Raw genomic sequence first — 72,089 nt, forward strand, 5'->3', positions numbered from 1 at the left:
TTTTTGCGGATGACGTGGTCCTGTTGGCTTCATCTGGTCGTGATCTCCAGCTCTCGCTTGAGCGATTCGCGGCCGAGTGTGAAGCGGCTAGGATGAGAATCAGCACCTCAAAATCTGAGACCATGGTCCTCAGCCGGAATAGGGTGGATTGCCCTCTCCGGGTCGGGAGTCAGGTCCTGCCTCAAGTGGAGGAGTTTAAATATCTCGGGGTCTTGTTCACGAGTGAGGGAAGGATGGAGCGCGAGATCGACAGACGGATCGGTGCGGCGTCTGCAGTAATGCGGGCTCTGCGCCGGTCTGTCATGGTGAAGAAGGAGCTGAGCCAGAAGGCGAAGCTCTCGATTTATCAGTCGATCTACGTTCCTACCCTCACCTATGGTCATGAGCTGTGGGTCGTGACCGAAAGAACGAGATCTCGTATACAGGCGGCTGAAATGAGTTTCCTCCGCAGGGTGGCCGGGCTCTCCCTTAGAGATAGGGTGAGGAGCTCGGTCATCTGGGAGGGGCTCAGAGTAGAGCCGCTGCTCCTTCGCATCGAGAGGAATCAGTTGAGGTGGCTCGGGCATCTGGTCAGGATGCCTCCTGGACGCCTCCCTGGTGAGGTGTTCCAGGCACGTCCTTCTGGGAGAAGACCCCGGGGAAGACCCAGGACACGCTGGAGGGATTACATCTCTCGGCTGGCCTGGGAACGCCTCGGGATCCCCCCCGCAGAGTTGGCAAATGTGGCTGGGGAGAGGGAAGTCTGGGCTTCCCTGCTTAGGCTGCTGCCCCCGCGACCCGACCCCGGATAAGCGGCAGAAGATGGATGGATGGATGGAGTTCTGAGGGTTACCACCACAAGATATCAAGAGCAAGAGCATAAGGCAAGCTACGACTACATTATGTCCTGATACAGAATTAGCTGCAAGAATAACTCTGTATTGCTCTGTGAACAGCAAAAATCAAAGGAGGTAAATGGTGTAATTTATAGGCAAGTAAAGTCACTCTCTCTGTGCGTACATTCCTCAAGCCCATTTATGTTGGTGCTGCAGGTCTGGGTAAATATTACAGGTGCAACGATTCCCAAAATTCACGGTTCAGTTTGGTTCGATATTTTAGTGCCACGGTTTGATAAGTTTTCAATATAAAAAAGAAATTATAATGCTTTTAAAATTTTTATTTATTTATTTAAATTAATTTTAAATACTTGTTTAAACTCAAAAGTACAGTTTTTTAATTCAATCTTGCTGAAACAGCAAAATAGAAAACAAATAAATAAATCTATGTCTATGTTCCTGTTGGAGAAATTATCCACATACCGTATGTTACAAAATAAATAGCTTTTTATGTAATAAAAGCTATACTACAGCTATTTTCAGTAGGGCTGGCATTAAGCAGCATACAAAAAACAACTTCAAAATAAGAATGCATGTCTAAATGACGCAGATGATGAGAGCTGTTTTTGTTTTTGCAGGGGGGTGATGTCTGTAAATATACTGTCAAATTCCTTATTTTCCCACCGATGTTGTTAAGCACTATGTTGCACCTCTTACATATCGTTGGGCTGGTGTTCATGACACACTTACCATCAGGGTCATACTTAACATGAAAACCAAAATAGATTTAAACGGCAGATCTAAACGGTGGCGGAGGAGCTTTTGGATACATGTGAGGCATTAGCCACAATGCAACAGACTAATTTCTCATAGCTTGTCTCACGAGCTTGAGTGAGTGCGTGGGGGAGGCGCTCAAAGGGTCTGCACTTGACAATGCAGCCTAGGTGGAGTAGTCGAATGCAGATCCACCGAAATTTCAACACAGAGCCCATCGTCAGTAGACACGTTGTTAAAATAAAAATTCTGTATTGTTCGATAGATAGCGCGTACCGGATCAAGAGCACTGTATTAAATGGTTCAATACAGATATGTGTATTATTGCACCCCTAGTAAATAAGCAAATAAGCATGAAAGTTCATGAGTCTCTGCACTGTAGTATGAGAGTGAACTTCCAGATTTTAGAGCTTTTAATAGACTTTTATAGTACAAATGTGACAGTATTGTGTTGTAAGGTGTAGAGTATGTGTAATTTAAAAGGAATACTAAATGCTTATGATCATACTTTATTAAACAGTTCAGATGTCTATCATAATCACCATTTATAAAATGTTACTACCAAAAGCAGCGACAACTGCAGCCGCAACAACTCTGAAAGTTTCTGACAAATGGCTGAACAAACAAGGCAATTGGCAATGGAAATTTGTTAATACACACTTTTTTTGGGGTCACAATCAATAAGATTATTGGTCAATGTATATTATGTAGCATCCCATTGAAATATTCTCAATACTCCAAAACAAGCAGCACTTCACAAGATTGTTGCTATTTGGAGTATAGAAACTGAATAATGATTCAAAGCCAAACAAAGCCTTACTATAAAAAACATAGCAAATAGTTGAGTTGGCACTTTTTATTCACACGGTATTCCCCTATTAAACAATGTTCCTATCCTCTGCTGTTGTAGTGACTTATGTGTTCCTGCCCAGATGTGTGTTCTTGCTGACATTTGGATGTGGTCTTTGCACTATGTTCTAATACCCCCTGACAGCAACATGTATTGGGGCTTTCAGTGTTTCAATTTTTTTCTCGCCTTCACACTCAATCCACAATACTGCTAAATTAAAAGATCTATTTAAAATTCAATACACATCATCAATCAAATAAACATTCACTGTTGTTTTTAACGGCTGAGAGGTTCATCAATGTCAACAGGGTATGTGAGTTTTTATAGTTGGACTTACTACCCTGCCACCGTCCTACTTACAGCATAGACAATGGTCAACACTCCAGAAAAACATCTGTGCTTTCAGGCCTATCTGCATCAACATATACCACCAATTCTATGCTGAATCCCTCTTTGTGAGTTTCTTCACACATTAAAATGATGGATCGTATGGTGATTCCTTATCGTCATTATTCAACCTATACGGTGGGCAGAGAAGAAGCCCCTCATTAACCAACAGATGAGCAAGTCTTTATGTTTGTTCTTTGTGTTGTCTTCTCTAACCACTGACCAAGAAGGAAAGAAAAACAGTAAGACGAAAACCCAATTTATCAATTGGCCAGGATTGAAAACGGATTCTTCATCACAAGTAAATAATGGAGCAAGTTAAGTTTATGTTTCATTTTTAGTTAGGTTTTCCAGTGTAATACTTTTTTTTTTTTAATAAGAAGCTGTCCATTAGGGCTGTGACTGTGACAATATACTTTGTCCCGATTCGATTCGACTCCAATTTTTTGGGTGCCGATTAGATTTATATTGCGATTCTCATGATTCTTCAATACTGCTTATTTTTGTAGACTAAAAACAAAACAAAAAACTTTTTTTGCTAATCATTTTTCTTAATTTTAATTAAGAAAAAAACAACACAGTACCATAAATCTGCTGCTATAATGCCCAAGAAGACAGGTCAAAAGATCAATAATAAAAAATGACAAAACTTTTATAATGAATTATTTGTATTCATTAAAAAAAAACATTTAAAAAAAAAAAAAGAAAATCTATTTTAAAATTGTGAAGCAAAAAATCCCAATATTCAATATTTTAAATTTGATTTCCCATCCCTACTGTCCGTTACGAGCAACAGATGAGGAAGAGCGCTATCAAGCACATAGGGCTGGGCAATATGACGATATATATTGTTTGGACGATAGAAAATGTCCATCGTTTCATACGAGGCTCTATTGTTTACGCCACGATAAGGTGCTCTACCTCAGCATTTTACGTCAAGATCCCCTTAGCGGCATGCACACTGCACCACATAAACAAACATGAAGAAAGACAGTAGCAGACATGTTCCAAAGCAGGATAAGTCACTAAGAGATGATAAGCCAACCAAAACTGATGAGATTGTTCGTGAAAGAGGGGAAATGTTTGTTGCATAGATGCAGTTTGGATATAAAAAAAACTAATGTGGAACCAACAAGACTAGCTTAGAGTCCCTACAATTGACTCCGATACAACTACTGGTAACTTATTTTATCACCTGTGCAAGAATCAGGATCAAAAACACAGAATAGAGAATAGAGTCAACGAGCGAAAGCCGCAAAAGCCGCGAAAGGAGCAAAAGCCGCGTTAAGTGGTGACGAAAGCTCTCATAAGAAACTCCAGATGCAAACGCTGCAACAGGCTTGTCCCCGTGAAACGTCATATGGTCAAAGTTCCCCCCGGTTGGAAGGAGATCACTGCTGCTGTTGCCAAGCACATCTCACACATACCTGATGACTGACACAAAATTACACAAACAATTTTATGTCATTATGTATATCGTTATAGGGATTCAAAATGAGCTATATCGGGATCTGAGATTCTGGTCATATCGCCCAGCCCCACCTATACACCCTATGTTTTCATGATCTATAAACAACAAGAGATAACAGTAAGGTACACAATAGAAAGAAAAAAGAATAGTACTCACTGTTGACCAATGCTAGGATGTACTCTTCACTTTCTAATTGCAGTTTATGCTACATACCGTATTTTCACGACCATAAGGCGCACATAAAAGTCTTAGATTTTCTTCAAAATGTGCGGCGCGCCCTATCGTGCAGTGCGCCCTTTGTGTGCGTGTTGTTGTTGTTTTTGTTGTTGTAATCGGACGTAGTAGAGAACACCATGAGAACGTTAAAGGGTGAAGTGTGGGTGTTGATCGCATATAAAAGAACAGGTATGTGCGTTATGCAGAACACCTTTTTCTAACAACCCTAAACATGGCTAAAAGACACGCTTATGAAGCACAATTTAAGCTGAAGGCCATCAACTACGCCAAGCAACATGGAAATCGAGCAGCCGAGAGAGAATTTAATATTAATGAATCGATGGTTCGCAAGTGGAGGAAAATGGAAAATGAGCTCCGACAGGTGAAGAAGACGCAGCTGAGTTTCCGCGGACATAAGGCGAGGTGGCCCGAGTTGGAGGAAAGACTGGAGCAGTGGATCATCGATCAAAGAATAAGTGGGAGAAGCGTTTCCACGGTCACCATTCGACTAAAAGCATTAACACTAGCAGAGGAAATGAAAATTGAACATTTCCAAGGAGGTCCATCTTGGTGCTTTCGTTTCATGAAACGGTGCAATTTTTCCATCCGGACAAGGACTACAGTAGCGCAGCAACTTCCAGCGGATTATAATGAAAAGCTGGACATTTTCCGCTCTTACTGTAGCAAACACATCGCCGACAAACGCATCCAGCCCAACCACATCACTAACATGGACGAGGTGCCGCTCACCTTCGACATCCCGGTTGGTCACACTGTGGAGAAGAAGGGGACCAGCACGGTAGCGATACGCACAACGGGGCACGAAAAGTCTTCTTTTACTATTGTGCTTGGCTGCCATGCTAATGGACAGAAACTGCCGCCAATGGTGATTTTCAAGAGAAAGACTTTGCCTAAAGAGAAGTTTCCAGCAGGAGTCATCATTAAGGCAAATGTAAAGGGCTGGATGGATGAGGAAATGATGAAAGAATGGCTGAGGGAGGTGTATGTAAAGAGACCAGGTGGTTTTTTTCACACATCACCATCGCTGTTGATCTGTGACTCTATGCGTGCCCATCTCACAGCTGATGTGAAAAAACAAGTGAAACAAATTAACTCTGAGCTTGCTGTCATTCCGGGAGGCCGGACGAAGGAACTACAACCGCTGGACATCGGTGTGAACCGGCCGTTCAAAGTAAGGCTGCGAGCGGCGTGGGAGCGATGGATGACCGATGGAGATCACAGTTTCACTAACAGTGGAAGGCAGCGCCGGGCGAGTTACGCCACAATATGCGAATGGATTGTAGATGCTTGGGCTAACGTGTCTGCTGGTACTGTTGTCCGCGCTTTCGCAAAAGCCGGCATCATTTCCGAGGAGCCGCACGGCACGGAAAGTGACTCTGACATTGAAGAAAGTGAACCTCACATGTTTGCTGGAGATTTAGCGCAGCTGTTCAACTCCGAAACAGAGGATGAGGACTTTGATGGGTTTGACTAATGACGATTACCGGTAAAAAAACAACAACTTTGTAATCAATACTTAAATAAAGCACAACCAAACTCAGTTTTGCTCCCGCTCTATTTTTAAAAAGGCATACTTGTATGCTTGTGTGCATTGAAAATGTTAAAGGGGGGAGTGTGGGCGTGGATTGTACCGGTACATAAAACCCGCGCCCAATGGTCAGGTGCGCCTTGTGTATGTGTTAAATACAGAAAAGGAGCACATAACTGAGACTGCGCCTTTTGGTGCGGTGTGCCTTATGGTCGTGAAAATACGGTATATCCCCCATTTTAATCATGAACCAAGGACAAAGATGCTGCACTTCAGTCTCCAATTTTGTAGAAACTGTCAAAATGGCTTGCATGGTAAATTACATATAAACTGCAACAGAATTTCATATAGATATTCTGCAGTGTCATAGTCTTTCAAACAAACTGCACACGAGGGAGAGGCAACCAGTTTCTGCACTAGCACCAGATGGACTTTTTCTTTCTTATTTTAAATCAAGTGAGCCTGGTCTGTCATTCAGCCTCTCACACAACCTGAGTGTTTCCACAGTTCTGCCATTTGTCATATTCTGTTGCTATGGTTGCAGTGAAAAGACAGAGCTCTGTGAATATTGGAAATGGAGGAGTAGAAGCACATGGTACATAAACACTCACACATGCTCTAACACCACAGAACAAGTTGACTGTGTTGGTTTCCTAATGCCTGCAGCCATCCGCTCATCCACACAATTTTCAGCCAGTTAAGAAGTAGGCCTTTCATAAATATCTCCAGCTGACGCACGTTCTTTAGACACATATACTTAATCATGTATCCAACTACAAAACCAGCTCTTTAGTTCTATTGTGTAAATCTCCAGTTCATACCCGCATGCAGGTTACCTTTACAATATACCTGTCCAAAATTTTCAGCAAGCACTATCGAAAAGATTATAGGTGTTAAATGCTAAGCCTTTGTTAAAGATTTCATTTGATAAAGTTGTCTAAAGAGCACAGGTAAGCTTCCAATGTGTATTTAAACATAGGTGCAGTGGGGAAAAAACAGCATCAGTCGGGGAATATGTACAAAAATCAAGTACCAAAAGAAAACTGAGTACACAGATTATAGTTCAGTTTCTTTTGTCAATTGCTAATAAATGATGCACATTATGAACATGAAGACACCAAACTGTTCACTTCCTTTTTTCTCACTCTTGTGAGAGAACAGACAAATCACACATGTGCCTGCTGCAGTGAGATGTGATTACAAGTCAAGGTACCATCTTGATTCAGGCAACTGATATGTAAACAACTTTATATATTTGAGTTTCTAACTTCAGATACATTCCTTTCTTTGTAGCTGCTTCCTCATTGGCTCTGAGGACATACGTTTTGCTTTCACTAAAGATATACCAACCAAGGAAAAATAGAAAGAGAAACAAAATAGACACATTGATTTGATTGTAATGATCTAATCTATGATAGATGACTGAGCAACAACAATTCTACATCGTATTACCTTAAGTTAATAACCAAAATGTAAGAACACTAAAAAGCTTTGCGCTTTCTTGCATTTTTGAGTTTTAGAAAAGTTTGTTAAATAAAAGATCTATCTGTTAATTAAATGTCACAAACCAAAAGCATAGAAACAACAGCGTAGTTAGTGACTGTGCATGATTTATTATGAATCGCGCTGAGGAAACCAGGCAAACAGTTAGGTGCAACGCCCTTAGCTTCCTGTACATAGTGCTTCCTGAGGAACCAAGGCTACTGCATAAGAGGTGGAGACTGGGGAGGAGGCTGTCAAAATATGAACAGAGATGAGCATGTGAGGATGCAGCATGCCAGTGAATTTCTGAGCTTTAAAATGCCAAGATGAGATGGAAATTGTAGCTGAAAAAAGTGGGAGCAGTACAGGAAAGAAAACATTGAGCTAGAGTGTGTAGCTAGAGGACTGAGGGAGAGCTGAGCCAAGTTGGTGAGAGAGCAATACAACAGTGCACCACTGGTCTGAGTTCAGCAGACAATATCCTCTGTCCAAGAAACACAGAGGTGATGTGATGAAATATTCTTCTGTACTGAGACTGCGTTCATGCTGCTCTACTCAAATAAATCAGAACTTTGAAATGGCACGTTCTCTAAAGAAGACAACTCGATTGGTTAAATCATCTATTGGTCAATGCAAGACAACTTTGGTTTCTGGTACATAATACCTAAATATAGAGCTGCATCAAAACCTAGCCATTTTGGGTTTATCAGATTTCTGTCATAACTTTTACCAAATTCTTCCACATCTGACCGTAAGCCATTTCTCCCATCTACAGCCGACTATGGTTCCACACATGCTTATGTTTTGATTGATTTTACCCACAAAGCCATGCGCTAAACCCAAAGTGTATTTTGTTTTGTAGTCTCCTTGAAGCAAACCAAGACTTACATTTGTAGGCAGACCAAGCCTGCTTCATGGATTCAAATCCGAATTTGTTCACACATTTACAATACCCCAAACAAAGCAGACTTTCTGATCAAATGGACTAGGATTAAAAATGGCTGGTGTAAAATAGCCTTTAATGTGCATGTATGTGAGGTCTAGTGTTGTCCAAAAAAAAAAAAAAAAAAAAAAAAAAAATCAATACTCTGACACTAATCGATACTAAAATGTAGAATCTAGTTAGATATTATTTACACTGGTATCAATCTTTACATGCCACTTTCAGAAAGGCCGCTTCCAACTATTTTGATAAGGCACTGCAGTGGGCAGCCCCTCCCCATAAAGCAGCTAACTGGTGGACCCACTGTTTACACACTTTCAAAATGGCAGCGGCCAAAAGCCGGTAGAAATACTGAAAAGTAAGATCGTTGTTTGGACTTTGAAGAGATGCTTCACCTGATTAGTGCATCAACACAAATCCAAACAGAACCACATCATCCATGAAAGTAGACCATCACATCAGCTTGGAAGGGGACCAAACTGCTACTCCGGATGATATGCGAAGAATCATGAGGTGAGCAAGTTTCCGTTTCCTTTCAGTTTCCACTGTCCAGTATAACAGTTAGAAAAGTTAACTATCTGATGCATTCCAACTTCGCTTCTCTCTCCATGCTTCACAGATGTCTAAATAAACAACACACTCGCATTTTCCGAAGCTGTATTTTTAAAGTTGTGGCTTAGAAACACTGAATTCATAATTAAAGTTGAATGTAAAGCCTAGCATCCACAGCCACGCTGCGAGCATCCATAGTTAGCCACGCTGCTAGCATTACACAACACTGTTGTTCACGTCTGACAATCATTTCTCATAATCTCAGCCTTAGACAGAGAAGAGGACCAACAACCAGACCTAAACAACCACCAACACAACCCCACCTGTCAGCAACAATGGAAATAACTGGACACACAGAAAGTTAATCTGACTGTTGCTGAGTACATTTAATGGAGTAGGTTCCTGTCTGATATGTTACCTGGACTTCAGGCTTCTTCAAATATTAACTGAACACAATTTTAATAAGATGTTGATTGTTGGTTTGTTCCATTTATTCCGTCTTTTCTTTAGGTACTGTGTTAAAAAGGACACTTCTGTCCACAAGTACACCAAGTGTACCAAAGGCGGTAGTTTCTTTTGGTTTAGTATTATTTGTTTTACAGTGAGCAGTTTGAGAAGAACATAGCTGCACATTAATAGAGCTTTAAAATATTGCATCCATTCCACTCTATTAATGACTTTTCTTATTTTTATTTAGATTTTTGCATCCTATAAGCTGTGATGTATTTGTGGTGTTCTCAATTTAATTTATCTGTATTATTTATGTATAGTATCACAAATAGTACAGAGTATGAAACACAATCCATAGTATCGGTATCAAGTATAAAATTTTAGTATCGTGACAACCTTAGTAAGGTCTATTGAACAAATGGTGTTGGGAAGTGTTACTGCCAGTTTATACTCACACAGATTCTTTTGGACTTTAATAGATAATCAATTTAATAAATATTTTTGGATTTTGGAGGGGGGGAAAAAGCCAAATTTCTAAAATTAAAGTTAGAATTCTGACTGAACAGAATTTCTTTTTGGTTTTTAAAGTAAAAAAAACAAAACTGAAAACGAGCCATCCACATCACTGTAAAGCAAAAGAAAAAAAAAAAAAAAAATTCATTCATCAAATTTTTATTCTGCGTAATCCAGTTCAGGGTAGCAGGGGGCTACAGCAGCCCATCACAGCCTATCACAGCAGTTAGCATGTCAGAGGCAGAGTACACCCTTGACAGGTCTCTAGTCCATCGCAGGGCCAACACAGAGAGCTCACTCCGAGAAAGTGCACAATTACCCTAACATGCGTGTCTTTGGACGATGGGAGTAAGCCAAACTACCCAAACTCACACATACACAGCATTAAATGTAAACTCTGCACAGAAAGGCCACCATTTAAAGCACCCTGCAGCTGAGGCTCAAACCAGCTATGGTCTTACAGAGAGGCAGCAGTGCTAACCACCACACCACCATTCAGCCCTTTCCAAAGGTTTGTACTTTAATTTCAGAGCAGAGCAGAGAAATTCAGTTTTAATAAATATATGTATTCAAATAATTAAAATACTGTCATTATTTGGGACAGAAACATCAATATATGTTGCTGTAAACATGAGTATGATCCATTTGTTGCTAACCTTAGAAAAAATAAAATAAATAAAATTTTTAAAAAAAAAACTACATTAAAAATAGGCAGTGCAGTGACTGTGGGTAAGTACTGGCTTTGCATAAGTAATGAGGAGGAATAAAAGGCTGTCCTACATCCACATCAGAGATTACACTGCTGGCTGCTGTTTCTATAAAAAGACTCGTTGCAGGCAGTATGACTGACACAAGCGCACATACACACACAGCAACTAAAATATGCACATGAGCAAAAAAATGAGGCAGTGTATTTATAGGAAAGAAGGTTCTAGTTTATCAAATGAACTTTTAAGATCAGTGTGTGGTTAACTGTAATGACCCAATGACAGATCTGTGATGAATTCAAGGTTTGGAAGACAAACCTCATATTAGGGCAGGACAACATAGAAAAGAAAAGAATTTTATTTTTAAAAAAATCATTTAAAAAAATTGAAATAAAAAAATATCAAAACATTTAAAAAGATATATTTTAATTGAAGCCTTGGCCATTTTATGCTATTGCATAACAGGGTTGTGCATCTTCACTGGTCTGATGATTTGATTCGACAACAGTGATCTTGTCTTTGAGTCTATTTAACGATGGGTCACGATGCATCACTGTGAGTTGCATCCTCAATTTTTTGTCACTGCACACTGCTTTCTTAATCAATGAATACAAAGAATCAGATAATTATGAACTCCTAATGCATTTCAAGGTTAATTGTTCCATTGCCAGAAAATCAACAAAAAGCAGCTCTCTATGGGTTAAATTTCTTACAGTGATGACAGTTTTGTCCATTCAGACTTTTCGTACACAGGGATGAAATTCAAATGTTTTTCTTGTCAATTTGTAATTAAACACAGATAATATTGACGATGTTAACATTTGTTGAAGGACACAACTGGTTTAATTCCTTAAGTTTGTTTACAAATGCTAACCGTTAGCCTACCAATAATATTTTCCATTGATGTTATCCTCAAGCTAACATATGTTTTATTAGGGCCGGGCGATATGACTAAAATCTAATATCCCAATATAGCTCATTTTATATCCCCATAGCGATATACATAAAGACATAAAATTGTTTGTGTAGTTTTGTGTAAGTCGTCAGTTATGTGTCAGATGTGCTTGGCAATGGCAACAGTGATCTCCTTCCATCTGGGGGAACTATGGCTGTATGACGTTTCACGGGTAAATGCTGTCAAAGCGTTTTCATCTGGAGTTCATTATGAGAGTTTTTGCCACCACTTGACGCTGCTTTTGCAGCTTTTGCTTGTTCACTCTATTCTTTATTCTGTATTCTTTATCCTGTTTCTTGCACAGGTGATAAAATTAGTTAGCTCTGTCGGGACTCTGTTGTCAGAACTGTGAACTAGTCTGTTGTCGGTTCCACATCGGTCATTTTATATCCAAACTGCATCCATATGACAGACCTTTACCCTCTTTTATGAACAAGCTCATCAGTTTTGGTTAGCTTATCATCTCTTAGTGACTTATCCTGCTTTGGAACATGTCTGCTATCGTCTTTCTCCATGTTTGTTTTTATATTGCAGTGTGCATGTCGTAAAACGCATCTTGACATAAAATATTGCATTAAAGCACCTTATCGTGGCGTAAACAATAGAGCCTCATATGAAACGATAGACATTTTCTATCGTCCAAATGATTCCCCAGCCCTATGTATTATGTCTTTCTGCTTAGTTTCACAGTTTTACTAATTAATGGTTTCAAAATGCATTCAGCCTCAGATCTTTCTTGGGGAACTTATTTATCAGGCAAGCTGTTGCAGCAGGCTGGGTCATGCCACACAAACACAAGCTACGACAATACAGGGCAGGAGGATTGTTGACAAAGCTCATAGCTACTTCCAAAATTATCTCAGACATTTTATTTTCAATTTGTGTAAATTGAAAGTCAGTAATTCTTATAACTATTACTAATGCATTGATGTTGAACACATTATGTTTCATTTATCTATTTATAACTATTGTCTCAAACATTTTTTTTCCTGTGGGTGGCTGTCATTTTCTACATACAAGTTCCACCGCAAGCTAAGCATTTGCTGGCATGCCATCATACAACATTCGGTTAACATTCACTGTACTTATCATGGAGATTTTAAGTATAATAAACAATTAGATATGTTAGATCTCTTTAACAACATGAAGAGGTCAACTTTGGCTTTAAATGATTTTGGATGCCAATGAAATCATCACACTTTACTGATGTTTTAGTTGACAAGCTTTTGTGCTAGAGGTCTTGAACATGTATTCCAAGGTTCAATGACATATCTAAATATATACATGACTTTATTATAGTACATCTGCCTCTGAGTTCATCACCCTGCATTTGGTTTGTCGGTCAGTTGGTATAAGAAGTATACAACAAACACAATAAAAACCTGAATATCACAAATCAAGATAAAGATTTTTTTTCTTTTGAGAATCCAGCCCACAAAATTCAACTTCAGCTGGTTCCTAATTTTCTGAAGTGCTTAAAATTAGTGGAGCTTTTTTGTAAGAACAAATAAAAGTGGGAAATATGACAGCATATACCCTCATCAATGTTTAAAATGAATTTAAGATATAAATTTAATATTTTATATTTTCTTGTCACTGTAATACATGAAGGCAAACAGACAAATGCATGTGTATGGAAACTTAATTCTTCATCATCTCTGTAACAAAGCTGAGTCATGTCATTTGAAGCCCAGTTAAACAGAGAGATGAACACAGCAAAGAAGCAGTTTTCCTCCTGTGTGACATTATATCTAAATTTTTTTCGCACATTGTCTTAAACTGGATTTTATCTCCTGTCATCCACTATAAACTAAAAATACTTTGACTGCAGTTAGTTTATGTATATGGTGTATCACATCAACACTTTAATATACATGCTAGCAGAGGTTTGTGGCATATTGTGCAGTCTTACTTGCACTAACTGCTCTTCCTTTGCTAGTTTCCCAAAGTAGGTCATGTTCAGCAGGTTCACTGGTTTTTAAGTGTCTACTTATGATAGATTTTTTCCCCACATTTCCATGGTTGTCTATTCAAAACTTTGGTCTTAAAAGGAACTACAGGGTTGTGAGCCATTCTTTGCTCCATGCTAATGACATGCTGTTATTGTTTATGACATTGAGCACATGATTTATACCATTTTGTATCTAGTGCAAGTTTAATCTATACATAACTATTTGTACCTTACACTAATCAGAATTACAGTGAAGTCCTGATTATGCAACTTCATCAAGTTAATTCTTCCTTGTTGTTCTTCAAACAGCTACAAAGTAACATTTCATCTGCCTTAAAGGGGTGCTATTGTGGTATTTGGAGTTTTCTGAGCTTTCTACAGTATGACAGAGTTGAATCCTCATCAGACATGTGAGCGGCACTGTTTTTTATCACCTAAACACATGTTTGAGTTTGAGTTTGAGTTCCAACACGCTCTCAGTTCGGTTTCCATGGCGACGAAAAATGCGTCGTTTTAGAGAGTTTTTTTCTACTGGGAAATCCTTGTGACGTCCCGGGGGATAAGGTTCGGTGATTGGTTACCTTCTACTGGTTAACAAGGGCATGTACAAATACATCAGGCGGGTGGAAAACGTCGGATAAAGTTATTTCCAACGATGGCTGGTGAGTTTACCAAAGAGAGACATCCTGCTGCATTCGTTGCTTTTCAAGAGAGCCCTTTCCAGGACAGCACCAGTTCAAATTTCATTACAGACAGTAATTGGCACATCGGCAATTCAACATACTATATGAAAAATATATAGTATAAAACATATAAAATAGCATTATCCTTTTTTTTTTTTTAAAGAACAGAGAATGCATAGTTAGTTGAACAAGCAATTATTGACAAATACTGAGCCAGCCTCCAAACTTTACATCAGTTTTACAACCTATAGTTGAAATCAGCTTCTGCAGTTTTAAGTAAGCTATTCCAGGCTGAAGATACAAAGAATTTAAAAACCTTTTTACTAAGTTCAGCACAAGCTTTATGGATTGTCAGTAAAAGAAAATTATAACAGCAGACAAAAACTACCGCATATTAATGAAATCATGTTCATGTCATTTAATTTGTGGAATTGTCAAATAATCACATTTCTTTGTGAAATTTAAATTAAATTAAATTTACCTATGTGAACTTACTCCTTGCTCTTTGACATTCTTTAAACTCATTTTGGCCGTGCAAAACTGTGTATTGCACTGCTCATGATCCACAATGAGCTTCAACATAGCCATCAAGTCAAATTCACAGTTTAAAAACGGATAAAAGTCAATGGTTCTCTGAATTTACTGATGCTTAACATTTTCATTATGCCAGCAGATTTTTTTTTAAAAGCAATGCCCTATTATTGTATGGAGTAGCGTTCATGATCTACATGTGCAAGGGTTTTTGTACATTGTTTATAACTGCAATTAGAAATGGTAATCGATGTTTTAATATCCATGAGCAAGTGTTTAGAGAAACATAGTTTGTATCAAGTCTTGTAAACATTAAAGACATTTTGATTACTAGTCACCTGCACACTTTGAGCGTCACAATATGTACATTTATAATTTGTACCAATATCACCTTTGCTTGCAATGAAATGTCAGACCCTAGCCAAATCAAAAACTGGGACCAACCTCCATTATCTGCTAAAACCAAACAAACAAAAAAAAAAAAAAAAAGTCCAACATTTTTGTTTAAATATAAATAGTTTCTGACAAGCATACTATGGAATGTAGGCAAGAACATATCAAGGAAAACACTGTCATATCAAACAGCACATACACTGTGGCAAGTTTTATACCACTAAGGTGGTCATCGAGTTGGTGGAACAACTTTAAGAAGGTGGTTTCCAGTAAACAAAATCAATATTTCAACACAGGTAGAACATTGTTACCCTAGTTGTGTCTGTAGTTTGTGTGTAGTTGGCCAGTGTTTAAAACTTCAAGTCAACATCCACAAATGATGCTTGGCAATTGCAACAATGTTTCTACCATGTTCAGCGATAATTCTAATGCTCACTGGCATCCATTATTTTTTAATATACGCACACGTTGTTCAACAATCACTGTTTTATCACTCTGTTAGGGGTGTCACCATAGCAACAGGTTAAGCATCTGATTCAGATCAGCTGGCTTTTGACAGAAGAATGAGAAACTTGCTACAGCTTGACAACGGTTATTTAGCATGAAAAGTACATTGAGATAAATATGAAACAGTTACTAGATTTTAACATATTTATCAAATATAAAAAAAAATAGAGAAAGAAATAGACAAATGTGTGGCGTTCTTGACTCCATGTTGTGCATTTAAACTGTGTATTGCACTGCTCATCATTGTTTAAACCCTATAAAAGCAAACCGACTATATTTAAACATATAGACAATAGCATTGTGAAATAAATAAAAGAAAAAAAGCTCTCTGTACTGGGATTTTTTGAACAGAGGTTCAAATAACATACAACCAGTGAAATATATGAAGGAAGACACATGGTCTACCACTTAATAAAATCTGACCCTCAAAAAGGATAATGGACATTTCACTGCAATAAATGAGAGGGTTGTGGTATATTACACAATTTAGCTGCTGGTGTGAATGTGGCTTTGGTACATTCCCCAAAATGTTTCTCCATCACGATCCCATGCAAACCTCTAAGGACATGGATCCAAGCTATCCCAGAAAGCTAGATGAATTCAGAAAATGACACACTGGCCTCATTTGTCTGAACTACTGTTTGTGTCTGAAGCATTTAATAATTAGTTATGGCACAGACTTCTACCACTGGCACAGAAGGACCCCATCACAGCAGACCAAAAAAAAAAAAAAAAAAAATTGAAATCCCCAATATTCTAAGATGTGTTATCCTTGACCAAACTAGTAATAACAGTACATCTTTATTTTTAAATCAATTACCAACAAAATAGGAAAAGCAGATAAACCCGCATCAACAAAGAGTTTAGTATCAGCAGTAGAGTACTGTTTACATAGACAGTGAAATGAATCCCAACCTCTTTGCATCCACCAGCCTGGCTGTAAAGACAGAAAATAGCTGAGTTGTGAAAATGCATGTACTGGTCAAAAAGGGTGCTTAAATCCTTTGTGCAGAGTATACCCCACATCATGCTGGGAGGGGTGGGGTGTGTTTATGTGTGTTGGGAGGGGGTGGGGGTGGGGGTGTGTTGCTGCATGTAATGGTGAACAGAGGCATGGGCCCCGACTGGCAGACCTCTTCTCTTTGGTATTTAGGTATGTATGCTTTTGCTTTTCATTCGCATCCCACCCACACGAGCTCACAGGCCCATCTCCCCAGAGTTGTCCCCTCCCCCCTTCCTGTTGTTGCATTTCAATGGTTGGATGAATGGCTGCAGCTGGCCCATCAAAAGGCCAGCCTTGCTGAAGAGCCTCGGTGATTGAGATTCAGCCAGGCCGCCCCACCCCTACCCTCCCCCATCTCACACTTTGTCCCAATGCCCTTATACACATCTCAGCTTAGCTGATTGCCAAAATGAAGTGGATGACGAAAAACATGACAGCTTAAACAAAACCAATATCGTACTTTGCCTTATATTATAACCATATTAATCATGAAGTCAAAATGTGGCAAACCACTTCACAGACAGGACAGCTTTAGACTGAACACCCCATCCTGTATAGAGCAACAGTAAAATACGCAAAGATGCAGTGCTTTCACATACACTATGCCTTGGCAGCATAGCCTAAAGATAACATCTCATTTTATTTGCTCTAAATTTCAATGTTTTTCTTTCTTTAAAACATGCTAAATTGGGGATTTCTCCTTACGTTCTTCACAAAGAGGGGCTTTAAAAACTCTTTGGAAAGGATATCTCATCTCCATTCTCACTTATTTACAGTGTTAACAATGCCTATGTCAAATGTCTGACCAATCATACAATGCTTCTTAGACTTACAAAAGAAAGTACTACTTGGCCAATGTGTTGAGGACAAACTGTAAGATGTCGCTAATCATGTCCATGTGAAAAAAAATTACTTTCTTCTCGCAGACAAAAGTTCTTGCTTCTTGCAAAAGCTTTAACCTGCTCACATATTCTTCTTGATATAAAGCTATCTTTATTGCTGTAATTTGTTGACTCTTTTTAGTTGCATAAGTTAAATAAGTCATTTCCCTCCATGCGCTATTCTGTTCTCTACATCTCCTCTATCTTATCGCTTTCCATTTGAAAAGCGCTGTTAAAATCAAACTAGTGTTGAGGAGGGTCAAAAGCCTGAAATGAGCATCAGACTGGTGAGGTTTGTGCTATTCATTAAATTTCTGAATTGTTCTTAATCCTCCCTTGTATGCTGAACCCGTGTAAATGCTAGGGGTGGGAAAATCAAAACGAAAAATCAAAAATCTGAATTTTCTTGCATCACAATTTTAAAATAGATTTTTTTTTTTTTTTTTTTTTTCAAATAAATAAAAATAATCCAATATAAAATTGTTGTCATTTTTGTTGTTTTTATTGATCTTTTTAACTTGTCTTTTTGGGCAGTATAGCAGCAGAAGGAAGGTTTGGCTACTGTGTTGTTTTTTCCTTGTTGAAATCAAGAAAAATGACAAGCAAAAAAGTTTTATACATTGATTTTGTTTTTATTCTACAAAAATCAGCAATATCGAAGAATCGTGAGAATCGCAATTCATATCGAATCAGCACCCAAAAAAATCGGAAAAGAATCGAATCAGGACAAAAGCATATGGTCACAGCCCTAGTAAATGCGATATCAAAGTTTCAACATTTTTGCTTTTATCTAGTTATCATGTGTATCCGAATGAGTTACTTAGTGTTACTTATGTTGGATTCATCTATTAGTAAGGAAAACACAGAACCTTTAGCACAGCTTTGTCAACATCTTTCCTAATTGTACCTGTAACGTTATGGTGTATTTCTGACAGACCTATTTGTTATTTGTATAGCAAAAATGGCTTGGTGTTTCTAGAAGGATACTCCATCTCTTTTATGAATTTAACCTGATGAGAAAAATTTGCATAAACCAGTTTATTTAGTAATCGCACTGTTTAGTGACATTGGTCTAAAAAACATTAACTGTGGACAATGGCTTATTAGACTGTGGGCATGAATAATGAATACATCCACAACCCACTAAATTCAACAATAATTCTGTTATCAATCTCAACATTAAAATACAAATTAAATGATAATTATCCATAAATGTGTGCTTAAAGAGCATGTGGCCACAAATTACTGATCTCTTCTACACATTAATATATGTGTTACCACTTGATTTTCTTTTTTTTTTTGGACCCCAATCAAGGTCATCAGACCAGCTCAGTAGTTTTGTGCTGTAAAGCTCTACAGTTTTAAGAAGCCAGTTCATATTCATTGAGATAAAAAATAATGCTTATCATTTAGTTGAAATAGTCATGAAAAGTTCATTGAAATTTATCAATAAAACTGATTTCTTACCAAACCATACCGTGTTAATTTGATCTTCTACTGTTAAAATGAAGAAAGTGTGGGAACACAAAATTATTTCAGTTTCAACACAACACTAAATATTGATTGTTAATTTCAATATGTATACACACCTCAAAGACAATTGCACCTTCTGATTTACACTTAAAAGTACTGCATATCAATTCTTCATCAATCTACAATGGGTACGGTTACATGATGTTTTTTTTAATTTGGAATTAATAATTCAGAATTAAATAATTTGAAATTAATGTACTCTCCGATGAGTTTACATGAAAATAATTTCAAATGGAGGAGGTTGGGTGCACATGATGTATGACGTATATCGGATATAAACAAAGTTGGCTCCCTGCCTCTCGTCTTTTCAGTCATAACTTGTAAAAACTACATAATAAGTAACAGTTTCGCTGCTATTTTTATTATAATTTTGAAGTACGAGCGCAACAGAAGAACACTACTTCACTTTTTGCAGCAACTGAGAAGGAGAAGAAAGATAGACCACGGGACACGGGAGGCAAAATAATGTCCATCATCGGGACAGGACAAGGTAACGAGCATGCGCAGAACGACCGGAATTAACTTTGAGCGAATTCAAGGTTTGCATGACAGAGGGATTTAATAGTTTGGAATTAAAATGCGACTAAACCAGGCACTTGCATCAGAATTCAGTTTAATGCTGAATAGAAATTTGCATTAGAAATTAAGGGTTTGCATGGTCATTTTTCATCAATTTAAAGTGGAATTAACTTTTATCCGCAAATAAATAGGAATCAAAAGTCCCATTTTTACACCATAGGGGCCACTTAAATAGCAACTTACAATGCGAGGCCAGTCAAGTTTCCCGTGTTAAAAAGTTACTCACCTAAGAAGAGAAAGTGCTGTCGCAGCTAGGATGTTTTGCTCATACACTTCAGCTTGTTGAATCATTGTTGATCACCCCGTTTGCTATTTTTCTCGCAAGTTTAACCGCACCAACTTAATTATTCCACCATTGAAAAGGAAACCCTGTCTCTGCTCTTGGCCCTCCATCACTTTGAGGTATACATTGGATCCATCCCTGCTCCCACTCAGGTGTTCACTGATCATAATCCGTTAGTATTTCTCGCTCGCATGTACAACCATATCCAGCGACTGATGCGGTGGGCTCTCGTTTTACAGGAATTCAACCTTCCAAGGGGTGCAGCCAAGATACTTGCTGATACCTTGTCTCTTGTCTGATCTGTTTTGTGTACTTCCTGATTGTGTTTACGGAAACTGTGATTTTTTAAGGTTTCTATTTTAAGGGGGTGAGTGTTACGGCCCAAGCCTGCTGGAATGTGGAGGAAGATGTCCCAACACCCGCACAAGACTAGGATTGGCCAGCCTTCTGCATCTCAGCCTCTACCCTTGGTGCTTTAGGATTGGTGGAGGACTTTTCAGGACCAAGGCTCATTGGCTACCTCCTCCGCCACTCTCCTATTTAAGAGACGTCATCAGCCTCATTCAGGGCAGCTGTGTTTGAGTGTGACACAGTTTGCCACTGTTGTACTGTTTGTGGGTTTTGCTGAGATTTTGCCTTCTGGGGCTTTTTGACTTGTTGTAGAGTTACAAAACTTGTAGCATTTTTGTCTGTGAGTACAGAGTCATTTGGGTTTTATTTTATTTTATTAAGACTTTTGACTTGCTGTAGAGTTACAGAACCTGTAGTGATTTTGTCTGTGATTATAGAGCTGTTTTGAGTTTTGTGATATTGTATTAAGAAAGTTATCTCTTCCGTATTGGGAAGTTTTGAGTTATCCCTTTTGGAGTTTTGTTAAATAGTGGGTTTTGCTCCTGTCACAGGATGTTTTAAGTTGTACCCTTTAGTTTCCTTGGTTTGAATCATTGTAAATAAATTCCCACCTTTTTATTGGAACTTTTAGTTGCCACTCTTTTTTTGTGTTGCAACCCCCTTTTTCCCCTAGACACCACTGGGGTCGTAACACAGTGCAACGTTAGCTACACTTTCACTAGTGTACATAAAAGTGTGGAGCATTTCAAACATTCAAAACTAGCACAGTTTCATTTGTAGGACCTTCAAACTGAACTACATTGTCTTGTTTACCAACTATATGAAGAAAATTTGGCCAGATTAAACAGTAGCTTTTGTGAAGAAGTTTTTTCAGCAGAAATGAGCCATCTGAGCCGATAATGCAGACCACAATGCAACATTGTCAGACTATAGTGTTCCCAGATTGTTCACATATATCCTTCTTCCCTCATTCTCGTCTACATTAAATATTGAAAAAAGCTGTTGTTCCTGATAAAGTCTTCCACCTTTGTCTTCCTAAAGACTGTTAAGCAACTACAAACATCGACTTCAATCTACTTAAGATTTTTTTCTTAGACATGATTAATAACATTAAAATTAAAACTGTTTTGGTATCAGAAAATATTAGTATCGGCAATTCAATTGTTTGATAGTGCAACTATCTGACCATAAAACTCTCTTTTCCAGATTCATTTGATGGCAAAACAACATTTTTTATGTACAGTTGCAGCCCAACAGGATTGTGAAGCTGAGAAATCACATCTCACAACTTTCGCTTCTGGGACACAACATGATGTTGCAACTGAGTTTTGCCTTACACACCACGTCACATGTTAGCAAACGGATATCAACGAACCAGGCAATTTGAACATGCACTGTGGCTGACTCAGCAAGAAAAAAAAAAAAAAAAAGACAATCGGACATAATTGGGAAAAAAAAAAAACTGAAAAAAAAAATAGATCTAGAAAGCTCACATTGCAAGTAGGATGCAAGATGGGCCCAGATTTAACTACCAGTATTGTTAGTATTTATGAGAAAATCTACCAAAGTTCCGTTGTGCCTCTTTAAATGATAATAATAAAAGAAAGAAAACAAGAAGTGCGACTGAAGCACCCGGATTTGCAACATTTAATTTCAACATCTTAAATGGCCATTTTCTTTTGAAATAATTAATCATTAATCCCTACTGCAGTCAGATTTAGGACCAGGTGAACGAAACTCAGGACATCCCCAATCTCATGTATGGCTCATACATCATCCCACAAACATCCTCTTCAGCTGCACATGAAAATCCAACACCCACTGTTGTCATTAGATCTACTACACCACGGATTCATCCTGGCCCAGATTGATGTTTACAAAAATGACAGTATCCTATTAGAATTAAAAAAACGTATCCAAAATAATTCTTCCAATTGTTAAAACTTAAAAGTAACACTAAGGAGTGCAAATAAGTTACTGTAGAAGAAATTAAGCTATGTCCACAAGGGCAAAATTCCAGTTTAAGACAAATGCATGCCAACTTTTTTCAACATCTGACCCTCAGTATTGTAATTTAGAAGGAAAAAGTGCACAGTTCATTCATGTTGTCATTTCTACCCATGTTATAGTCTTACATCCATCTTAGAAGAATTTACTTTTCTATTCCTACATTTATTCACAATGAATCCACAGTGTATTGGTTTTATTGTCAGACTTTTTGCATGTTCATATCTTAATTTATCATCTTGCAGTGATAACAACTGTAAGGATCAACTTTTTTTCCCTGTTCTAGAAAACAGTATCAAGAATTTTGCCAGGAACAAGATCAAACTTTGATATCTTGTATTAGTTGAAGGACTTGTATTTGTTGGCCAAACACCCTGTCCATTTAATGTGGAGTTATATGCATGTACTAAAAGAGACCATATCTCACAATGAAAAACAATCCTTTAGAAAATGTGTGGATTCAGATGGCGACCCAGATCTTCACAATCTAATGGAATCCAAGTTAGAGCAAGACGCAATTTCAGAAAAACAAAAACATTAAAAATTGTTCAGTAGTTTTAGCATAAAGTTGCTAACAGACAAAAAAAAACAAACTAATAGATAAACAAAGGCTAAAACATAACCTCTGCCACCACCTTATTTGAGATAATAATTCCTGGAAGTGATATTCTGTTTTGTAAAACTGTTGTGAGAAACTTTTCTCCATGGACTCCATCATAGATCAAGCATATCAGCAAGTTTCCCCTAAAATAAAATGCAATATTCTCCTTTTCAAAGCTAAAAACAGAAAGATCAAAAGCTAAATTTGTAAGCAGCACATTTCTGGAGAAGCAGCAATATGGCAGAGCAGAGATCCTCTTCCTTTGATGTGCAAGAGACTGAGAGAAGAAAAATATTATCAAGATTGGTGCAGTGGAAGGCAAGCAAAACCTAACAAGTTAAAGACACCATCAACCATTAGGACCTCCAAAACCCCAGAATGAGGTTCTTCAATCCCTGAGGGAAACAGCAGGATTGGCCCCGCCATTTTGTTCCATTTCTCTACGAGGATAGAGGAGGGGGCAAGGGACTAGGCTGAATTTCAAAAGGCTTCAGATGCCATTTGAGTATCCACTGAGATTGTGCTGCAAGAACAGCAGCTATAAAAGATTTACACAACTCAAACATGGAGGACGAGAAAAACCTAGACACATAAAGGCAGAGACAGACAGAGAGGCAAGAAATAGGAGTAGCCATGCTTGTTTACCTAAAAGGACCACACTCTAAGTATGTGAGGGGGAGGGGAGAGCCTGCATAGACAGAAGGCAGGCAGAGTGGGTGCTGGAATTGCATCTATAGGCTTTTTCCTCTTACAACTTGCACAACTTCCCATTTTATCCTTCTGTTTGAACCTCAAGAGGACCGTTTTGCTGCAGTATTGAAGGATGAAATTGTAAAGTATAGTGTATTCTAAGCCACCGCCTACATACATGTATTATATAACACAGTTTAAGAAGTCATATGAACAGAAAACATGCCATACACATTTGTGCCCACTGATATGTATACAGCCATACAAGTTATGTGTTAGGATATTATATAGTTGGTTTGTATCTTACACTATATACTACAAAAAAGAAATGGGCATTTAAAAAAACAAATGTGTATTCTTTCAGGGTTTACAAAGCAGAAATTAGATTGTGCTTCCTTCTCTGGTAATCTTAAAAAAAAGAAACATAATAGGATTCATATGGACATCTTTACAGCAGCTTTAAGCAGTTAATTCTTTGTTGATATGTTGACCAAAAAGGATACCTTTAATTCAAGTCAATAGAAAGAGACTGAAAATAACATAATTACCATTGCTTTGCTATTCTGTGAACAACTGCTTGAGTAAATATTCACACAATTTAAGAACAATGCTTTGTCAACATACAACAAGAAGGAATTTAGGGATTTCATCATCTACAGTCCATAATATTATCAAAAGATTCTGAGAATCTGGAGAAATTTCTGAATGCAAGTGGAAAGGCTGAAAACCAGCACTGAATACCCACAGCCTTTAATCCCTAGGCTGACATTGCATTAAAAACCAACATCATTGTGTAAAGGATATTACCACATAGGCACAGGAACACTTCTTAAAACCGTTGTCGGTAAACACAGTTTGTCGCTACACCTAAAAGTGCAAGTTAAAACTTGCACAGCGAAGGTCACATATCAACAACATGCAGAAATGCAGCTGGCTTCTCTGGGCCTGAGTTCATCTCAGATGGACTGATGCAAAGTGGAAAAGCGTGCTGTGGTCTGACAAACCAACATTTCAAAATCTATTTGAAAATCGTCAACGTTGTGTCCTCGGAGCTAAAAAAAAAAAAAAAAAAAAGACAAAGAACTACGTGGAATTGTTTCAGTGCAAATTTCAAAAGCCAGCATCTGTGATGGTATGGGAATTTATTAATGCCCATGGCGTGGGTAACTTGCACATCTGTGAAGGCACTTTCAATGCTAAATGAGGACAAAGAGTAAACAACCTAAAATCATTTTTATAAAAAAGAAAGAAAACATAAAATGAACAATCCTAACGCTTAAAATATCACATACGCTTTTCTTGTTTTGGTGGCAATTCTGCTTTTATGTTGGTTCAGTGCTCTTACTAATCAATACTCCTGCATAATGAGTCATTTGGTGATTCTGACAGCATAACAGTGAACTTGCTCCCACTAATGATCTAGCTCTCCTATGCTAATGCAACTGTCATACCGCCTACATACAGTATGCAAGATAGTCTTGTTTGTCTTGCTGTTCTGTTTTTGTCATGGTTCATCGCCTTGGGCTTGGCCCTATCAAACTCTTCTAGTCAGCTGAATATTGTTTTTAGGTCTACCTAAAGTCACAGAAACAACCAAATCATTCTAACAGTCTTGAGACGGAGGAGGAGAAAATGAGAAATGTTTACAGGCTAGAAGCTGACAAATTATGCTGGACACAGGTTGGTAAATTTCCCTCATGTTGAAAAAAGTTAAATATCGAAGGCCATAGAAATGTGAGATACAAAAATCTACTGCTGAGCAGTAAAAAAAAAAAAAAAAAAAAAAAAAGCAGAATCATAGAACTGCTTCCTGCCTTTCTTTCTCGGGCTCATGACCTTTCTAACCCCAGCAGAACTCCATTTCCTGTTGCCGACAGAGGGTATGGCTTGATTCTCTGGTACCACTTATGGGAACGGGAGCAAAAATCTCACCAGCACTAATGGGAACCGGATGGAACATACAATTTAGGAGTCGGGTAGCATGGCAATTATCAGCTCCTATGCACAGATGTATTAATACCAACATGATACATAGTGCTAGTGACAGAAACCTTGTACTTTTTGTGTTGCTTTAAACAAATGAATTTTCCTTTTGGCTTAAAAAAAAAAATCACCAAATAAATTGATGAGAAAATGCAGTAGAGGTAATGTTTGTTTACAACTTTAGCTAAATATGGGGTTAGTTTTTATATCGCACACATCACAAACCCCATATAACAGAAGAAAGGATATGACACAAATAGCAGCAAAGCTTTAACTACAGCACAGACAAACAGAACCAACGCAAGCTCAAGGGAGACAGAGATATGCATCACTGCATCTGCAGTGTAGTCAACATGAACGCCTCTACAAGCTACAACACACTCAGTATCTTGGTGGAAAACACCACCAGCGGCACTGCAGTGTTTTCCTCATCACTGGCACTGCACCACACTGGTAAGCTTCTCCTACTTCATATTCCATCTCTTTCACAGCTCATCTCAAATCCCACCATGTTGCCCCCCCCCCTTTTTTTTTTTTTTAAACATGCATTTTACACAGAAAACACACACCACTGAGAACATTCAGGCACTTATCTATCAATGGACTCCTCTGCAAAACTGCAGACTGTGTATGGGCAGACGGAGATAAATCCAGATAGGATGTAAACATTTCACAGCACTCTTCAACAACACTACAAAGCACATTGATTTTCTTAATTTGGTTTAGTTCTCAATCTATTTCACTGCCATCTCAAAGACTGGCTGGCAAAACACCCATTTTGCTGTAGCTCTGGAACTGGCAAGCAAATGACCAAGAATTATAGCTTCATGCTATGAATTTATGACATTATCCACACTTAACTAGAAAAGCAGGGAGATTGGTAGCCCTCAGATCAGCTTCCAAATGAGCACTGCCATTGGGTTACTTAAAATAGGTCAACATTTGGATGTTATTAAGTCCACTCCTATGAGAACTATAATGTTAATTATTGTCTGGTAAACAGATGTAACCCCACTGTATTATAAATGTATATGTCTCTGACATATCCAATGGCTCTAGATGAGTGTTGAGAATTCATTCATTTTGGAAGCAAAACAAGCCACATGCACAGCAGCGATCATCACACTCACTAAACGTGTCAACCCATGAAGCACGACTTGCTAAAAATATTTACACCCAATTATTAAGTATCAACATTGTGTCGCCGCCAGTCTCACTGCTATGATAAACCACAGATCATATGTATCTGTGAACACAGCTTACAATAATGCAGCTTATCGAAATGTGTAACATAAACTGAATTCATTCTTTGATCCAGTAATCAGCATTTCCACACACCACGGTCAAACTAAGCACTGTGTTTGAGAGGGAAGGCCGTGCAATTCTAATGGAAATTAGCAAATCACATCATTATATAACCATGAAGCAGCATTTTGGCATTTTGACGTTTTAATGCCTTTTAAAACGCAAAGTAGCTAAAGATACACCAAGCTGACCTTAGTCGCAATACACTACAACCCGAGTTAACCATGGGAGCAGCAGCAGACAGTTTGTTGTTGTTACATGTTAGCTATGGAGGATCAGTAACATGAGACTTACCTCTGTCTGGATTCCCACTAGTTCAAAGAGTTAACTTAATCTTTAATGTTTAGTCAATGCCGCGATGTTTTCGGCCAATGCTGGATGATCCCATTTGTTACTGTCGGTTCACCATGAAGTCCGGGGACATCCGCATAAAGTCGCGACGACCATTGCAGCTAAAATCAGCTCGTCAGAGTCGAGGCTAGCGCTAGCTTGTAAAAACCGTGTGGACCAACAAACAGACGTCCAAAGAAAAAAAATGCTAAAATATCCACACGTTTACAGCGTTGTTATTTCATCTTCACCACAACATGAGAACCCTTAGCGGCCCATATGTGTGACGGTAGGTGAGCATGGGTCAACGTAAACCATCAAAAGATATTTTTGTTTCGCTTTAATCCTCTCCGCCAGCCCATTCGAGCGGTATTCGAGCGGCCTTTGACTCCAGTGTGTAGACGCTCGGGACGGAAACGCATCCGGATGCAACGAGCGCTCTGATTGGCTCTGGCAGTATGGGCGGATACTCCTTCTGTATTAGGAAATGAACGCCATTTTGGATCAGCACCGCACGCAAGTTTCCTATCAGAGGAAACCCAACCGGTGCCCCAACGTGGCTGCTTACGCTTCACAGTTTCAAACGCCACATACCACACTCCATTATGTAGTTGGAGGACCAAGTAGAGGAAATGGAGTACATGCATTGAGTGCACTCGTTTTGGAACATTATGAAACCCTCTCTTTCAATTTTATATGAATAGTTTTAATTAATGAAATAAAACTGTTGGGTTTTTGGTGTACGAAGACACACACACACACACACACACACACACACACACATATATATACATATATATATTAGGTGCTTGAGAAACTGCTAAATAAGGGATTAATGAAAACAACTGATCGAATATCGATATTTAACTAGCTTTTACGTAAAATCACTCTTTATACGTTTCCTCTTCCTTATGTTGACACTTATCTGATCGGAAGGTTGTGCTCAACTGGAGGTAAAAAACGAATGAAGAATAGCTTAGTGTGTGAACTCTAGGACAGAGCAGGCTGACTAAAGCAGGTTATTAAACGGTATGTGTCGGTGTTAATAGTTAACGCACCGACTGACAAACTAACTCGCAGAGACATGATACGAAGTGTCTCATTGGCTGGACGAAATTGTCCTTGTGCCTATTGGCTTATTTTATGTGCCACTCAAACTAACCTGTATACGTAGCATTGACTACAGCATTATTTACAACAGCAGCGGCAAGGAAAGGACACTGGTATTCCAATTTACTACATAAAGTCTATCGGCAAATTTAGCTAAATGGTTTTGCATTTCCAGAGGTGTAAGACTGGAACCAATAAAATATTTGTCTAGATGATTATATGAGATAGACATTGCGTGACATATTGACACGTTGCGTGATTACATTCCAGCAAACTACAAATAGCAACTCCGAAACCAAATTAGATCTACTGAACTAAGAGCGCCATTCTGTTTGCTTAAGCAGTGGCGCCCTCTGCTGAAACATCACACATATTATTTTACTCAGACGTTTAATGAAAATTATTATTATTATTATTATTATTATTATTATTATTATTATTATTAATAATGATAATGATAATATTTTTTACATGCAGACTGGAGTATATTAGATAATTAACTTGTGTTAAACCTTGAAATAATGTTTTGATGATTTTCTCTGATCTAGTTTATATATAGTTGTCCATCATCGTAACACCTGCTGTAATGAAACCCAGTATTTTCTTGAGGTTTTAGCAAAAGACACCAGAAATGTGATCCTCACACACATAATTTTTATGATGCTATAGTAAGAAAAAAGTTAATCAGGCTGCTTGTAAACCATTCTCTATTTAAAAAATAACTGGAGAATCTGTATCATCCATCATGTAATATTGTCTTATACTAAGAGAACAAGGAAATACATTAAATAAATGTAAGATTACCGGCCCAATAGTTTTCCTCAGAAATGCGGAGATAGAAATATGAAGTTTCAAAGAAGGTATTTTAATTTTTTACACTGTTTATAAGCAAGGATTAAGTTACAATATTCCAGAATTTTAAGAAGCACATTTCAGAAAAATGAATCATGCATCACTCCTTATTTAACTTTTATTTAGCAACATAGGTGACAGTTTTAATTTTGTTGAACTGTATTTATACTGGTAGTCTCATTGAGATATGCAGTCATATTTACAAAAGAGAAAACAGCATTTAGCTACATTTGCAGGCAACTCTAATACAGAATATAAATTAGAGTTCATTTAAAGGGAACAACTAGCTTAAATCTAAAAATAAATAAATGGGGGGAAAAACACACTAAAAAGGAGCAGTTAAAGATTATTTTTGTAGGCATAGACAGATGATTTGAAGAGGATATTTGTATATGTGATATTGTTGCTACACACAGTTATTTACTGAGTGAGGATATGCCATGAAGTATATTTATGCTCAGTAAGACAAGGCAAAGCAGTGACAACTCTCTTCTATTCCTACTGATACAACTTTGCCAAAATCATGGATTTAATACAAACAAAAAACAACTAGATAACCATATGAATCAGTTTTTAAATTCGTTTGTACATTTTTTAAATAAAAGATTGGTATATCGTTTATTATTATATTATTATATGTTTGATATTGTACATTATCTTTTCAAGTTATAGAAAATCTTAGTTAAGATCTTATAAATCTAACTGAAATCTAAAAATCCAAAACTACAGTTTTTCTTTTAATATACAGCAAAAATAATTCACTGATTTGGACATTTATCGCTGTTTGGTTCAATTCCACCAACAGTCCAGCGGGTGGCAGTAATGCGTCAATAAGCTGCTTACAAACAGAGAATAAAACACAAAGAAGAAAAGTTGACACCGTTGAATAATATAGCATAATGCTAACGCTAACCCGAGGCTCTGGTAAACAAACATCTCGTAACAAGGAAGACTGACAGTAATGGCATCATAGCAGTTCTGTTAATATTCAGTTTGCCTCGTTATAGAAACAATGTCAGCTTTCTTGTTGCAACACGGCGCTGGCGTTTGTATGAAATACAGTACATTTGTACTGTGGACACTGTCAAGGCGAAGCTCTCGTGTATTTGCTAATAAATTTATATCCAGCAATTGTGCTAAGAATGTGTTGTCCATGAATGCTAATGTTAGCAGGACGTTTCTTTCAATCTCAGGACGGACTTTTAGAAGTCAACCACAGAAGAAAATCATCCAGGTAAGCCAGAGACTGAATGATAGTTGTATAAGGGGTTTTGGTCAGTGGTGGTCAAGTGGAAACAAATGAGTTCTGACTAATCAATGTGGCAAATGCTAAAATAATATTAATAACAGCAATTTTAAAAAAAGACTTTCGTTGCAATGGTTGTCAATCGTCATCTCTTATCCAGAGCTAAACAAATTTTAATGATTTGCTGTAAATAATGAAGAACATTTTATTCCTAGTATTTTTTTAAATCATGGTTGTATTGTTAAATGTCACTCAGTTGAATGGGGAAATTAGATGTTTGTTTTCTCATCTCAAATGCTCTTTTCTGTTATTATAAGTAAACATTTCACATTTTCATTTCAAGTTTTCTGATCTGACTATTTTTTCCCTCCCCCTCTCCATATACAAACCCGTTCAGAGTCTTTTCCACAGACCTTTGGGTCCTGGTATGGTGGGACTAAGCAAGGACTTAATCAGGAAGAACCTACTCAGAAATCCTGTTGGTTTACTAAATCTATTAGGTAGACTATTGGTTTAACATTTTATTATCACATTCCTGGATATTATATGTACATGTTGCTATTTACCATAAAAAACTTTTGGTTTCAGGAGCAACAAATTTTTTCAGTACGTCTCAATCTAAAGAGCAGAAAAATAAAAACAATGGACCAAAGGGAAAAACTCCAGAGGAAGATGAAGGTATGTGATAAACAACTTTGCCTGTTAAACACATTACTGTTAGATAGTTGCACTACATCAGGTTTGCTTTTTCTGATCCCTTTTTCGGGCTTTCTTACCTTTCAGAAGAGAAAAAGCGCCGTGAGCAGGAGGATCAGATGTACCGCGAGCGTCTGCGGACCCTTTTCATCATTGCACTCATTATGAGCCTGCTGAACTCCATTAATACCAGCGGTGGTAACATCTCTTGGAATGACTTTGTCAATGAGATGTTGGCCAAAGGGGAGGTGTCACGCGTCCAAGTTGTTCCTGAGAGTGACATTGTAGAAATCTACCTTCACCCTGGAGCCGTTATCTTTGGAAGGCCTGTATGTTTTGAAGGATTTTTACAAAAACTTAATAAGCATCTTAATAAGGCTCAGATAAGAAATGCATGCAAACTTCTCACATTCTGTCATGTTTTTGTTTTGCAGAGGCTAGCACTCATGTACAGAATGCAGGTCGCTAACATTGACAAATTTGAGGAGAAGCTCAGAGCAGCAGAGGAGGAGTTGAATATTGACACTAAGGACAGAATACCAGTGTCTTACAAACGGACAGGATTCTTTGGAAAGTAAGAACATGATTTTTTCTTAGAGCAGGCATAAAAAACTGAACATTTCATGAGCTGTTTACAGAGTTGACATCCTGCGTTCAGAGTATACTGTTATGCATGGAAAAAAACTCAAACAATTTGTGTTGGGTTAGTTTTCTTTATAAATGTAATAGAACACCCACTTGTAAAACATTCAAAATATTTAAGCACTTTGAAGACCCTTTGCGAGTCTTTTTCCCCTCTGTCTTTGCAGTGCTGTCTATGCCTTGGGGATGGCTGCTATCGGCGTGGCTATTCTTTGGTATATCTTCCGACTAGCAGGCATGGGTGGTAGAGAAGGCGGCTTCAGTGCTTTTGTAAGTTTTACACAGGAACAAATGTGTGTGTTTTTCACCAATTTGACAGACTTGCTATATTATAACTATATTCTCCAACAAACTTGACAGAATCAGCTGAAGATGGCTAAGTTCACCATTGTGGATGGTAAATCGGGTAAAGGTGTGAGTTTCAAGGACGTGGCAGGCATGTATGAGGCTAAGATGGAAGTAAAGGAATTTGTTGACTACCTCAAGGTAAGAAACCACATTTAAATGAATATATTTTCATCTTATATTGACATTTAAACCTCAAAAGTTAAACTTGGACTGAACATACCTTGTTGTTGTTGACAGAGTCCAGAACGATACCTCCAGCTGGGAGCCAAAGTTCCTAAGGGTGCACTGCTGCTTGGGCCCCCAGGATGTGGCAAGACCCTGCTAGCTAAGGCTGTTGCTACTGAGGCCCAAGTCCCCTTCCTAGCTATGGCAGGTTCTGAGTTTGTGGAAGTCATTGGAGGTAAATACATTGATCCTAAGTAATTAATATAACCAGTCAAAATACAGAAACACAATTTCAATATAATATGCAATGTGATGCAGTGTTATACCACACAATGCTAGGAGCAGATAATTTGGGTCACTGTCATCGACCAGGATAAATACAGAGACATTATGATGATTGAATATATTAAATATATTATCAGCATAAAAATACAGGACCTGAAAGATTTCATACAAGGAATGAAGTAATGGTTTCTCTAATTTCAGTAACCATGTTAGATGCTGAAAGCTGTTCCTCAGATCAAATGTGATTTATATGTTGGTTGTGTGTAGGTCTTGGTGCTGCAAGGGTAAGAAGTCTGTTCAAGGAGGCTCGTGCTCGAGCTCCCTGCATCGTCTACATTGATGAGATTGATGCCGTAGGAAAGAAGCGCTCCAACAACATGTCAGGCTTCTCCAACACTGAAGAGGAGCAGACTCTAAACCAGCTTCTGGTTGAGATGGATGGTGAGTACAACACCAGGTTTTAGAGTGGGTTGGTCACTTGTTAGGCAAAATAATGAAGCTTTTTAACCCTCCCTTTCTGCAGGAATGGGAACAACTGATCATGTCATTGTTCTTGCCTCGACAAACAGAGCAGATATCTTGGACAATGCTTTAATGAGACCAGGCAGATTGGATAGGCACATCTTCATAGATCTGCCGACACTGCAGGTAGTTCTGATTAACTCTGATACATTTGCTATACTGTATTTATTTGTGTTGTTGATATTAAAACCTAAACTCAATCTGTGTTAATCGTATTAATTTTTTTAAAATTTGCAACACGTTCTTGGAGTTGCTTCTTTCTGCACACTGGTGATCCAGCAACTTGTCATGTATTGTAAATTATTCATTATATATCAGAAACAGGAGCTTATTCCCTGTTTTGGAAGATTATATATGGTTATTCAGTCAAATCTGTTTCTTTTTTTCTGTTATTTAGGAGAGGAAGGAGATCTTTGAGCAGCATCTAAAGATCCTGAAGTTGACCCAACCAGCTAATTTCTATTCTTTGCGGTTAGCTGAGCTCAGCCCAGGCTTCAGCGGTAAGTGCATATTTGCTCCTTTGTAAATATCTCTACATCTGCAGATGTCCCAAAATCCTAACTTACTTCCCGGAGCAAACACTCCTGTGGTACCTGAATGTTTGTCAGTCCTTTAGAATGCTAAATATTTAAGCTTTTATCCAAACTAAAACAAGATCAAACATTCACACAACTTCTGAAATTAGACATAGATCTTAACTACAGTATGAGACAGCAGTATTTCTTGTGAACAATAGATAGATTAAATATTTTTTTTCCCCTGTCTGCTTAACTAAGTTCTCCGTATGTAAAATTTGGACTTGCATGAAAGTCAGGATCTCTTAATGCAATTGTATATATGTTCCATATAGAAAACAGTTCTTGAATGCCGTTTCTGCACAGTGATAATGAAATGTGACTTTGTCTCTTCAGGTGCAGACATTGCCAACATTTGTAACGAAGCTGCTCTGCATGCTGCCAGAGAGGGTTTCAAATCTATTGATACGTTTAACTTTGAGTACGCAGTGGAAAGAGTGATAGCAGGTACAGTGACATTCACACAGTGTTGTTGGAAAGAAATAATTTTTCACATCTCTAACATGTGGTAAAATTATGGCAAATTTGGTTTGAATGTGTGTCTTCAGGTAGTGTAAAGAAGAGTAAGATCCTGTCTAAAGAAGAGCAGAGGGTGGTGGCTTTTCATGAGTCTGGACATGCTTTAGTGGGATGGCTACTTGAGCACACAGAGGCTGTGATGAAGGTAGCACACTCTTTTACTTCAAATATGTAATACATCCCATATAATTGTGAATTTCAACATGTAATGTGTACTCAAATTAATAGGTTTAAATACTAGAAATTAATGGGTTGTTTTTTTTTATGAATCAGAGGCAGCTTGAGTTAAAATTTGTAGCTCACAAATGAAAGACAAAAGAATTCAGAGAGTTTTCATGAGAAAAATAAGACAAACAACTAGCGATATATGAGAACTTGGTGACATACATTTATGGAAGAAACGGATGGAGGATTAAAGTCAAGGGTAGAAGGAAGGGGCTCAGTGCATCATAGGAGATCTCAACCCCCCGCTCTCAGTAGTCTGAGCCTGACTCAGGATAGTTCAGGGTCACCTGTGCTCATGTATTATGCAGAATTTGGATTTTTCATTTCAGCAGGAGATGATGAGGAGCAGCTAAATGAAAGAAAATGATCCTTTTTGCTTATCTCCACAAGAACTCTTGCTGCTGCATCAGCTGGTAGCTTTTCAGGGAGTTGTTGGGTCATCCTGACATGAAGGAATTACTGTAATCAGGCTACAGTGACCAATGCATGGTCTAATTTGTAACATTATCGAGGCTGGATGTACCTGATTCTGGAAATATTATAAAGATGAAAGAAAAGGGTGAAGAACACATCTTAATTAAAATGATGCCAAGGGTTGTCACCGTAGAACTGGGGGACAAAGTAAAACCATTCAGATATGCAATACAATTAAATACCGTATCTCTGAGATGTTGAAGGAAAAAATGATACATTTAGTATTATCTGACTCCAAAAGTTAGAAAACTTTTAGGTCATCCAGACCTTCAGTTCTTTGATGTTCTCCATACTATCCTGACTCGAATTACTTTCTGCCTCGTGATATCAACTCTCTTCAGATTATCACACATCTCACTACATGTCAAAACAGACTGTCGAGGTTGTTATGTAGCCTGACATAGTTTTGTTGGTTTCTCTGTGGGCCAACAACCTCAGTACATCATTTAGAGAGTGTCAGGTGTACTATTCTGAATAAGTCCCATTAGCAATGCTGTTGAAAACAACCCTGAACTAGTAGGTGTTTATCAGTATAATAAGAGCTTGTTAAAAGGCTGAGAGGTCATGTGACATTTTTCAGGTGTCCATTGCCCCACGGACAAATGCAGCTCTGGGATTTGCTCAGATCTTACCCCGTGACCAATACCTGTTCACCAAGGAGCAGCTGTTTGAGCGCATGTGTATGGCTCTGGGGGGAAGAGCTTCTGAGGCGATCACCTTTAACAAAGTTACCACAGGTACCCTCCTTCTGCTCATAATGTGTACCTAAATCTCAGCCTTCTCATGCATATCACCTCTTCACCTCTCCTGAATACCTAAGCAGGGATTCAGTTTGAAACACGGAGTGAGACCTTTTCCTTTTTGTCTCTCTAGGAGCTCAAGATGACTTGCGCAAGGTGACACGTGTGGCATACTCTATGGTGAAGCAGTATGGCATGTGTGACAGCGTGGGACAGGTCTCATTCCCAGAAACAGAGGAGCAGGGTGCCATTGGACGGCGTCCTTTCAGCCAAGGTCTGCAGCAGCAGATGGACCATGTGGGTTCTAAAACTGGTTTAGTTCTCTGCTATCAAATCAGCTCCAACTGAATGTTGATCTAATGAGTTGTGATTGTTACCTTAAAGTATCCATTGTTTTTACTCTCTTGTTTAGACATGCAGTTGACTGTTTGTTTATTCTTTCAGGAGGCTAAGATGTTGATAGCCCGTGCATACAGACACACAGAGAAGCTGCTGCTGGACAACAGGGACAAACTGACCCTGGTCAGTTATTTCCTTCTTTGAGCATAATTTCTTTTATTGTGTTTGCTCATCTAGCACAGTGCTTATTACATATTTTTGTTATTTGATTCTATCTTTCCAGTTGGCTAATGCTCTGTTAGAGCGCGAGGTGGTGAATTATGATGACATTGAAGCATTGCTAGGGCCACCTCCTCATGGTCCTAAGAAGATGATCCTCCCACAGAGCTGGGTGGAGGCTGAGAGAGACAAGCAGGACACAGGAGAAGATGAACCTCAGCCACCTCCTCGCAAACACAGAGAAGACGACTTGAATCCTCAGTTGGGCTGAAAATGTGTAAAACCTTGCACAAAGCTCCTAAAACTGTGCAATCTTTGCATATGTTTGTGAAAATGTTCAAACACACCAGTTTTCTGCCCTGCTGATCTGTTTAGCTAACCTTAATGATAATCTGCAGCTGTGAGAAGATCATTGTGGGAAATGTATTGTTCCCACTAACATGTTTGCTGCTTTGATGACATAGTAGCTCTAAATGGTGAGTCTATTTAACTATTATATCTCCAACATGCATAAAAAATAGACATTTTAGAAATGCGCTACTATCAGACCTCACTGTAAGAACTGTCAGTACATATATGCTGTGTGTGTTCATCATTTTAATGCAAATGTACTGTAGCAGATGCAGGTCTGGAAAACAGCTTTTCTTCAGGAACCGATATTCTTCAACATCTGCAAATGTCAGAAAAGGATCCACGAGGTCAGTTATAAGTTTTAGTCATCCTAAAACAGGAAGGAGCCTGTTAAATTAGCAGTTACACGTTTCCAAAAAAAAAATAAACACAAAAAAACTAATTGAAGTCTGCATTTTTTGCATTAAGCTGCACATACTGTACATTTAGAACACAGTTCTGCAGAGTACTGTGGATGATTTCAAAAGTATGCATGTGAGTAAAGTTGCCTAAACAAATGCTGTGAGGAAGACAACTGCTCTTCACTACTAAACAAACTACCGTACATTTTACAATATTATTCTTTTGAGGAGAAAATATCAAAACGTATTATGTTGAGCAAGCACGTGATTTTCTCTTCTGTGTGATTGCTTTCCTATCTAGTTATTTATTTTAACCACCTTTACTTTTCAGACAACAAGTTTATAATGTACAGTACCAGTAACAAGTTTAGATGCACTTCTCTATTGAATCTAAGGGGAAATGTGCCCAAGCGTTAGACTAAATCTTGTCATCGTTTCAGTGATACTGCTGGAGAACTGGACAATGTAAGGTACATTTCAACCGGTCAGCCTCAAAGGCCAAACCTTGCCTAGCCACATAGATGGACCCTAACTCCCCAGCTGAAGAGTGAGATTACTACTTCTTGATCGCTAAAAGAAGAGGGGCACCTAATCCCTTTCAACTAAAGGAATTAAATCAATCTGTAGGGCTAAGACCAATTGATATTTGGCCAAAGTTATGTGACCTGAGCCTTCTGGTCTCACTGCATGACCTCACCATTGTGGTACCGTGGATGTCTCCAGGTTGTCGCAGGAGTGGCGAATAGAGACAGGATTTAAAGCTTTCACTGTAGCTCCGGTTCCTGTGACTCATCAACATGCGAAACATTTCCATGAAATTATCTTTTTTTTTTTTTTTTTTTTCTTTTTTCGGTCAGAGCAAACCAGTTGTTTGATTGCTTAATGATGACCCATCACATCATAGGACATACAGTTGAAGTAGGTGAAATTGGTTGAAGTTTGTTTTGTTCTTTTTTTTTTTTTAATTATTAAAATTGCACTATGTAAGAGACTAAATTTGTCTAAGGATGGTGTTGTCAAATATTTCAATATTTAATAACTGGTATGCTTCTCCTATATTAAATATCTTTTAACAAATAAACTGCATTCTTGTTCTTATTTAATCCAGCCAGCAAGCAGTATCTATAGTGACAAATAAACACGCATTTATTATGTAGACAACAGTAAAATTTGAATTCAATAAACACTTAAATAAAAAAAAAAAATTAAAAAAAAGAACAATAAGTCTTCACCTCCAGTTGGATCATTACAGGTAATTGTGTTTAGCGCTGACTTTGCTTCCAAAAACACAAATAAATGCTGGAATGGGGGATTTGTTGTTACATAAAACAAAAAACTAATGACAAAATAAATTCATTTTTATAAAATAATCACTTGTATAAAAAAAAAAAATCATCAAAATAGGTTTCCATTTGTTCTGCATGTGTCATTCCTGAGCTGCCCATGGCTGAAGACAAACAGCAGGCAAGGACACATTTCCTGCACCACTCACCTTTTCCTCCAAACTAATCATGAGAACATGCAATTTTACCATCTCTCTGACTTTTCTTAATCTCACCACTAAACAACACTGAATCACTTTCTATTCCTTGTTTTTATACATATTTTAAACCTATTTCTCTTAGTAAATGCAAAAGCACTTTAGATGTGAGACCCATGGCTTTTTTTTATATGGAGTCTATTTTTCCACGGAACACTTCCAATCTTGTGTTCAATGAAAACCTTTAAACTGTGTCCAGAAAAAAAGACCCCAGTAGCCGATGTGTGCCATTGGTGAACCTCGCAGGTCTTATTTCTGTGGAGCTCCAACCACATTAACGTGGATCATACATGTTGGCTAGTTTCTGAAAGCGTGGTCCCCAGTCGTTGAGGTAGTCGTAGTCCTGATCGCCATCCGTGCTGCTTGAAGCAATGGAGCTGAGGCTCCCCGCCACTGAGCCCTCTCCTTCGTAGTCGTAGATCAGAGCTGTGTCATAGGGAGGCACGTTTGGATCATTGTCTGCTGCCTCCAGGCCCTGGAAGATTAAAATGTCATTTTATTAATCTTGCATATTTGTTGAATTTGAATTGGTGCAGCTGCTTTTTCTGCATCATGTTGGAAAAACACTTCCTGTGAAAAGTGCAAAAAGAAAGCTGTAAAACTGGCATCTTAGTTGACATCAAAACAAAACAAAACAGTGCAACATGGGTAAGAAAGGCAACTCGAGGTATGTATGGATGAAAACCATATAGAGCACACAAATCTGAAAGTAGTCCACAGTGTTTAAAAAGTTTTCCTTTTTCATACACACTTTTAAAAAAAAAAAAAACATACTTTTTGACCGTCAGCTTTGTTGGAGTTTCATATTTCCTTTTGTACAACTTTTGTTATTTAGGAGGTTTTGTGCTGTATAAAAGAAAGTCATTTTGGGAGCCTCTCACATCATTGATGTAGTCCTCAATGTCTGTAGGATCTGCAGGAGGCCTCCGGGGGTAGGTGGGGGAGGGCAGGTTATGAGGGGCATCCTTCCTCAGAGGCTGTTTTCCTCGAGGAACACCAGCGCCTGGGTAGAAGGTCAGTGGGTTGGAAGGTGCATCGAGGGGTTTCCACAGCAGGTCAATGTTAAAAGCATTCTGCAAGGATAGAGGAGAAGGCATGCGGTTCGGTGTTACAGTGATAATGTACAGAAAGGGAAAATGCAGTAACATACAGAACATATGTCGGAGCCTTACTTCGTCTTCCTCTCCTCCTCCCTGTTCATCATAGTTGAGGACGTTGTCTCGTATGTCGTCCTCTGATTCCCCAACAAGCAGACCTGTTCCTTTTTTTATGTGGTGGCGTTTTCCACAGGCAGTCAAAGTCACAGCCAACAGGAGCAGCACTGCAAATATTCATCATTACGATCTTATCTTCATCTAACATTTTGGATTTGCCATTAAATCTCACACCACAAACAACTTTATAAAAATTTGGATTGGGGAAAAAAAGTTAGAGAATAATCAAATCTGATGACGATTATTATTTTTCAATCAGTTAGTTGCATAAAGTTAATTTTTTAATTTTAGCACCAATAAATTTCAGCAGGGTTTATTTAAATTTTTTTTTTTCCTGTTTTTTGGTTAAAACAGCCAAAACCATCAAAAACTACAGTCATGTTTTCATTGCAATAAGACTGCACGATATATTTTTTCAAGACAAAACTCACACAATAGCAGAGCAACACAGGCCATGATGATGATGAGAGCGATGAAGCTGATTCCCACGCTGGAGCCCAAGATAGCCCCCGTCTCAGATTTACAGTCTCCAAACGAGTCACAGACACACACAGTGACATTGACCTGACTGTAAGCCGTGATAGTTGGGCTGCCAGAGTCTGACACCAGCACTGGGACTGCATACTCTCCAGTTTTCAGCTCTCCAATGGGCTGAAGAACAGTATGAGTGTCTGTACCAGGAAAAATGGGGAAAAGAGAGGATATGAGAGCAGTCTGTTGCTGGAATGTATTTTATGCACCTTTATGTCCTGTTTTCCGTACCGTTGACGTGAATTAAAGTCCAATTGACTGATGAGTCATCAGGGAAGTCAAAGAAGAAGGGAGCGGCGTGTGGAGCGCGGTCCTCATCCACAGCAGTCAGTAACAGACCAGACCTTGTGCTACTGAAATCTCTGCAAATGGAGCCGCTCAGCGGGAAGAGCAGAGGAGGGAAGTCGTTGGTCTCCTCCAGTGAGATGACCACTGTGGCAGTGGCTGACATGCCATCAATATCTGTAAACCATTGTGACGACAGTTTTATGGGTGGTGCAAATTTGCTGCATTTCAACCTAGATTGATAATAAATATTGATGGAACAATAATTTCAGAACAATATTGGCTAATTTGAATTAAAAAAAAAAAAAAGAAAAAAAAAAGAGAACATGAGTGAATGGAGTGACTCTAAAGAGTGTTAAAAAAAGCCAAGAGTAATTTGTTTTTTTTAAAGCTTTACATGTTTTTTCTGTCTTTTGTTTGACTGATTTGTTTCAGGATAAATCTATGGTTAATCTGCTACCTACTGTAACTTCTGAAAATGATGAACTGACCTGTAACCTTGACAACAGCTCTGTAGATATTGTTTATAACATGTGGAGATCTCATGTTAAAGCTTCTCTTGGCTGTGATGTGTCCGGTATGTCTGTTGATCTCCAGCCACCTCTCAGGATCTTTGATGATTTCATATCTGCCACACACAGAAGATAAAATAATTCAACATGGGGACCATCTATTTTGAGACAAGAAATCCCTATTTACATTCACCTGCTGTATCATACCTCAGCTCAGAATTATCAGGATCTAAAGCAATTTCACTTGTAAGTTGCACCCCAGGACCCACAGACTCAGGAACTTCAATTTCTATGGGATTGTTTTTGAAATAAGGAGCTTCATTCTCGTTCACAACCGTGACCAGCACTTTGGCAGTGCTTAGTGGCATCATGGGAGCCTTGCTGCTCAGTGGACTGATATTTTCCACAGTCAAAATGAGAACATGGTCTGTTTTCGTTTCATAATCCAGAGGCTGTAACACAGAGCAGAAAAGAACATTTTGTGTCACTGCAGGCGCATAATAACAATAAGAAATATTAAAAGTGTCCAGAAGATGGAAAGCAAAATTCAGTCTTTAATTGATTTGATTGTCATGATTGTTAATTTCTCACTTATTCAACCATCTAAGTCAGGGGTATTCAAGTCAATCCTACAAGGTCCAGAATCCAGCAAGTTTTCTATGTGTCCTTGCTCCAACACAGCTGACTCAAATGAATGAGACTTTGTGCAGAACCTCATAGGGTGTTAGATCCATTTTATTTGATTCAGGTGTGTTGAAGCAGAAATACATGGGAAACTTGCTGGATCACAGACTGTGTTGAATGCCCCTGATCTAATCTAACACACCAAGTGAGCCACTTTGCATGAGCAGATTTTTTTTTAACCACTAGATGGTAATATTGGGCTGTGCCTCACAGCCTAAATCCTAGTGTGTGTATATATATATATATATATATATATATATATATATATATATATATATATATATATATATATATATATATATATATATATATTTATGCTCTTCTTTTATATTTTTATGAATTATTATGTTAAAGCAGTTTGGAATTTTATTTGTGAAAGAAAACAATATAAATCAATTATACTTCACTGATAACATCTATTTGAACTGATAAGATATTCTTGAATCATTCAAACTCAACACAACTGGAAAGATGTAGTGCTTTTATAACCATTAGCTAAATATCTAATTTAATAAACTTATTGGAAAGAGTTAACACAACATTTCCAAACATTCTGAGGCTGTATCACATCACAGATTTACCTGATTTGTGCAACTGTTTTTGAGTCAAAATGACTGAAAATGAAATACATTAACATGAAATTAATATAATTAATATATCACCACAATGACCCCCTTACAGTCCCCCTTCCTGCTGTACCTTGACCACGGTCAGAACTCCCTGATTGGTGGCAGGATCCGTACTGATGGCAAAGTTGCCGTTAGGGTCGTTGGAAATGGAGTATTTAGCTTCCCAGTTTCCTGTTCCACGATCATCTCTGTCCGTTACATTCACTCGACCAATCTCATAGTTGAAATCGTTTTCCACTGCTGTCATTCTGTACTACATGCACCGCAAACATACAACACAGAAACATGGATTTATACCAGTTTGTTGAAATGACTATACAGGAATATATGGTCAACTGAAAAGATTATTAGTGTCTTAGTTTAAGGTAGTTTGAGTTCAAGTGTGAGACTCACCGAGGCAGGGCTGAACTGTGGAGCATGGTTGTTGATATCAGATACATGGATAACAGCCACACCTTCACTGCCTAATCCCATACCCCCCATATCAGCAACCTGTAGCTTTAACTTAAAACCTTTTACCACCTATAGACACAATATGCCTTGTTTTAGTAAAAAGAAAATAAAACAAGCAAGCAAAGCTTTGACAATATGCAAAAATCTGAAGCTTTACCTCTCGATCCAGGCCTACGTCTCTGATGTAGATGGCACCTGTTTCATTATTGATGCCAAACATAGTCTTATTCACAACGTTGGCAGGAATGCTCTCCTGACCAATGATAGAGTAGCTCAGAGCAGCGTTTTCTGTCATCGGGTCATCAGCATCTGTGGCTGACACTGACATCACTGATGTGCCTGCCAGGGATGATGAAGAGTTTTAGTCAGGCAGCGACAGTCACTCATATGTTATTTTAAAGCCTGAAGAAAAGGAATGTTGGTAAAGCTGTGTGCTTTACTTGGTTATTTTACAAATCAGCCTGTTCAAAAATCTCCTTTTTCTCAAAATACTCATAGAAAGGTCTTACCAATGAATGACAACTTTTCTTTAACCTCTGACTTACTGTCAGTTAATACAACAAACTCTTGGGAGTGATTTCAGAGACAGGCCTTATTTCACTTTGGGCTGCATCTTGTTACCTGTTCAAATTCCTTTCCTCAGATTAAACATTTTCATATAATGTTGATGTTATAACAATAATTCGAAAATTGCCAGAAGATTTGTCTTTCTGGTACAATTAACCTGCCATTGTTACTGAGTTCTTTATCTGCACTGTTTCAATGGTCATCGTTAGGGAGTTGATATGTTTATGAAAGATGTTTAACAGATACAAGGGGCTTACCTAAAGTTGTTATGGTTATGTTTTCATTTATGTTGATGGCAATTTTCCAAATGATTTTGTTCTACTCATTTCCAGTTTTATGACTTTTAAATAAATATGTGGTTTGATAGACCTTTCCTTAAAACATCTTTTCATGATTTCTCTTATTGAATGAGTCCTTTATCTCTGCAATTGTACACTAGTACACACTGTTTTTGACTATATAATGTGTTTTTATAATGAACATGTTTACTTTACATAATTCAGGACTCCATATCTTCAAACTAACTAAAACAAACTAAAACCAAAATGGGGAAAGGGACTTTAGAGTGCAGTTTTTTGGCCTAGTCTAAACTTAATCTAAGTTCTGTGTCTGAACCTTGCCGTTGCTGTTTCCTGGTTAAGTTAAGGCTAACATACATTCTCTTTGCAATGCAAACATCACTTTAAAGGATCCTATTTTAAGGGTTTAAATGTAACTGCATTACAAACACTATAGGTGCTCAATGTAATTATTGTTTGCTTATTCCTGGAAGAGCACATGACCCCTGTGGATGTATTATGTAGAATAGGAGCACTGTGAAGTGTGGGTTGACATGATAAAAAGATTTGCACTTTACCAAGTAACTGTTATTGTTTAATGTCATCATATTTTTATACTAAGTTTATGAAAAAACAAGGACTTTCTTTGTCTTTAAACTACTTACTTTTTTCTGTCTGCTTTTTTTTTTTTATTTTTTTTTTTTTTTTAGATAGGCTGCCAACATTTTAGTAAAACAGGCAATTTTAGTCAGGCGAGCTTCCGTCATGCTAATGGATGTATTAACATTAGCATTCTGTTGGAGTCCTATTTCAGCCTCTTGCTTGGCAAATATAAACTAATCAATTCTCTTCTAGTTCTAACATCTCACAGGGGGAATATCTGGTTTTGTATGTTTGCCAGCTGAATGCAAACAGTTTTATATATTATTGTCACCAGGAAACTATGGTGCTGTGTAGGAAATCTATCACACTTAAATGGCACTTCATGCAATTGTAAAACTACGCCAGGAAGGAATTTTAAGATGACTTTTTGAAATGAACTTTATGATCAAAAAGACAGGAAATGTTAATGTGGGATCAATAGCTGTACCTGGGACAGAAAACTCAGCGACGGTCCCAACAAACTGACTCTGAGTGAAGGCAGGTCTGTTGTCATTCTGATCCAGCACCACTATCTCGATGGTGGTGGGGTTCTCTAGTCTTTCTCCACTTGGGGATAACGCAAATGCTTTAAGCTTTTCACACAAACACACACAGACACACATGAAAAGTGTCATAAATATATTCTGGATTAATGAAATAAAACATCAAGCTTTCCATCATTCAATGATCCACTCTAAGACTTCAGGTATATGTGGTTTATGTGCACAACATATGCTGGCAGAAGTGGAGTATGTTCATCCATGAAACACTCTGACATCTCTCCCAAGGTGCCCATAAAGGCTCTGGAAAATTGACCTCTAGCTGTTTGCACTAGAGTGTGACACAGTGATGTATGATATAAGACAGAAACACGAAGCAATGCTTTGGAACACGTGTAAGCTCTCAGAGCATGAATTGTTCCTCTGCTTGATTATTCTTCAATGCTGCCTTACCGTGAAGCTGCTGTACTTCTCTCTGTCCAGCGGCCCCTTGCTCCTGATTACTCCTGTTTTATCATCAATCTCAAAGAGGTTCTTGGGCTCCTGGTCCACCCCTGGCCCCTCTAACTTGTATATCACTTCACCTGAGAAGATTTTGTCTGATTTGATCTGTGAAGACAACAAGAAGCTGATCACTGGAAGCCTCATGAGTCAGTAGGGAGGGGGCATTGTCAAGCACGTGTTTTACACATCAGATGTGAGTCCTTGAACTCAAGAGGCCTCTGAGAATCAGAACCAATAATAGCAAAGAGTATGCTCCACATTTTGTTTCCTCTTTCTTTGACATGTTGCATGTAAAGCATACATCACCGTAGAAAAGTAGCTTGGTGATTTTCCTCTCACAGGATTTGCAGTCATACTGGGAGCCTTTAACAGCTTTAACACAATATTTATATTCCACATGTCTTTTAAACACTGTTGTCAGTCCTAACGTAAAGTACAAATACACATCAGACAACACCTCATTAAAGCCAACAAAGAAAAAAAGTCTGCTTTTTGCTTCCACAAGTTGCAATATGGAAGGGTTTTTTGTTTACACTATTTATTTATTTATAATTATTTTTCCACTCCAAGGATGACAAACAACACAAACATTTTCATTAGAATAGAACAATACAAAAAGATTAAATAAAGAAAAAAATGGTTGCGACCTGCAAGTGTAAAAGGGACAGGATGGAGAAACATATAATACCTGCATCTTCTTATTAATCAGTAAACCATATCCTAGGTGTTGGGAATTTCATCTGGCTTCTTCCTTATTTAATGATAATTATGTTAAGATGTTAAGGGTTTAAACTTAACACTAGGATATTGTTACCAGTACGCATTTCAGATTTGTTTATATATTTCATTCTCATTGTTAGCCTGTAGGGAGGCTTTGCAAGTACTGCATCAGTTTAAGTTGTGAACTTCATACTTTTCCTGTTGGTTTGGTGGGTCAGATGGCTCTGACCGAAACACCACCCATGAGCCTTGGGGAGCACTGGTATGGATAGGATGTTGCTCAGAGGTGTGGAACAGTACTGTGGGGAATTCATAAAGTTTCCGTGATTGGCTGTAAACAAAATGTGTCCCCAAAGAACTAGAATTTACAAAAACTGCCAGAATTTAGAGGTATGTTGTTGCTTTTATCTCAGCTGTTTTGGTTGTTGCAGGTTAAAATAAATGCATCATGGACCCAAAAACAAAGAAGCTAAAAACGGAGTTTTTGTGATTCAAGAGGCACATTCATGAGAAATAGATTGGATATTCTCAAACATTATATTTGTAAATTTAAAGGGAGAAAAACTCATTTTCCTTCTTTTTTCACATGGCTTTACTTTTTCAAGTTTGGAACAACTTCATTGTTGCTAACACAGCAAGCTTTATTTTTGAAAACCTTTAGTTTATTTATTAAATACTTCTTCAATTTACCTGTAGATTTCTACATTTACTTACCTGTGGTGGATTGTTCTATAACAGAACTGAGTAAAATAAATCAAATTAGCCTGTGCTGAACTATAAATTAGACCATGAAAAACAATGACTTAATAATGACTTTTTATAATACAAACTTTGGCCAAAACCTGGAAAACAATAATGTAATAAAATCTTGGGTGCAAAGCTATCCATCAACCTTACTCTGCCATCTGTACAGTGCAAAAAGCATCAAGTTAGACAACTATGCTGCCTTTTTTCTGTGAATTCACCTTCTGACATTTAACTGAGTCTTGTTTTTCACCACAGTGTGTCATTTAGTAGAAAGATGGCGACAAAACATGGGAATTTTCTAAAAGCAGTTTAACTTAAAATGAGAAATCACATCTCAGCCTTAAATCAACATTTAGTGTGATACACAGAGTAAGGACTGCTCATTGCTCTCATTATTCGTAATGAAATTTAAATCGGAACAAAAGTAGTTGTTACAGCCAGAAAACTCTGCAGTAGAGAGACTGTTTCATGTCACGCTTAAAAAGATGTGACATCATACATAAAAAATGTCTGTGGCAGGAGCAGTTATCCATTGATGAAAGGTTTTTCCTTATTAAATGCCGTGTTTGACATTTTTACCTGAACAAGATCTTCAGGAATCTGCCTGCTGTTCTCCAGCACTCTGATGGAAGGAATAATCCAGTCCCTTTTCACTCGGACCGCTGCTTTGCCTTGATTTCTCCAGGGGAACATGGCCTGCTGGTACAGCTTTACATCATTGTGGTGATATCCTGCAGAGCTCCACACCTGAGGGAAAAATGTTGGAAGTCCTTTAGATCCTCTTTTTTTTTTTTTTAAACTCTCCTAACTCATCTTCATGGATGGGAAACATTATAGCATTACATGCATTTGCAGCTGTTTAGTATCCCACAGTGCTTTGACATTCCCTGTGGCCTGCTGCAATAGTTGTGTTTGCTAACTGTGATGTGGAGTCTACAGGACTGTCCAGGAGAGCAGTACCAGCTTCAGGTTTCACTTACTAATGCACGTCTTTGTTATCTGCCTTTGATCCGGGTGCAAATTAATCTCACGACAAGGAAACACAAACACACATGCTCATTTCACAGACCCTCCGTCATCACATTGCTGTCTTCAATATGTTCACACAAATACATTCACACACACACACACACACACATCGTGTGTGAGAAACACACGCGCACAACAGCTGTCGACTATGGATTTAGATCCTGTGCTTTCCCACCCGCATTCCCGCTCACACTCACAAATTCCCCTTTATGCTCAGCTCTGCACCTGACTGGGAGTTTGGGGTCACCTTACAGATCTGCTCTGCTGTAGGAATTCCACAGACACATTCACATGCACGCTTTCTCACGCACCATACGCAAGTTTACACGTACACATGTGCATCAACCGAACACCCACCCACGCATGAGCTTACATACACATTTCCTTGGTTTGCTTCCTGCTCTTCTCAGGGATTTCTCTGCAGTCAGCATTACATCTCATATGTTTAAAAGCTCACGGGCATAATCACCATAAGCAGAAAGATTTATTACGTTGTGTTTTTCAATCACATGTAAGAGAATAGTGATGATTCACTTGTCTCATTAGATGTACAGCCATGTGCAAAGTCATGTCTTCATATTTTTACAGTAAAACTGGAAACACGGAAATTTATTAAAACATCTGCAAAAAACTTTTTTTTAAATAAATAGAAAAATAAAGAAATTACAGCCTACAGGGAAAAATCAGTTCTAGATCAATAAACTTCCTTCAGTACTTGGTAAAAGCACCTTTGCCTTATTTTGTTCTGGAAACTGTCAAGATGATCCCACACTGCTTCATTAATGTAAAGGTTCTTCGTATATGAGCCTTACTGTCAATGATTTTTGGTCCATTTTTTATGTCATTTGGGACTCTTCATCCTTTTCTCCCTTCCTGTTTCCGACTAGCTTCGTAACAGCTAGTCATCCTTGGAAACCAATTCTGATGAGTGAGCTGTAGATGGATCTACTGAAGGTTCAGATGCATCTCTTCCGGCCTTTGAATTTTCTCTTTCCTTTTGAATTGTATGTCTTTTTAAAGCTGTGGTTCAAAGGTCAACATTGAGTGACTACAAACAGAAAACACATTCTTAGGAACATGGTCAGGTACAAGGACGAGGCTAAAATAGAGTGAAAGACTAACCAATGTATAAACAGACGTTAGAGGCTTTAAATAAGCCCAGAAAACTATTAATCTACCAAAATAGTCCAGCGTCTTGAAAGTAAAACATAGAGAAATAAAGAGTTCTGGATGGTACAGTATATCTCAGGCATGTATATTTGTGACATGTATGTGTGTTGTCCTCCCCAGTCTCAGTGGGTTATATGTTGTTCTGATCCTCTGGTATGCTGCTGGACAGTCTGGGAAGAATGGCAACCATGGCTGGCATTTACAGACCGAGTCAAGGGGCACGCTAATCTTAGACTGTTCCATATTCCTGACCCCTATCTATTTAACTTATTTTTGCCATCGTTATTACCTACAAACACACAGATGTGTACACTTATATTCCAGTGGTGGATGTCACCCTCACAGAGACAACCCAATTGTTTTTCACACTTCTGCATTTTTGAGCTCTTAAACCTTCCCGATGATAAACTAGATTGTTACTTAACCTCAAAGTCCATAACAGCTGTGTCACAGTTGGATTTCTAAATGTAGCGCTTCCTTAAATTGTGCCAATCAAGCTTGGATGAGCACATTTGTCTTACTTTGGGAATGCTCACACTGCAAGTTTCCAACCAGGGAGTGTCAGACTGTAAGTTAATTCAACTTAAAAACAAATCACACAGCTCTTCTTTGCTCTACTCACCAAACAACAGACTTAGTTAAGAGGAACCACAGACTGGCTTTGCAAAAGTCAAAGGAATTTCATACAAGGTCAATGACAGAAATTTTTAATATAAGGTAACTGTGTTTTTATTGCCATTTAATCACTTTACAAAACAAAACAAAATAAAAAAATTCTATTAAATTTTTCTTATTTTGTTAGAATGAGCCTTTTATATCAATATGCTGTGGGTCCACTTCATGATAATAAGTTTTGGGACAGTTTTCCATAAAATTCAACTTCAAAAATGTCCCCAAACTTCTGATCACTAGAGTGCATAGCAGATATCTTATCTGAGCCAAACGTTTTACTATAGTGTCCCCCTCTCTCTCTTTTTTAAACCCTGTCCTGTCCAGCATCACAACCTACAGAACAGCAGTCTGTGTGACATATTTTGCCACACACATTTACTCTACCAAGGAACAACAAAAAATCTGACAAGTTCCCATATATACTGTATGGCTGCCCTTGATATTCTGGACATTTTTATTATTATTTTCATTGTAATCATCAGTCCTGATATGGCAATGCTGAACCTGGCAGGGGAAGAAAATTAAAACATGAGTTTTGTTTGTCCTCTGAAAGGACAAACTCCTGTGAAGTGAGAAGTCTCTGAGTTTTAAAACTGCTGTACTGGCTTTGTGTAGTAGTTTGAGATTAGTAACCCCTTAAAAGACAAACAGAAGACACACACAGTTTTGAAACATTTGCCAACAGAAGGACTATACTCTTTTCACATACGTTACTGACAGTGCAATACTGTTTTAATATGAGATTTATTGTTGTTTGGGTGAAGACAAATTTCCCATTTGTAGGGAGTGTATTGTGCCACTGCTTTAGTGGAGAGGAGCTGGATTGATTCAGTTAAAACTTGAGAATATTCTTTAGTGTTTGAGTAAAAGAAGAGTTGCTGTTCTGTTGTGACCAGATGCAAGAATGAAGCCACATCATATGTTGGAGCCAAAAGTTTTTCCAGAATTATGTCTCTTACCCAGAATTCAGTGAACAGTTAACACTGAAGACGCAGATAGCATTAGACTATAATTCTGGACACTTTCCTCATCTTACTGAGAACTTTGTGTTTTACGGACACCCAAATAACTTCACTGATGATACTTCACTGACGAAGAGCAAAATGTCATGACAGACTTGGGTAAATCATTAAGTGCAAGCAAAAACAAATGCACACATAGAAGAATGTAATGTCAAATGTTTACTATACCCAGAGACAAAGTATTTCTTCTTGGTGGCTGGACATAAGTAATATCACATTAGGTACCTCTTTTGGAGCCGTGACATCCAAGCAATATTGTTGTAATTTATCCTATATAGTGTCCAATTCATCCATTAGTCAAATATAATATTCAGTTTTATAATGAATAAACAAACATGGAGATTAATTTGAAATTTTGTTATAAGGAACAAATCTGAACATAAAAAGTAACTGAATAATGACTTTTTCCAGTTATTAATTGTTTTTATTTTGCTGTAACTCTGTTAGTAACTCAGTTACTTTTTGGAAGAAGTAACTATTACCTATAGTAAATTATTTGTTTAAAGTAATTTGCCCAACACTGAATGTATAGTCATTGCTGCAACTGGGGCAACTGGACAGATGAAAACATATTTATGTCTGGAAGAATTTGAGCCACTAATGCCCACCATCTGTTCACAACTGTGCTTCGCATTTCACGTCATTTCTATGACCATCTTGACAACTTGATGTCAGTAATTCATACAAAATGTACCTTAAAGGTAAAGCATAAGTATGAGAAAATGAGACAACCATGAATTTTGGCCACTTTGTTATTTTTGCTAAATTAAAATTTAGTAAAATGACAAAAAATAGACAGCAGCTAGCTTAAGGTATTAATGCCAGAGCTTGCTAATGAGAAATACAGCTGAATTTACAGCTGAGTTTTCCTTTTTTATTTTATTTTATTTTGTTTTTTTTTTTTACATAAACTAAGGCTTGGACTAAAAACAGGAAGTGATAATGATTTCTCCATAGCTTCAAATGGAGTTCCACGCAGGTGAATCCGACTAGCAAAATGAATATGCAACATTCTTTAGGTCATCTCCACACATGAACCCCAAGAATTGTCCACAGCCGTCTTTTAATACATATGTTAAACAACAGGGACTGTCTGTGTCTTAAGACATGATGCAAAAAGGGAACCATGAAAATGAAGACGGATATCGGCACAATGCAATATCATGTACTGCAATAATGAAGATGTGCGAAGAATTCAAGTAAAGAGAAAAAATTCTGCAGATCAGTCACCTGTTGAATTCACACATAGATTCATTCACAAATGTGCACTTTATTACAGTGAGATGGCTGGATACATTCTACCCTATGTGGGATCTGACTGACTGGTGTTCTTACATGCAGGCCCACCAGGTAATTTTTACAGTTACTTCACAACTCAGTGGAACGTGTTCTGACGAGGATCTGAGGGCAGAAACACATTACATTAAATTGTATTTAGCATCTAAAGCTCTTTGTGTTGCGTTTTGCATGAAAAACATTTTATAATTTAAAAAAAAAAAAAAAAAAAAAAAAGTAATTTGATTTGATTCAGAAAACTTTATGGCAGTTAATATGTGGAAACTTTAGTCAGGATGTTTCATTTAAACCCGGACCTAAAAGAAATCATTGGACAAAATGTCATATGGTGTTGATTAACTTCAGGCAGAGAATTTATCTTCTCAGATGTTTTTGCTAAATATCATTCCTGACCATCCAGTAGCTATTTCAGTCAAGGCCAAAGCCAGACTACAGATTCTTCAGAATCGTGAAGAAGTGAAAGAAGCCTTCATGGATACAAGATAAACATGACAACGCCACGTATAAAGCCCCCAAGTGGATTTACAAGGTTTGGACCTTTAACCCCTTGTCTTTGAGCTGTTCACAGAAACCACTAAATATTTATGAAATAAAATGAGTTAGTTCGCTTATGACTTAATAAATGCTAAATGAGCCATACACAGTGTAAAGAAATTCACTCAAAGTATTGGAGATGACCTATAAGAACATGTAATATGAATACAGACTAACATTATTTTATGAACTTTGAAAACATTCGATGACAAAACTCTTCCATGGGGTCCAGGCTTGATGCACTAAAACAACTGCTCTGTTGCAACAGACACATAATATTGTAGCTCTTCTGGCAAGTAAAATGTAGAAAGACAGTTTAAAAAAAAACAAAAAACTTACCAGTGCCAGATTGTACTCAACAGACAGTTTGTGGATTTGCACACACTTCCTTTTCACACACTCTACATCACCAAACATGAAGCTGTGTCGTGGACAGCAACTCCGCTGAGTATCTGCTCACTGTTATAATGTTTTTACCAGACCAAAATGCAGTAACACTCAGGTGTCACATTACCAATTAGACCAGTGAGAGCCCTCTCTGACAGGCTGGCTGATGACACCACATGCATGTTAACTGTTTTAGAGGTTTTTCCCAGATACCTTTACAGCTTGGCCTTTCACCTAAGACTCTCACAGAAGTATGAACAGCTTGTTTCAGAATGAAATAGTCTCAAAGCTGCAGCCATGAAGCATTCTGTTGCTGAGCAGCTTCTAAAAGCATTTTGACCTTCAGTGTATTCTAGTTTTTCTTTAAATGCTCAGGCCATACCTATAAAACTATATTCCAGGGATTCAAATCTGTTGCTAAGACATTTGGTTTTGGACAATCCTTCACAGAGTTGTCAAAGCTGTGTGGCTGCTGGTACAAATGTGTACCTTCTTTGAAATGGTATCATGTCTTGCAGCTTTGTTCCCTGCATGTTTTAAATCATCCCAGGTAAGAAAAGCAAATGTCACGGCAAAAGCACTGTTTGAAATTCATTCATTCATTATCCTAACCGCTTAATCCAATGAATGGTAGCGGGGAAGCTGGAGCCTATCCCAGCAGTCTTTGGGCGAAGGGCAGGGTACACCCTGGACAGCTCACCAGTCCATCGCAGGGCCACACAGAGACAAACAACCATTCACACTCACACCTATGGGCAATTTTAGAGTAGTCAATTAACCTAACATGCATGTCTTTGGGCGGTAGGAGGAAGCCGGAGAACCCAGAGAGAACCCACGCATACACAGGGAGAACATGCAAACTCCACACAGAAAGGCCACTGCCCAAACTTTGCCCCTGCCAAGGATCAAACCAGCAACCTTCTTGCTGTGAGGCCACAGTGCCAACCACCATACCACTGTGCAGCCCCTGTTGAAATTCTCAGAACAAAACAAAATTATTGAAGTGGTGGAAAATAGGGCTGAGTTAAAAAAACCCCAACTTGATTAATCATTATGAATCAGTTGAAATTCCATTAATCCAATATTGAATAATAAAACTTCGAGATTGAGTCTTTTTTTTCAAAAATATATTTCCATTTCTGGTGACAGCAGTGACTGTACTCTTGTGGGACTTACCTATGCTCACACAAAGGAAAAGTTGCCTGTCTGGCTTGGTTCAAAATCAGCATCTCTCCTTGAGATAATGCCAATTTGAGATTTTTGTGTTTATTATTGGATGACATTCTCCACTTTAATTTGAATCAGGTGCATCAATCCTTTCATCCATCCATCCATCTTCTGCTGATTATGTGAATTGAGCTAACTCAAGTGCTTTGCCTTTTGGCTACGCTTCTTCTTCACCATGACAGACCGGGGCAAAGTCTGCATTCCTGCAGATGTTGCACTGATCCACCTGTACATAAAAGTTATGAACAGAATTGGTGATTAAGGCACATGTCAAAAAGGCCTGATGGGACTTCTTCTTCAGCCAGTTTTTCCTCATCATTGGGCTCTTATAGCTGCACTTGGTCCAAGGGCCATGGGTGACCCTACTAGGTGCACAAACCCCTTGACAATAAAACTCCCATGATTTGGAATACACACACGTCTCTACAATGGTAAGGTGGCAGCTCAAGGAAATGCCAGGTCAAGGCTTTTGTGTTTCCACAACTTTTAAATGGGAAAAGTGTTTCAGCAACAAAGTCCGAACTTTGTAAAAGTGGTTTGGAGTTGAAGATACAAGTCAGCATTAAGGATTGGAAAAGTATTTCGTGTTTTGCACAGCAGTTTTTCTCTGTAATATGAAGCCGTTTTGCCGTTGCTAAAAGTGTTTCAGCATAGTATTGTTGTGTTGTACATGTAAACATGGTTTAAATGATGTAAATGTTCACTGAGAAAATGTAAAAGTGTTTCATCCAATATAATATTGTTTTGCAATTCCCAGTCACCGTATGTGTGCCCTCTTCATAAGTGTGTGTCAGTGCAACAGTTGCACAAATAACTCAACAAAATACTGAGCAGCCAGTCGGCGTTGCCAAAAGCATGCCAGACAGTCTGCTCAGCTGCAGGCCACAGGTTGCACAGGTGCTCCTTTGGTCACTTCTGTTGCTGATCCTCAGACACAAACATTCAACCAGTCTGTCCTCTCCACTCCTGGTCCCACCCCACCCCATCTCGTTGCTTCATCATGGCTGCCTGGCTTGGGCATGGACACTATTTATGGTGCAACAACAAGCATGCCTCCTCTGTTCAGCAAATGTCTGAGAAATGCAGTCTCATAAATACATAAAGACTGAGTTTCTGAAAAAAACCAAATAAAATGGCACACTTGGCAACTTAAATAAAGGATTAAGTTACAGATAATCAGTAACAACATCAAAGACATGAACATTTACAACAGTGATCCGATCAATTGCCTCTTTTTTCTATTTGTTTTTGTAAAGAAATGCATCAAACACATTTTTATCGGTAACTCAGCAATCAACAACCTCTTTAAGCAATCAAACTAGAATGACTCAATTAATCTTTATATATTTCTACTATCACTGACACATTTAAAAAAAAAAAAAATCCCACAGTGATTAATAGAAAGGCCAAAACTGGCAGACATCTCTGCACTGATACATAATTATGTTTAGGTAAAAGTTTGTGGAAAGTTCTGAAGTTTTATTTAGATGTTTCACAGAATCAAAATAACTAAACATACTTTAGAAAAAGAAACAAGACTTGAGAGAAATTTTCATGAGGAAAGAAAAAGTAAGATATTATAAGGTGGAGACAGCTGAAACTTTAACAGTCAAAATGAAAAACAATGCACAAACGTGAAAACTCATGACATAACTGCTAACATGATATTTTGTAGGACCTTAAATCAGCAATTGTCACCAGCGGCTGGTCCTCCATGTCTCAGTCTGTAAAAAAATAACGAGGCAACATGAAAGAGTGGAAACTGACTTAACTGTTTACTTGATTTTTTTCCCTTTCTTTAGTCGCCTCTCCACCTTTTGCTCCCTGCGAAACTCCACTCAGTGAAAAACATCATGTAGGTAGCCATACCCAGCACGATTCAGGGTCTAAACCCCCTGACTGATTGTTTCCGACGAGTGAGACCTCAGCGCCAGCTGGTCGCTGCTACACACTCTTGATTTGTATTTTGATTTCATGGTCTGGGGGAGACGCACTCCTCTTTCTGCGAGGGGGGATTATAGACCGGGACAAATGGCATCACGTATGCATCTGGGAACAGCTGTGACTGTTGCCCACTCATCACCACAACATGCAGCCAACAGGCCTGAACTCTTCAGTTCAAACACAGAAAACTAAAGGAGCACAACTGAAAGATATCAAATGACACTGATAAAAGCTTTGGCTGGATCACCTGTTGCTGGTTAACTGAACTTCATTCAGATGATTTTGTTATTTCTCTTTTTTAAATAAATCCTTTGACACATTTGTTTTATTTATGAAGCCTATTGGACATGATTTCTGTTCTAAAGCCTCTTGAACGAGAAGGAAAAAAAATGCCTTCAAGAACCAAGAAAAGTTTAAGTGGCTTTTTTCTTTAAGGTTTTAGGATAAAGAAAGCAGCACCAGCATAACTTTGTGGTTCAACATTGCCATCTATGAATCATTGTAAAGGGAAAATGTGAGCATGCTGTGCAGCAGCACACAAAGTTCTGTGAAAACAATAAGATAGTGGTCTATGGGTTGTTCATAGACATAAAATATGAATTCATATCTGGTTTTTGTGCGTAGTTCACACATCTGAGCTCATCTCAACTGTTCTTTTGCTCCTAGCAAAGAAAAACAAAATAGAAAACAACTTAAAATCCACCAAATATTTATGTAAATTCATACACATACAGATACACACATGTATATGTAAATGGGACGTATCAGATAGCACACAGCGTAACATTTAAGTCAGGAACGGCTGATGTTGATGAAATGTTCAGTAAAGTTTTCTTTTGTCTCTATTTTAATTTGTATCAAAGTCTTTCTCTTCATGTCAATTGTAAGTATCTGAGACTTTAGCTGGAACGGCACAGACATAAAATTTATCCATGAGCACCTATTGAAGAAGACAATAAACCAAATGTTACTGAAGAAAGTTGAAATTAAAATTTATCACAAATATATTTAAAAAAAAAAGTATGACAAAAACAAAAATGATAAACTAATATAGCTTATATCATTTGTAAACTGAACAATCATTTGAGGAAATCACTGCAGTCAGATGTTTCTGTAACTTTCAAGCAGACCTCCGCACTTGTTGACAGGATTGTCCACTGATCGTGAGCAAAGTGTTCTAATTTGTCCAGAATAGTTTTTTTCTTTTTTTTTTTTTTATCAGTATTTTCAACTCAATTAAATTCAAAAGCAGGCCTTATTTAGCTAAATTATAGTTTAGCAAATCTTTAATTCATCATTACGTTTATCAGTTTCTACTCATTTCAATGACTATTGTGAATATGGCTTTTTCTTTAATGTTATAGTATATTTAATATAGTATAGTATATATAATATGTATACTATATATATATATAATATAGTATAGTAAATTTAAGGATGAAAAGATTTTTAGCCAACATGGGGGTGACAGTTTGCAAATACTAGATTCAGTTTTGTTTTAGTATTTCTTCAAAAGTATACATTACATTAAAAATCACTAGGCTGTAAGTAAACCGAAAGAGACTGGGACAAGCCTCTGACATGTGAAGAGGGAATGTAACCCCATATCAGCCTTGCCACACACAGCTGAAGTGGTCTTATATCTGCATGGAACCTGGGGAACTTCACCGTACTAGTGATTCAGGGTTTACCAGAACTTCACATCATTGAAAGGATTATTTACATATGTTCACATTAACATTATACATTATACATATAAGGACTAGACTGAAATATCACACGGGTTAAGACCGAGCTGTGACCATGTGCTTTGCTTATGTCTGTAAGCTATCACACCTCTGTTCAAAAGTCCAATTTCCCTCCCTGCAATCTATTTACTGCCCAGAATGAAAGAAAGACCACAGAAGCAACATGAGGTCAGAGTACAAGACTTCCAACCAGAAAGAGAGTGAAAAGCTGCAGAAACATTTAACAAGGCATGAAAGGCCTCAAAACTGAGAAGATATGAGTGATTCATTTCAATGGCTATAAAGCATCTTCTGCATGTATAGTCAATTGCAAGACAGATCATAACAACTTCATCCAGCCGGATCAGTCATCTTCCCAACCTGGGCTGCATTACAACTCCAAACAGAGAGAAAGATGGATAATATTTGGAAGTGCTGTTGGCTATAAGTCAGTTTATGTTGTCATCAATTTTAGATCTCATAATGGCCACTGCTGACATGGGCTACTAATGATGCCTTGAGCCCTCTGTAAACATCTGGAGTCTTGTCTTTCTCAACATACTTAATCATCCTCACTCCAACAAGAATGAAATGTTTGGATCAGCCACAAGCCCTGATTGCTGAGCCACTGTGGAGTCTCCACTGATGAAAATTAGGAGAAGTTTGATGGAGGAGATCACTCAGGTAAGAAATCTAAACTGTGTATTTGAAGAACTGAGCAAGCTAAGGTCATTCTCTAAAACAGATCACATTGTACAGGAGTAGAAAAGGCTCAGAAGAGGGAAAGAGACAGAACTAGAATCACACGCTACAACTCAAAAGTAAGAGTTTATTTACAGCAGTTTTGTTTGTGGCACATGCCTCTTCGACCTGTGTTCCAAGTTTCACAACACTTTGCAATTTAAACCTTTTTATATGGGTTTGAGTGTTATTTAAAGATCCTCTGCCACACAGACAAACAAACAACGAAAGCTTTGATAAATCATTGTATTCAGCTTATCTTGGTCGACAGCTGCTGAGAAGGGACATTTTTCTTACCTGACAAAACAGCACACTCAGCAAAGACACCATCAGCATCCTCACTGCCATCCTCATCATCTGCACTCGGATACTCAGTCTGGGCAGTTTTCTGACCACCAGATGATCAAGACTCCTCAGTGACTCCTTTGTGTGAAAAAAGGCCAAACACTCCAACTTGCAAATCCTTGTCTCTCTTTCCTTCTGTCTGTCGTCCTACAGTCTACCCTTCTGTGTGAGAGTCTCTCCCTCCTTTCCTCTTCCAGCATCTGTCTCTCTGAGCTCCGCCCTGTCCATAGCTGGGGTATGTCTCACAGTCGTGGGGTAAAGGGGGTTAGAATTTCAGCAGCAGGCCTCCTATGAACCCCAGCACATGTGCTGTCACTCAAAGGGCCAGTGGAAGAGAGAGAGAGATGAAGAGAGAAGCAGGGCAGCTGGTGGTGGTGAAGGAGCCAAAAACAAGAGAGACCTGGAGAAAAGGGGAGAAAAGGGGAATAAATCCAAAAGATCAGAAGATATTACATTATATCTGTTCCGCTTAAATGCATAGATCATTTTTAATGTGATTTTTTCTTTTTTAAAAAAGCAGATTTAGTTACGAGCAACTTTTGTTTACAAAAAGTAGTGACATGGTGTAAAATGTGAATAACCATTTAACGGCCACATTTACCAGAAACTAAAATCACACACTGAACACTAAAACTAAGAATTCCCAGTGTTTATTTACTAGATGTATAATCTGAATTTAATGCCCGTCAATTGAAATAATCTAAAAATAAACACGAGTAGCTTGTCTCAAAAGCCTTTCAGCTGCAATAACGGTTTTCTTCATCCCCTTGAATGTGACCCATAACATCCTTAAAAGTGTGGGCCGTGCAAGAGGCAGGACGTAGAGAAGGCCCATATGTGTGTTTCTCACATCACAACATGTCAAACTCAAGAGTTTCCTTTAACAAGCCACTAAGTCATCACAAAGAGGAAGAAATAACGGGGCTGGATGGTGCAGTTACCCTGTGCTTTCCATCATTCATATGTCCAGGGCTGACATTCTGCAAATGTTTTTCACTTCTCAGTTGCATCCAGTTAATCACATGACACTACCAAAACGTTTTGTCATGGTGTGGTGGTTTCGTGCATTTTCTCAGTTCTGGTTTCCTCTTTTATTTAGGAGTTTTTCCTGTTTAGCTTTGTCTCCGTTTGTTAGTTCACCTGCATCCATTTATTTCATCCATTTCACCTGTGTCTTGTGTTTTCTGTGTATTTATACCCCTCAGTTGTAGTTTAGAGTTGCTGGTTCGTTGTGTTGTAGTCATCTGTCTTGGTTTATTCATTAAAACAAGATTCTTAGCATCTACTTTGCATCGCTGTGTTTGGGTCCGCATCTCTACGCTTCCACAATCCCCTTGACACATTTTTATTTAATCACTGGTTAGCTTTAGGGTATCGCTGCACTAAGTTAGAGTTAGAAATCAAAGGCTACTTGGTTAAGGAAGCAGTAATTGTTGGGGATGAAATGTGCTTTTTTTTTTTTTTTTTTAAAAATTGTGTCTTCATGGATTTAGTTTTTATAGTTCACGAACAACTTCTCTCATGACAGCTGGATGTCACATCATTTACATGCAGTTGCAGGTAATTTTGAAGTGGCATGAAAACATGGTCCGTAAGGTGGTGTTCAGGAGGAGGAAAACCTCTGGAGTTATGACTCTGAGAAACTATTAAAAACTTATAGAATTAAATTTTTAGCAGTTTCAATTTCTTTTATAGATAAAAAATAAATTCTGTAAAACAAAACAATGGTCCCTTCTTATCCATGGTATCTGTCAACAATATGTTACAAGTGGGCATGATGCTGTAATATGAACAAAGTGTGGTGCCATGAAACCACACTAAAAAAAAAAAAAAGCAATCTACATATCTCATAATATATTAAAAAGAAAAGGCAATATGTATGGGAGCCACATGATGCATGGTTGTAAGACTAGTCATGCTACTGTCCTGTGTGTCGCCTCAAGTTTTCAACAACAAAAACATGATTTCCTTTCCCACTTCCAGTCATCTTGTTTCCTAATCTATCTGTCTTTCTTGGTTTCATGGCTCTAACAAAATGGCCTGAAGCCCCATTGTCTGGTAACAGACTAAGGAGTTAGAGCAGCTTTTTTTTTCCTTTACTGCAGTCACTTTGGAATGATCATTTACAATCCATTGTATGAGTGCAAATTGCAGAAGCTAGGATTGTGCATTAGAAAACTTCAGTTCAAGGCCTTAAACATTACATTTAGTTTGAAAGAAGTTAAAAACAATACTAAAAAAAAAAAATTAAAAAAAAAAAGAGCTGGCTTTCTCTTCTTTGTGTGCGTCATGTAAGCTGCGACGCAGATCCAGCCACATTCAGCACAAGTTGGACTTTTTCCAGACCAGCTAATTGTGGACGGTTGCTTTACAGTAAAAAGTATGACAGTTTGGGAAATATTTTCTTATTCAAGCATCTGCAAAAACCAAAGTGTCCATATCCAGACCAAAACTAGAACACCAGTATCTCTTCTGAGCATTCACACCAGCAGAAACTGGTATTTCAACCCTTTAGGCTCAGCTGATGGCACCACACGCCACTTTAACGGTGGTCCAGCTCAAGTCTTGTGTTCTGAGGCTACATATGTAACCTCTCCATCTACTGCGTGTGTATGTGTGTGTGTGATGCCTTTGCGCATTCACCACAATCAGCCAGAACCCCTTTGATCTCAAGCTATTTTGAACACTCTGTCAAAACAGATGATGAAGATCTATGGTGCTCCACAGGGGATGTCAAAGCAGCGATTACCATTTCAGGGATGCTTAAAATTTGACTGAAAAGCTGCCATGATCGATGCAAACCAAGTGTGCTGGGAAACCATAACACTCCCTGCTAAAGGAAGGGGTTGCTCACTAAGCTGGATGGGAGTGAGGAGACATGTTATGAGGATTATGGGATAGATAGATGGAGAAAATGCGATCCAGATCTCTATTTTATTTAGGTGTAAAAAACACACTCTTAAATTGTGTTCACAGGTCAAAAATGTTTCGACAGTTAAACCATTTTAAGCAACAAAAACTCTTATTAGGCACCTTTTTTGGTTTATATATATAATCAAAGTTACAGATGTAGCATTACAGTTGCAGTGATACTATTGATAGTACAGTCCTGTAACTCCCATGCAGCAAAGTAGAGCAAGGAAATAAGTGAGTTGGCAGGGCGACTGTGTGCTGAGTGGGTGTCTGCATGCTTTCATGTGCCAGTATGTGTGAGAGTTCTGGTATAAAGGGCTGATTTTATAGCACCTGTCTCTGTCATTTGAGTTAGAGGCAGTTGGCAGGAGCCATCCTGATTTTTCACTTCCTTGAACCCCCGCACAGATTAGTAAACTGCTCTCACAGAGACTGCATACAGCTAAAGTCACTGTTTTGCTTGAAAGTGGGTTCAAGTGTGGTTCTAATAAGTTCCACTAGGTCCAAAGTTGATACTAGCTGGAGTTTACCCAGTTTACATTTCAAAAACATTTCCAGACTCAAGAGACAACACTCTGCTGCCTACTGCTGGTAAAAAAAAAAAAAAAAAAAAAAAAAAAAAACCAGCCTGCATCACTGCATCGGTGTGAAAACAATGATGAAAGGAAGTGGAAGCATAATCTAATCTATGAGTTTAAAAGCACCTTAGATCAAAACAACTTTTAGAAATCTTGAACTGGGAATTTCTTTGTGCTCACAGCATGTTCACATGTTTTGCAGATAGGGCTCCTCATTCAGAGAGCATGAAAAAGGAGAATTGAAACATCAAAATGCATTTGAAGCTCTGAGAAGCTTTACAGCCAGACAAGTGGTGACTATGGTTAGTTTCAGCACAAACGTGGTGAAAGAATACAGACAGCTGAATGTTCTGCTGGATGACACAATGAAATGCAAATGCAACACTGAGACCATCTATAGGAAGTGGACTCTGCTATGTTTGATGTTTGATGGTTAGAAAAGCTGGGGACTGTTCTGGAGACCCTGAGACTGATTATGCAAAAATACTGTTGCAAAAAGTGGTCAACACATTGAAAAACACTGCACATCATTTGCCAAATACGGTGAATAAACAATGGAGTGGGTCCATTTATGTTGCATGATGTCATTCCTGCCCACAGCTTTAACGCTTCATACTTACCTATTTAAGATGACTAATAATGATTACAAATTCTTTATTTTCTTAAATAATTTCCCTTCTTGGTATTAATAAAGTATTTTTCAGATGAGATAAATTCCCATTAGCTTGGTTTGAGGCACAAAGATGAGGCGTAAACTGGATTGGAAGTTTAACTTCAGTTCATCGTCACATCCTCTAACTTCTAAATAAACACCTTCGCACCTGTCAGAGCTGGTAAACACGTTCACAAGATAGTGTCATGAAATGCATGCAGCCTGCTGATGTTGTATGAAATGAAAAGAGAAAGAACACCAACCATGACTTTGGTGATGCTTCACCATTTGATGTGAGACTGTGTTGAATTCAGTTCTCATGGGAATCAGTAGATCCTTTAAATCTACAGAAGTGATGCGCTCACTTCTTTCCTCCAGCACTTGCCATCTTCTCATGCTAATGTTGGTTATCTGCTCTGCATTTAGTTTGATCTACAAGTCAAAAACACTCAGATTACATAAAGTTAAAATGACTGATATGACCAGTACAGGATCCTCCTCTTCATCATGACATGTGCGTGACATGTTGCTTTGCACATGTATTTGGGACTGTCCTGCTAAATGACTAATTACAGTGCCGCGGTGGGTTGTGAAAAATTTTGATAAATCTGAATATAGACAATGTACCAGGATACCTTTATTCTTTTGCTTCTGTGTGTGCATGAAAATCCTCAAGACATTGCTGTTTTACTGGTTTAATTTGCTGCCGCGCGTGTCAGACTGACAACAGCTAATAGAGCTGTCCAGTGCCTCCCAGTCCAGTTTCTTAAAATAGTCTGAAAAATGCTAAAGACAACTGTAGGCTGTAAGGTTGGCTATTGATTTCTCTTTGTGTCACACTTTGCTAACTTTACACTTTAAATAATGTTCCCTGCTGTAGGGGGACTACTGCAGTCCCCTGAACTCACAATACTTGCTGGTTTGCACTGCAGCTTGTTCAGCATCGTGTACTGCAGTTTAGGTTGACATGCAACTGGAATTAGTGTGAGATTTAACTATCACACTTATATTATATAAAGGTAGTTTTCTTACAAAAGGACTCCAACGCTGATGAGATCCAGAAACACAGTTAAATATCAAAAACATGCAAATGATTCATTTGGGTCCTTTACAACTTTTTCACCTTGGAGTTTCTGAAAAACATTAGTCTGAGCAGAAAACGACAAAATGACCTTATAAGTTTCAATGGCTTGTTCATGCACAGTCCCACTGAGGGGATAATAGGGAGGACGACCTGTGGTGCTCTAGAAGCTGAAGTCAAGACTCAATCAAATATTCCACTGAGCACACAGGTGACTGGGAGCCCTACTGGTTAGGAAATAAGAACCCAACCTGGTAGCTGTCTGGCTCAACGGGCAGACAGTAACACTGTTAATGATGAACGATGGAAGGAGGCAGAGGAAACCTGTACCTATTTTTTGTACAACATCACTGCAGTGAAACACAGTTCTGGTGGTGAAACATTTGAAAACCAAGCTTTACTGTAATGAGCGGTGTTAGTATAACACTTGGATATGTAATTTCAGCAACGGAGTAGTTTCAAAATAAAGCTTAATAGCGAAGTATCAAAAGGGGCCTTACATCCATAAAGCCAAACCTTAATTCTGCCTGCTATAATGCTAAACAGGACAAAAAAAAAAATTAAAAATGAGTTAAAAACAATATACAAATGTGTTTTTTTTTCATTATGAATCTGTAGTAAAGGCATTAAAATTATTAAAAACAAACTAACCACAAATAGAATACTGTATAACAAAAGCAGTTTGCTGCGATGGACTGGCGAGCTGTCCAGGGTGTACCCTGCCTGTCGCCCAAAGCCGGCTGGGATAGACTCCAGCTTCCCCGCGACCCTGAATTGGAATAAGCGGTTCGGAAAATGAATGAATGAATGAAAAGCAGTTTGCTTTATTTCTTATGTGACCGAGCAAACACTCAGAAAGTGGCTGAAACATTGTTACTTTTAAATATCTAAAACTATAAATGTTCATTGCAGATGTACAATAACATGAGCTCTGGTGTATTTCTAAAAATGCAATTAAGTACATTTCAGGAAATTCCTTTTGTTGGTATTAATATTGTAATGAGAAATAATACTGCTAAATATGCATCAATTTAAACTATTCTCAAGCCCCCTCCCCCCAACACACACACACACACACACACACACACACACACACACACACACACACACACACACACACACACACACACACACACAAAAGGAAACAAACAACAGCAACCAAATGTTTTCTACTTTGTGTTTGAAGTATTTCCACCAGCAGAGGGCAGTAGTAGACCACATTAACACTGCGGGAGGTACAATGAAAAATAACATAGAGGAAGGTGCGCAGAACCTCAACTAATCTCCAGACTAATTTTTTTTTTACATTATTTTTAGGTTATTTTGAACATATATCTGTATTTCATTCATTTACACTTCCTATAACGCCTTTGTCTAAGAAGGTAATAACAGTGACCGGAAACCTTTCAGGAGCACATGTAACACTTTTCGAGGAGGTCTGGAGGAGGTCAGGATGTGAAAGAAGGAGTTGGTTGAGTAACTGCGGATCAGCCTTCACCTCCAGTCAGCTTCCACCAGGGTGGGATGCCAATTAGAGCCAACACATATGACACACTTGACTCCCCCACTTGAACCATGGCTAGAGATAATAGGGCTCTTCTTGCAGTTCAATCGATGACATCGCATCCCAAGGTGGTTGTCTGTCTCACTGTACATGTACAGGCAGCACACACCCATACATCATTTTCCCCTCTTATATTAAATGCCCACATTCTCCTTTCTTTTCTTCACAGAACAATGATGTAAACATTCACTACTTCTTTTTAAAGAGTAACCCAGACATTTCAGCAGAAAAACAGACTAGATTACTGCAAACTAACAGACTCAAAGTGATGTTATCTGCACATAATCACCTTAAAAAGCCAATTGATCAGCTAAGTGTGCTCATATGTCCACCAAATCCCATGGGGGTATCAGGGCTTTGAGACCTAATTCAAGGGATTAAAGACAAAATGACAATACACACATAGAGAGAGAACTTGCTACTATTTGCTCACAATAACTAATCAGAACATTTTTGTCTCCCTCACTTCTTGATTTGGTTGTTAAACACTGGATATGAAAACAGCTGGGTCAGGAGGGGAAGCAAAAGCATCAGTTTAACCCCACAAATCTCTGTGAACTTGTGCAACATCATCACTGTGGTGCTGCAATTGTAGAGCACATTTTTTTGTATTGAAATGAGTGTAAGAGTCAGAGTTTCTTCTGAAGTGAAACAAAATAGAGGCAGGAGAGTTTTGGGAGCCCAGTGGAAGAAGAGAGAGATGGTGCAAAGAGAAGCAGGCCATGGGGTGGAGAAGAGTTGGGGAAGGTTTCTGCATGGCTCTTTGAATGGAGTGCGGTTTCAAAGTGTGTGTGTATTTGTGTGTGTTTGTATGTTAGCCTCCATCAGCTGTCAGAGTTCTGGATGTCAGGCCTACCCGAGGCTCAGGGTCCTTCCTCTTCCTCCCTCTCTTCACTGGCAATGTCATGTTGTCAGCCCACATATGCTTGTCTGCAGATGGGAGGAGGACGGGGTGGAGGGGGTTGGGTGGAGGAGACAGGCACACGGGCAGCCTCCGTCTTTTTCCTGTCGCAGTTGACACTTGTCTTCTTGCCTGTGCTGCCGGTTTTGTTCGTTTTTAACCCCTTCACCTCCCCTGTCCTCCCTCTCTGTTGCTATCCTCTCTCTGTCCCCGAGCTTTGATCAAATGCTATCAGTGGGAAATTACAGCTACAGTATTTTTATGTTTAGTGCCAATCTGCCTCCCTGTTACTTTCTGTTCAGTTAAAATCACAGAGCGTTCTAATTTTGGACAGGGGGTGGGGGTATATATCCTGGAGGAACGTGCAAATACACCAGTCTACACTCGGTATTGGCTTGTTGACCTCGGATGCTGCCTAAAATTTGCTCATTAGTAAATGGAATAAAATCAAACAACACAAGTAGCCGGTGTATCTTGTGTCCTGGTTGTGTTGCACTGACTTTAGATTTAGATTTATTTCATTTTTATTGTGAACGGTATTTGAAAAATCCCTTTGGTTTCGTTTTTTGTGAATAGATATGATGGTTGTATTATACTTTCTAAGTAAGGATTTGTGGTCAGTCAAAGATGTACTCAAAACAACATCCGAACTGCTCAGTTACAATTAAAAAAGCACACTAAATTTTTTCCTTTATATCAAAAGGAAAATAAATGGAGAACAATCATGAGATATTTGTCAAATCTTTTTCTTTAACCTCAAGACCAGTTCAGAATTTATCCAGTAATGTATCCATAATAGTGAAGCTGTTCTGTTGGTGTACCGTTAAGCAATACAAGATATTTACCTGTTCGACATTAACACTTTTCCAACGCTCTGAAGATCAAAAAGAAATATTCAGTCACATAAAGATGAATCAAGTCTATTGTACAAAAATGAATCATTTGTCCTGTTTTAGTTGTAAGTATTATTTACAGAAATTTGGACATTTCTTTGTAGTTGCAGAATACAATTAAGTAGTTTTCATGAAGTAATCTCTGACATTTTTTCTTACTGGTTGATGTTACACACATTCTGTGCTTGCTTTTAGATTTAAAGATTTTAGACATTTGACAATAATTTTCTGTTTATTTCTTGAAACAGGTATTAAATGGTTAGTTTTTCTCATTTTAAGGAGACAGGCTGAAAATGTTTGTTTTTGCATGATTATAGTAAACATTTACAGTTACATTTACTTACAAGAATTTGGAATTGACATGAGTAAATCAGATCACAATCTTTTTCTCTCTCTAACCAAACAATTTTGGTTAAAATTTTTGGCATAAAGTTTTAGTTTTGATAGCAAACTGAAGGATTTTGGGGCCAAAACCAAACCAATGACATGTATGGGGCATTATGTGCCCAAATAAGCACAGGGTGCCCCATATCACATCTGTGACAAAATCACAAAATGCAAACATAAGGATGATACAATCTGCAAAAGAAGGCATGTAACATGTTGGATGCTTGACAACAATTTCAGATTTTTTTTTTTTTTGCATGTATGGCTTTCATTTTCTATGAAATACAGATGTGGTTTCCAAAGGCTGATGTGGGCATGGAACAATTTAAGAGCCTGAAGATTGTGGTGAAAAAACAGTTTTCAGGTTTCACGTTAATATGTTCAGGTGTGAGACTATATCTAAAGTTTAAAAAAAGTGAAACAGACAGCACAAACAACAAAAGCAAGTCTGGAACCCACAAAGTCTTGCAACTTTTTCCTCTTTAACCTACTGGCTCAAAATATAACACCCATGTGTTACATACCCACACTGATAACTTTGCACCACAGACCACGAAACAAAAACTTTGAAAAACAACAATGAAGCTTGTGAACATCCGATTAACAGCTAAGGAGAAAAAAAAAACGAAAAAAAAAACAGCTGTTTGTCACTGAAAAAGAAGATCTGAAAGCAGCATCACCATTCAGTGATATTCTACCTCTGCTTCCTTTAGCCAGGTGACAAACCACTGGGCTTATGAGCAATAAGAGGGTGCATGAAAACAGCAGCCAGGCGTTTATATCCGTATGGTTAACAGCACTCTCGCCCTAGCGACCTGCCCCTGGCACCTGCCACAGGGAGCTTTCTGACATACTGTCAGTCAAACTCCACTCATCTCCCCCCCCTCCATTTTGGAGGAGTCTTGCTGAATTCTTGGCTAGCTCATTACATTCCACCCACAACATGTGATGACACCCACTTTCCCCAAAAAGATGATTTCTCTACAGATACCCACTGAAGCATATCACGGTCTCAGCATGCATGTTGCGTGTCAACCACAACTATGAAGGTGAATATGTGCATTTTGGCACAAATGTGTCTTCATACACAACTTCCTTGCTATTTTTCTGCTTGAACGGATTATTGTGTTGTTACACATTCATAAACAACAAGCTGGAATAAGTTGAGATCACACAAGTTTCTCCAACATTTGGGACTTAATTAAAGTCCCCAGTGTGAATCATGGTTCCAGCCAAGTTAACATGTGTCCACACATATCATGTGTAATAGTTTTATAACAAAGATTTGTATATTGTGATGAAACATTGTTTTAAGGCAGTGGCATGTGATGCAAACTGCAGCCAACATGCTAACATGTTACCTTCTGACTTTAACTTTTAGTGGGTAAGAGCTAAATTAAAAAAAAACAAACAAACAAACTAATAATGACTATAAAAAAGCAAACAGACTGAGGAAAAGCTTATGGAAGGCAGAGTTTGATACAACAATGCCTTGCTTAAAGGCAAAAGCCAGTGGTAGAGAGTCTGTTCGGCTTTTTCTCTCAGGACTGGTGAAGGTATTTTACAATTTGGCATGAGATGTCATTTGCTGTGTACAGTTGTGCTTACAGCTGCTTGGACACTGAACCCATCATTGCATTCTTTCTTTTCTCTTTTCCTCTGTTTAAAAACTCGAATTACTCAGATTTGATTGTGTCTGAAACTATGCTGTGTGTTTTTCTACTCCTCCTCATATTCAATAATATAAGTTGAACTCCCTCAGTGTGTAATCTGTTTTCATTGTCCAAACTGTATCACAACCAAACTGGCAAAGGCCAAACAAAATTTTATTTATCCAATATTTTTTTTTTTTAAATTCTGTGTTATTCCAATAATAAGAACATAATATGGCAAATAATTATCATCCAAAATATAATGATCAAATAGCCCAATTTTGCAGCTGTGGAACTTGTTAAAGTTTCTTTTAAATCCTGTTTGATAAAGTCTGGTCTGTTAAATGATCTTATGGAGCAGCCTTGACAAGTTGAAAGTCAAATATCACACTAAAGGATTTCCAGAATGGCAGTAAAGAGGAACATTCATATACACACTCTCCTTGGTGCCTTCAGAAATCAGAGAAGTGTCTGGATCAGGCTGAGAGATTCTAATTAATGTTAATATTTTTGCCTCAGGAATTGTTTGTATGATTCATAAAATTTGATCAATGGCATAAAGATTTCATGAGCAGCTCCTGTGCATCTGCATTAAATTTTTACACTCACACCTGCACACCAGTAAAGAAAAAACAAACAGGTAACACGAGAGCTCTTTGTGCCAATACTAACACACACACACACACACACACACACACACACACACACACACACACACACACACACACACACACACACACACACACACACACACACACACACACACACACACACACACACACACACCCTGGCTATGAGTACCCTTGCCCCAAGTGCTCCCTCACTACAGTCTCCACAGCAGGAAGACTGCCTGAGTGCTTTATGCTTGTTGTAGCACAGAGTCATCACTGACAGAGTCATTGATTTGTCAACAACATAGAGACACACTGTAGATAGATAATGGCCCATCTCCTGCAAAGTCACTGCATTTTTCTGGACAGCCAAGGAGTGTGTGTCGATGTGTTTTGTTTTGTTTTCTCTCCTCCTCTTAATCCTCCCTCTTTCCACCCCCATCACACACTCTCACACATTTTGCAGTTTGAAAACAATACAAGAAAAGCAATGTGTCTTGTTCAGCTACTAAATAGCTGTCTGGTTTGTGTCTCCTGAGGTGGTTGCACATCAGTGGTTGGCTCATCTATCAGGCCAATACACGATCCTCAAACCTCCAGGTATAAAGATGATAAATACAGCACCCCCTGAAAAGGGCAGGGGAAAGATGGATGGATGTGGAATGAGAGGGACACTTACAGATATCGAAATGGAGTGACTGAGGGAGAAAAAGTAATAGAGTTAAGGAAGAAAAATGAGAAAAGTTCAAGATAAAAGAAACTGAAGGGTTGAAAATCAGGCAGAGAAAGCAGAACTGAGACGTTCGCACTGGGAGGTTGCTGCACCTGCTCACCAGAAACTCAAAAAGAAAGAAAAGAAACAAATATTTACATAGTGGATCACCAGACACTTTGAAATGAATTATTAAAATGAAGATTTACTGCACTGATGGAGTTGTCACACAACAGCAACACGATACATGTAATCAGATTACACAATAAGGGTAGTTAGATTAAATGAGAAAGTAGATATAACTATATTCCAATTACTTTAATCATAATAAATTCTTTATTTTTACATTCTTAAAATATGGTACACAAATCTAAAATAAGTGAAGCAGACAGTATTCAGCACTTTGACTGCAACTGGCCTCTTCAGAAACATGCTGACCTCCATTAGTGACAGTGGCAAATATTTATCTGGCGTGGCCAGGAAGAGACTGTGGCAAGAAGAGAAGAAATTCTTTACATCTGTTTGTTTAATTTGTATATAATTATTGCCTTGGTCATAAAGATGAAGTAAATTACATAAGAGGGGGTATGGTATTGTCCATTTTGTTAGCAGGTTTACATGTTTTAAGAAGTTTGAGAAGTCCGTTCTAAGTATAAGTTAGAATAATTCCAATATTTTACTCTGGAGAAATCGAAAATGATCCAAATAAGATTTATACTTTCTTTGTGTTATTAGAATCTCAGAGCTGTGGTTACTGTAGGAGCGTGAATGAAAGCAACAGTTTTACTTCTCATCAAAAGGTTGCTCTTGTATTAACCAGTTGGTGTGGAGTTTTAACACCAACCAGTAGGAACTGAAGAAGAACATATTGCTGATTAATTGCACCTAGCCTTGTAGATGGTTAAATAATATGACATATGAGTTGCATGTGTGACCTAACGAGATGGAAACATGATTCTTATAAAAGCAAACTAAAAAATGATTGAAATCTGTAATACAAAATGATGCTGTTGGTTAAATAAGCATTGTCTGATAAGTTGTTTTACAGTAAACTACGTGTACACTGCTATGTAAAAAAAACACATTTATCCAGCTATGTCAATCTACATGTGTGAAACAGCAGATTAACAAAGCAATTCCAGTTACGTTTGATATATTCTGCATCATGAGACTTTTGGTTATGTTAAATTTTGTAATGCTGCAGCAATTTCCTGTTTACATTTTGGATCATTTCAGTGTGAACAGCAACAACAAAGTTTCT

The 72,089-nt window shown here is 38.2% G+C and overlaps 2 protein-coding genes across 3 annotated transcripts; one reads left to right on the forward strand and one right to left on the reverse strand.

The window, feature by feature from the left end:
• The first annotated feature begins 30,109 nt into the window (after positions 1-30,109).
• Positions 30,110-37,963, forward strand: spg7 (SPG7 matrix AAA peptidase subunit, paraplegin). Its single transcript, XM_079239041.1, has 17 exons — positions 30,110-30,471; positions 30,881-30,983; positions 31,072-31,161; positions 31,267-31,508; positions 31,614-31,753; positions 31,989-32,091; positions 32,182-32,307; positions 32,407-32,569; positions 32,887-33,060; positions 33,143-33,267; positions 33,539-33,641; positions 34,053-34,163; positions 34,265-34,380; positions 35,515-35,671; positions 35,808-35,971; positions 36,119-36,196; positions 36,297-37,963. Exons 1-17 carry the CDS (start codon positions 30,250-30,252, stop codon positions 36,501-36,503), a joined length of 2,424 nt encoding a protein of 807 aa, XP_079095167.1. The 5' UTR covers positions 30,110-30,249; the 3' UTR covers positions 36,504-37,963.
• A 149-nt stretch (positions 37,964-38,112) lies between these two features.
• On the reverse strand, positions 38,113-59,058 carry cdh15 (cadherin 15, type 1, M-cadherin (myotubule)). 2 transcript variants are annotated; one of them, XM_079239056.1, is made up of 14 exons: positions 58,837-59,058; positions 47,370-47,537; positions 45,273-45,428; positions 44,768-44,912; positions 42,990-43,171; positions 42,773-42,901; positions 42,450-42,632; positions 41,274-41,518; positions 41,046-41,182; positions 40,501-40,731; positions 40,170-40,409; positions 39,697-39,845; positions 39,406-39,597; positions 38,113-38,999 (listed from the first exon to the last, which is right to left on the reverse strand). In XM_079239056.1, exons 1-14 carry the CDS (start codon positions 58,894-58,896, stop codon positions 38,799-38,801), a joined length of 2,418 nt encoding a protein of 805 aa, XP_079095182.1. In that variant the 5' UTR covers positions 58,897-59,058; the 3' UTR covers positions 38,113-38,798. The 2 variants fall into 2 exon arrangements, with proteins under 2 accessions (XP_079095182.1, XP_079095183.1); XM_079239057.1 differs by lacking the exon at positions 58,837-59,058 and adding an exon at positions 55,900-56,037.
• Between the last annotated feature and the right edge of the window lie 13,031 nt (positions 59,059-72,089).

The sequence above is a fragment of the Telmatherina bonti genome (assembly GCF_933228915.1).
Source record: "Telmatherina bonti genome assembly, chromosome: 1".
In the NCBI taxonomy this organism is placed as follows: Eukaryota; Metazoa; Chordata; class Actinopteri; order Atheriniformes; family Telmatherinidae; genus Telmatherina; species Telmatherina bonti.

What these genes read in the sequence shown, in the direction of transcription:
- spg7 (XM_079239041.1), top strand. Translation starts at nt 30,250, where the DNA reads ATGTCAGCTTTCTTGTTGCAACACGGCGCTGGCGTTTGTATGAAATAC. An exon ending in TGGTTTACTAAATCTATTAG is followed by an intron (nt 30,984 to 31,071) that starts GTAGACTATTGG and finishes TTTTGGTTTCAG; the next exon opens with GAGCAACAAATTTTTTCAGT. An exon ending in GTTTGTGGAAGTCATTGGAG is followed by an intron (nt 32,570 to 32,886) that starts GTAAATACATTG and finishes GGTTGTGTGTAG; the next exon opens with GTCTTGGTGCTGCAAGGGTA.
- cdh15 (XM_079239056.1), bottom strand. Translation starts at nt 58,896, where the DNA reads ATGATGAGGATGGCAGTGAGGATGCTGATGGTGTCTTTGCTGAGTGTG. An exon ending in TGAGTGTGCTGTTTTGTCAG is followed by an intron (nt 47,538 to 58,836) that starts GTAAGAAAAATG and finishes TTTTTCCCTCAG; the next exon opens with GTGTGGAGCTCTGCAGGATA. An exon ending in GAGGAGGAGAGGAAGACGAA is followed by an intron (nt 39,598 to 39,696) that starts GTAAGGCTCCGA and finishes CTATCCTTGCAG; the next exon opens with AATGCTTTTAACATTGACCT.